Consider the following 72,089-nt stretch of genomic DNA (forward strand, 5'->3'; position numbering starts at 1 on the left):
TGCTGGCACCTCCCCTCTTGTGTACGGATGGTGCCATTTTGGCTACATAAGGATCGAAACTTGAAGGTAAAATTCACTATCGGTATACCAAAAAGCAAGGGGCGTGGGTGACAGAGCCTAGGGCATGCCAATCGGAAGGTTGGCGGTTCAAATCCTCACGACAGGGTGAGCTCCTGTTGTTCGGTCCCAGCTCCTGCCAACCTAGCAGTTCGAAAGCACGTCAAAGTGCAAGTAGATAAATAGGTACCACTCCGGCGGGAAGGTAAACGGCATTTCCGTGCGCTACTCTGGTTCACCAGAAGTGGCTTAGTCATGCTGGCCACATGACCTGGAAGCTGTACGCTGGCTCCCTCGGCCAATAAAACAAGATGAGCGCCGCAACCCCAGAGTTGGTCACGACTGGACCTAATGGTCAGGGGTCCCTTTACCTTTACCTTTATACCAATAAGCTAGGGAAGAATATAACACCGTGCATATACAGTGGTGCCCCGCAAGACGAATGCCTCGCAAGACGAAAAACTCGCTAGACGAAAGGGTTTTGCATTTTTTGAGCTGCTTCGCAAGACAAATTTCCCTATGGGCTTGCTTCGCAAGATGGAAACGTCTTGCAAGTTTGTTTCCTTTTTCTTAACACCGTTAATACAGTTGCGACTTGACTTCGAGGAGCAACTCATAGAAAGCGGTGTGGTAGCCTTTTTTGAGGTTTTTGAAGACTTTGGTGATTTTTGAAGCTTTTCCAAAACTTTCCCGACACCGTGCTTCGCAAGACGAAAAATTCGCTAGACGAAAAAACTCGCAGAACGAATTAATTTCATCTTGCGAGGCACCGCTGTACAATACAGATTTCTGACTTTTGGGTTATTCTAACGTGATGTGTACTCTGCTGCCATCTCCTGTTGCTTTCGTTGAGCTACGTAAGTCCCGATTCAAACTCTTATAAAGGAATCGCATCTCCACAGAGGATTTATGGTGTTTGGAACCTCTTAAACTTTGTTTTGAAATATAGTCCTCTGGCAAATAAACTAAGCCTTAATATTAAATCCATTGAAAACTACTAATGTATATGAATAAGCTGATTTTTTTATTTTAAAAAATCAATTGCCAAAAACGTTTAATGAGCAGACTAAGTGAATATTGGAGGACAGAGCTGTTTGTTTTGTGATCTGTGGCAGCAAAGGTAGCTTTCTTTCCTCAGGTGCGGACTGTGTGGTTGTGGTGACAGTCTCATTGCCAGTGTGGAAGCAAGATTCAACGGCTAGTCTGGTTGTCTTCTGCATGTGGTATGAGGGAGCGCCCTCTTCTCCTTTCCCTCCTCCAGTAGCTAACTGCATGAAAGCCTTCTTCTGTGCAGAATGTCCTCTGACTGACAAACATCTGCAAACATGGCATCCAAGTTTCATTTTGCAAGAGAACCCGGACGAGACACTTGTGCCGTCTGTCGCATTTCTTTCTACTTTCCATCAATGCGCTCTTTTATATACTTTTGCAGTGCTTCTAAAGCGTTTTATATTCCTTACAAACAGTTCCTCGCATTAGTCCCCGGAGGAAGATAAGAGTTCTACCATTATGGATGAGTAAGCTCCAGACACTTGCACACAGAAGTGAACTTAATTCAAATTTGGGAGGAAATAAACATATCGGAGAAAGTGCACACTCTACTCATTGTTGGTCCCAGCTGGAACCTAAAAAGACTGAATTAGTGTAGCCTTAAACAAGTATCTCTCCTGTGGGATACATATTTCAGCTAGTGGAAAGTCATAAATGATCTCCTCATCCTCCCTTTCTTTGGAAATTATGGCTTTAACATTTATGAGGTGGAGGTGGATTTTGTTTATTTGAGACGTGGCAGTGGATGTGTGCATAGGAAGTTGCCTTTAAGCCAGAAAACGAAGCACAAAACTGAGGTAGTTTCACTTGCCAGTGGAAAATGTGGGGAGTGAGGGAGGCAGCACTAGATGCAACAAAATTGCTTTTACAAGAAATGTTGGGGTTTTTTTAACACCTGGAATTTCGTCTCTCCTCCTTTGTTGCCTTCTACTAAGTAAGACCAAGAATAAGTATTTTGTGTGTGTATGTAGACTTATAATAGCACTAACAGTCGTAGTAGTCTACAGGTTTTTTTCTTGCTGGCAATGGCAGCATTGGGCTGACATCCCACCAGGCCTCTTCTGTCCCCTCAAGACTGAGGGGTGTGGGCAGCTGAGCCCCATCCCAGTGTACATTGGTGGGCTCGTAGAGGCCTCAGCCCCATAGAGTCGGTGCACCTGATGAGTTGTCCTGCTCATGTGTAAGTAACCTGGGATGGGTGCGCTAAGCTCTGTCCCCAGTTGCTGTTGACTTACGTAGGGTTCAAAATCATGTGGGAATCCCCTGTCAACAGACAAGGTGTGCGCCTTGGGAAAGAATGCAGGTTCATCTGGGAGACATTCCCCCCCACTCCGTTTTCACCCTTTTGACTCAAACAGTTTTAGTTAGTGGACTTCGTCTTAGTTTTGTGCATTTGTATTTGACAATAGGCATGCCTTCTTAAAGCAGAGACATCACCTTGCCAACAAAGGTCCGTATATTTAAAGCTATGGTTTTCCCAGTACGTAGTGATGTATGGAAGTGAGAGCTGGACCATAAAGAAGGCTGATCGCCGAAGAATTGATGCTTTTGAATTATGGTGCTGGAGGAGACTCTTGAGAGTCCCATGGACTGCAAGAAGATCAAACCGATCCATTCTTAAGGAAATCAGCCCTGAGTGCTCACTGGAAGGACAGATCCTGAAGCTGAGGCTCCAATACTTTGGCCACCTCATGAGAAGAGAAGACTCCCTGGAAAAGACCCTGATGTTGGGAAAGATGGAGGGCACAAGGAGAAGGGGACGACAGAGGACGAGATGGTTGAACAAATGTTCTCGAAGCTACCAGCATGAGTTTGACCAAACTGCGGGAGGCAGTGGAAGACAGGAGTGCCTGGCGTGCTCTGGTCTATGGGGTCACGAAGACACGACTAAACGACTAAACGACTAAACAACAATAACATGCCTTCTTAATTATATTTACAGAGCTTAGCAAAGTACGACGACAGGTCCACCCTTAGAGAACACATCCATGTCATAAGTCAAGTGGTCAAGCTTTTCTGCCAGTGTGATTAAGAGTGTTTGACTAGGATCTGGGAGAGGGGAGTTCAAATCCCCATTCACTGGGTGACTTTGGGCCAGTCACTGCCACTCAGCCTAACCTACCCCACAGCTTTGCTGTGGGGATTAAATGAGGAGGGAGGAAACTGCATACGCTACCTTGAACTCCTTGAAGGAAAGTAAGAAAATGATAAGTAAATACCTCCCCCAGGTTATTTGCACTGATGTGTTCAGAAAATACCACTAGGTGGAAGCATTTTCTTGCCATCTCTCCATTGGCTGAATTTAACTTATGAGATATGAGATGTTTCCTGAAAAATGTGCTGATTGCTGATTTTCTGGAGGCTGAGATGAGAGCTCAGAGTTTATGAAGCATTTGTCAAAAAGAGGGGGGAGGGGGTAGAGGAAAGAAAAAGGAAGACTACAACGGTAACTGCAGGCAAATTTCTGTGCCATGAGGTGCTGTGGGTGAGAGATGGGGGAAAGAAAAAAACAAAGGCAGGTGGAATCTAATTTGTTGCATGAAGATAAAGTATGGTTTATAAATTACATTCCAACCTGCCATGCAATTAAATATCTATATGTTTAATTGCATGTTGTCATAGTGGAAAACCATATTGAGGAAGTGCCGCTCTGTATTTCTGTATCTGCAGACAGCTCAGGAATATATTTTTTGTATATTACTAGACATTCCTCATTTGGTCTGTGATGGATGTCCTTTTCTGGCGTACTTCGCTACCCTACCCATTCCTACTCAGAAGTTCCATTGACTTTACTGGGGCTTATTCCCAGGTAAATGTAAGATTTTGGCCTAAGAATGAGCTAACGTGATTGTCAATGCAAGGAAGTCTGAGATTTCCCATAAAAAGTTAAATAATGCATTACTATTGAGGGATATGTTATTGGTCCCTTAAAAATAAATCCTGGTCATATACTGTACAGTGGTACCTTGGTTCTCAAACTTAATCTGTTCTGGAAGTCAGTTCCAAAACCAAAGTGTTCTAAAACCAAGGCACGCTTTCCCATAGAAAGTAATGCAAAATGGATCAATCCATTCCAGATTTAAAAACAACAACCCTAAAACAGCAATTTAACATGAATTTTACTAACGAGACCATTGATCCATAAAATGAAAGCAATAATCAATGTAAAAGGTAAATGTAAAGGACCCCTGATAGTTAAGTCCAGTTGCAGATAACTCTGGGGTTGTGGCGCTCATCTTGCTTTACAGGCCGAGGGAGCCGGCGTTTGTCTGCAGACAGTTTTCCAGGGTCATGTGGCCAGCATGATTAAGTTGTACACTACTATAAAATAAATAAGACAGTATTGTAGGTGATAAAAAATATTATCCACACAGTCACAAAAACAAATTAACAGAAAAAGCCTCAAAAACAGAAACGCAAAATAAATAGCAAAAACAAAAGTGCCAAACTTAATCCATTCCAGAAGTCCGTTTGACTTCTGAAATGTTCGAAAACCAAGGCACAGCTTCTGATTGGTGCTGGTGCCCCAGAAACAATAGCATTGGAAGTTCAGCTTCCGAAGAACGCTTGAAAACCAGAACACTTACTGTATTTTTTGCTCCATAAGACACACTTTTTTCCTTCTAAAATGTAAGAGGAAATGTCTGTGCGTCTTATGAAGCGAATGTGTGGTCCCTGGAGCCGAATTGCCCAGGGGCAAAAAGCAGATCGTGCTTTTTTTTTTTTTAGAAAGAGGGAAGGAGGTGTTGAAACAAAGCCACTGAGCAGCTGTTCGGCAAGCGATCGGGAGGGGAGATAAGAGACTAGCGATAAAGGAGGCTGCCTGGGAGGGGGGAGGTAAAGACAGCGAACTTGCAAGGAGAGGAGACAGGAAGATTAAAGCAATGAGGAGAAAAATTAGAAGAAAAGGAGGAGCAAAAAACTGCTCCAGCTAAGGAAAAGACACTAAGGCAAACGGGGGGGGGGGGGTTGAAACAAAGCCTCTGAGCAGCTGATTGGCAAACGATCGGGAGGGAGATAAGGGGCGCTAGAGATAAAGGAGGCTGCCTGGGAGGGGGAGATAAAAGCACATGGATCCTCAGGATTTTTGCATTGGGTCACCCCAAATTCACCATCAGATCACATAGGATGTCCATGGGGGAGGAAGGGAAAGGAGAATGTTAGCCGCTTTGAGACTCCTTAAAGGGAGTGAAAGGCGGGATATCAAATCCAAACTCTTCTTCTTCTTCTTCTTCTTCTTCTTCTGGCTACAGCCTGCACCAAAAAAACCATGCATCCACTGTTTCGTGGGGCCGCAATGGCACAAAAACTTGGTTACAAAGCACGAATCGACATGGATCCTCAGGATTTTTGCATTGGGTCACCCCAAATTCACCATCAGATCACATAGCATGTCCATAGCTACAGCCTGCACCAAAAAACCACACATCCATTCTTTCGACGGGCCGCAATGGCACAAAGAACGTGGTTACGAAGCACGGATCCACATGGATCCTCAGGAATTTTGCATTGGGCTACCCAAACTGCAGTATGAGGAGACCAGTCTTGCCCTCCTTCTTGACATGCCCACTTGCCCTCCTTCTTGACATGGAATGCTCTCTACTGGAGTCTCCAGGTCCAATATAAAGACCATAAGAAGGGAGAAGAGGGACCTTGAAGTTCCCAACAGCTGTTAATCAAGCAAGCAAGCACACAGGTCACCTTTGTCACAGGCGTGTCACGCCTATGTCCTGGCCAGGCCTGCACCCAATCTTGCTTCTGTACACTCTTGTTTGTTCTCAGTAACCAAAAACATATTATCAACACATATAAGGAGAAAAGCTGTTTTCCTTCATTTGCAAGGAATCATACAAAACAAAGTGGCACTAATAAAGAAAAGTTCCAGGGTGGCAACAGAAAGCGCACTAAAAATGCTTTTGGCTGTGAGACAGGCAACTTAGAACCCTGGGCATACATGAGCCAATAGCACCCAAGTTGGCTTGTGAGGCTCCCAAAAAATTGAATTGGGATGAAGCAGAAAGGAGAAAGGAGAAAAATATAAATAAACAGAGCAACTTTTCTTAGTAAACTCATGACATGAGTTCGGTTGAGTTCAGATAAGCGGGTATAGGATTGCAGCCTCATTTACTTTTTCTTACAGATAATCCATATATTTTATCCATTCAAACTATTACTACTACCGGAAAATTCTGTAACAAGAGCAGAGCTGCAAAAACTCACCAATCTTTTCCCTCTGGGTTTATTTTAAATGTCAAACATGCTATTTAGTGATGAGAGTTTTGCTGACAACCTTAAAAAGGGGAAAGATCTGGAATTCAGTCATTCTTAATTTTACCTGAAGTCCGTTCCTCAAACTAGTTTAATTTAATTTGGGCTTCAGCCAGTTAACTGTTAATTTTTTAAAAAATGTATTTAATATGTGTTCTATCCTTTAAAAAAATTGTTTGAGACTGAAGCTGAGCTGGAAAATACACAGTGGATATAAATCAGTGCCTATAAATAGAGTGTGTAAATCTCAGTTATATATGAAAAAACTTGGGGAGTTAGTACATATGAAACAGAAGCCTCGAAAGTAAACGTCAATAAATCAAATCTCAAAATCAAAGGGGGAAAAAGACAATGATTTTCCTTGTCTCCTAAACTAAGGGAAAACTACTCCCTAATGCTCTTGTGAAGATAAAGTCTCTGCTTCTAATATATCCTGATGTATTTATGGGTGTCTAAACTGCAAACTAGAAGTTAGCAATGAAAGCATGAAACGCATCTACAACCTAGAAAGGCTTGACATTAAATAGTTTAACAGTCGAGTAATTTGGAAGAATGTTTGGATAAACAGAGAGCGAAGAATAGCCCACACAGTAAATGATGCTCAACTAAGGGTCTTGCAAGTGCCATAAATTATGCTGATTTTTAATTAACAGTAAAGGCTTCTAGGCTTAAATGGTACCTGGTCCATTGCTTCTAGGGTTGAAACAAAGCTTTCAACTGTTTGTTATACTGTCCCTAATATATTGGAGCGGGGAAGGATCAAATGGAATTATTTCCCTCTGCCTGACAGAAACCAGTGGTTACTTGTTTTAGTTAGTTTTTATGTGAATGCAACATGTCACCCACCAAAAAAAAAAAAAAAAGTTTCATATGGAGGATCTGACTGCTATAAACTTTTTGGCCTCAGCAAAAGAGGAGAAATATGATTGCATTGAAATATAATTTTCATAGGTTTGGAAAGGACGGTTTTTGTTTCACTTTATTTTACAATAACTGTGCTTACTCAGGATAAATACACAGAGACAAGAGAGAGCCTGGGCTCTGAACTTTGTTGGAGCGCATAACACATTTCCTCCCACTTATTTTTGGTTAAAATACCCATATAGCTTAAATGTTGTGAGAAATTGTTGGGTTTGTTTGTTTGTCTAAAAAAAAAAAAAGCTGATTAAAAACTGTAGTGAGAAATTGCTGATTAAAAAAACAAAAACTAATTTTTAAGCAAGTGCTTGCTATGTTTTGGAAATAGTTTTCCCAGCCAAAATTCCTTTCAGAGGTTCACGACACTTCTGAGACTAAATGTTGGGAGGAAATTGCCAGATTCTTACCTGCTTTTTGCCCTGCCCAGAGAATCTAAATTCGTTGAAGACCGTATAAGTTTCAACTCCATCCCCTGTTGAGAACTACTTTCTTTTGAAGATAGAAACTTGGGTCACCTCTGAGGAAAAAGGAGTACACACAATTCAGCTGACATCCACTTATGTCATTCCATGGTTTATAAGCATTGGAACTGACTTCTGGAAATCCTAAATCCATTTGAAGTTTGCACATTTCAGAAAAATGCTGTTGATATGGGCCTCTTGAGCCTTGTCTACACTATTAGTTTATTGCAACCAGTGCGGAGTCAAAACTGATTTATTTCCTAGCAATCCTGAGGAATCTAGTCTGAAAACTTCAGGGAACTGATGTAGGCACTGCCAGAAGCTGATGTGGATCAAACTGTACTGGTTTGATGAGGGGCAGCTTTCTGTGCTAATGCTCTCAAAGAACAACAACAGCAACAAAAAATAGTGTGGGGAAGAAGTACTTTATTAACCATGTTCTCAGACACCATGGCTGCCAATTTAATGGCAAATCTTGTGTTGCCAGCCTCCTTAACTCTTGAAGAGGGGCACATAAGAAAGGACCTCAGAAGATGCTCATAAGTTTTTGCATCCATTTTTCCTTTGCTGGGACTTCTGCTTCTTTCCACTTTTGGGCAAGTAGCGTTCTTGCTGCTGCTGTAGTAGCATGCATAAATAAATTTCTATACAATTTAGGTAGTTCTGTCCCTATAATTCCCAAAAGAAAAGCTTCTGTTTTGTTTTTTGTTTTTACAAAAGTTATTTTGAACATCCTTTTCAATTCGTTGTACAGCGGTACCTCGGTTTGGGACGCGGGTGGCGCTGTGGGTTAAACCACAGAGCCTAGGACTTGCCAACCAGAAGGTCAACGGTTTGAATCCCCGCGACGGGGTGAGCTCCTGTTGCTTGGTCCCTGCTCCTGCCAACCTAGCAGTTCAAAAGCACATCAAAGTGCAAGTAGATAAATAGGTACCGCTCTGGCGGGAAGGTAAACGGCGTTTCCGTGCGCTGCTCTGGTTCGCCAGAAGCGGCTTAGTCAAGCTGGCCACATGACCCAGAAGCTTACGCCGGCTCCCTCGGCCAATAAAGTGAGATGAGCAACCCCAGAGTCTGTCACGACTGGGCCTAATGGTCAGGGGTCCCTTTACCTTTACCTTTACCTTTGCCTCGGTTTACGAACTTAATCCATTCCGGAAGTCCGTTCTTAAACCTAAACCATTCTTAAACTGAGGTGCGCTTTACCTAATGATGCCTTCCGCCGCTGGTGGCCTTCCACCGTTTTGCTTCCGTTCTTAGACCAAGGTAAAGTTTGCAAACTGGGACACTACCGGTTTTGCAGAGTTCGTAAACCAAATGGTTCTTAAACAAGGCTGTTCTTAAACAGAGGTACCACTGTATATCATTTCACAGTAAGCTTTAACCTTCCTACAAGACCACCACAGTGGTGTATTTATTCTTTTCCCGCAACTCCTAAGTTGCCACCTCCTCACACGGCAGGGCCCCTCCTTCTTTTACTTCTTCCTTTATGTCTCCCAAAATCTGCTCTGGGTGGCAGATTTTGAGGAGGGGGTGCTCAGTGGAATGCAGAACGTCAGAAAAGAAAATGGAAGTAGATTTCTGTTGTGCAAGTGGGTGAACGTAACTGGGTGTTGCCCATTGATTTCTGTTTTTATTTAAATATGCTTACTGATTCACCCTTTGCTTTTAAATATATATTTATTTTTTCCTTGACCTGCAGTCTTAATGTTGGGAAACCAGTCTGAGTGCCCTGTGGGCAGAAAATCAGGAATAAAGCCCCTTCCTTCCTTTATTTCTTTTGCTGGGGGAAGAGTTAGTAAATCTCCTCCCCCAGGCTTAAGAAAAATCATTTTCCTTTAGTACATTCATTGTTCCTCTGTGTAGTTGAGCACAGCTTACACATATGGGATTTATTTATTTATCAGTATGTATCCTGCCTTTTGGTCCTAAAAAAGGGCCTACAAGACAGCTCACAACAATAATTTTTTTTGTTACAAAACCATCATAAAACAACAGAGCCATAGGATAGAAATACAGCAGAGGGTCTGAGATTCTAAGATGGCTCCCAAGTTGTTTGCCATGCAAGCAATGTACAGGGCAAAGATGACTGTTTAGCCTTAATATAAGAAATTTATACAATGTGCGTTTCTTGTTAGCTGCCCTGAGCCTGGTTTTCTGAACCGGGAAGGGCGGGGTATAAATAAAAAAATATTATTATTATTTCTCTGGGCAAAATGGACACCCACCACAGTTTTCTACTGCACACCATTTATAAAACTTCCACTCAACCTATAGTGCAATAGTCTTGAGGGCAAGAGCATAATCTGCAACTCTGCAAGGAGAGAGAGAGAGATAAATGTTGTTGTTTTTTTCATTTGGGTTACAGCAAGCACTGATTTGGAAACCTTGCCTTAGGTTGAATTGCTTGGCAGCCCAGGACCACCATCTGTCTTACTAAAGCTTGTGTCGGAAGGAACGTGCCATCGCTATCCACCATCCAGGAATGAAAACATTATCATTCATAAATACATATAAAGCTGACATTTCTATGAGCAACACAGCTTAGTGAATCATGCGTGCAGAGACACCTGATCTATAAGAACTTGGTGTCTCTTTGGGGAGCGAGAAAAGCTGCCAAGAATCAGGACAGCAGAAGAAATGTGGGCTGCTAAAACATCCCTGTTTGTTAGGAAAACCTGATAACAGCTGAGTGGAAAGGAGCCAGCAAAAAGCATGAAGCACATCCGTGGTAGAGCACTACCTGGTCTTGACCAATCTTCCTGTTGATTGAAGCAGAAACGGAGACAGTGGTGCCCTAAACTCAGGACTTTGGAGCAGAACTTCAGGGCCCCACTCAGCAGAAGGAGCCGGAAAAGCCCCAAACACAGTTGTTGTTCTTGCCGTTGTTTAGTCATTTAGTCGTGTCCGACTCTTTGTGACCCCATGGACCAGAGCACGCCAGGCACTCCTGTCTTCCACTGCCTCCCGCAGCTTGGTCAAACTCATGCTGGTAGCTTCGAGAACACTGTCCAACCATCTCATCCTCTGTTGTCCCCTTCTCCTTGTGCCCTCCATCTTTCCCAACATCAGGGTCTTTTCCAGGGAGTCTTCTCTTCTCATGAGGTGGCCAAAGTATTAGAGTCTCAGCTTCAGGATCTGTCCTTCCAGTGAGCACTCAGGGCTGATTTCCTTAAGAATGGATAGGTTTGATCTTCTTGTAGTCCATGGGACTCTCAAGAGTCTCCTCCAGCACCATAATTCAAAAGCATCAATTCTTCGGCGATCAGCCTTCTTTATGGTCCAGCTCTCACTTCCATACATCACTACTGGGAAAACCATAGATTTAACTATACGGACCTTTGTTGGCAAGGTGATGTCTCTGCTTTTTAAGATGCTGTCTAGGTTTGTCATTGCTTTTCTCCCAAGAAGCAGGCGTCTTTTAATTTCGTGGCTGCTGTCACCATCTGCAGTGATCATGGAGCCCAAGAAAGTAAAATCTCTCACTGCCTCCATTTCTTCCCCTTCTATTTGCCAGGAGGTGATGGGCCCAGTGGCCATGATCTTCGTTTTTTTGATGTTGAGCTTCAAACCATATTTTGCGCTCTTCACTAGCTAACTGCATTTGGAAGTAAGTGAAGAAATGCACATTAGCATCTAAAGAGCAGTGCTGGATCTACACTGACGTGTTTAATGTTATTTCCTCCTATTAGAATGGTTTTACCTTGGTTTTTTCCATCAAATGTCTTCTTTTTTGGCGATCACTCCTAGCCGAGTAAGATTGTCTTCTGGTTTTAACAGTGGGTCCATAAGTGGTTGTGGAGGCCAATTCCGGATCCACATGTCCTTCCACAATGGGGAACATAGGTTTCTGGGCAGGAGCTGATCATGGTGATGGTTTGCTAAGCATGCCTTCCTCTTAGCGTGTTTCTCCCTTTCATCCTGAGTTTGAGTATCATCAGAGCCCATGACACCTTTGGTAAAGGCTGTTCTCCAATTGGTGCACTCACAGGCCAGTTGTCAGTGTTTATACTGTATTTTTTAAGATTTGCCTTGAGAGAGTTTTTGAACCTCTTTTGTTGACCACCAGCATTACGTTTTCTGTTTTTAAGTTTAGAATAGAGCAGTTTCTTTGGAAGACGATAATCAGGCATCTGCACAACATGACCAGTCCAACGAAGTTGATGCTGTAGTATCGTCAAATGTAAGTAATATCCGGCCACACCATTTCCCAAAACACTGTTTTTCCCCCTGACGCTGGTGGCTGGTTGCCCTGCTCCTCCCTCCAGTGCTACGTTATAATTCTCCCTCCCTCCCTCCCTCCTTCCCTCCCTCCCTCCCTCCCTCCCTCCCTGTCCTTTGTTATCTATGCCTGTTATCTGAACAGCACCCCTTGAATACCATTGGTAAAATGCCACATAGGGACATATGAGTAGCGTTTCACCGATACAGCAGCATAAAATGATTAAAAATTAAGCGATAAAAAAGACAAGCTAATAACACATTATGAATGTAAGAAGTAGGATGCCATGTGTCCATCTATGTTACTAAGACCATATCTTAGGTAAAGGTAAAGGGACCCCTGACCATTAGGTCCAGTCGCAAATGACTCTGGGGTCATCTCGCTTTATTGGCCTGAGGGAGCCGGCGTACAGCTTCCGGGTTGTGTGGCCAGCATGACTAAGCCACTTCTGGCAAACCAAAGCAGGTCATGGAAACACCGTTTACCTTCCCACTCGAGTGGTACCTATTTATCTACTTGCACTTTGATGTGCTTTCAAACTGCTAGGTTGGCAGGAGCTGGGACCGAGCAACGGGAGCTCACCCCGTCACGGGGATTTGAACCACCGACCTTCTGATCGGCAAGTCCAAGGCTCAATGGTTTAGACCACAGCGCCACCCATGTCCCAGGGGAAACCATACCTTAACCTTAACCTTATACCTTAAGGAAATAAACAATTTTCTGACTTTTAGAAGACATTTGAAGGCAACCCTGTTAAGGGAAGTTTTTAATGTTTGATATTTTATCATGTTTTTAATATTCTGTTGGGAGCCGCCCAGAGTGGCTGGGGAGACCCAGCCAGATGGGCGGGATATAAATAAAACGTTGTTGTTGTTGTTGTTACCATGCACGGAGGTGCTAGAGAAGCATTATTCCCTGATTAAAGGTAAAGGTACGCCTGACCATTAGGTCCAGTCATGGCTGACTCTGGGGTTGCGGCACCCATCTCGCTTTATTGGCCAAGGGAGCTGGTGTACAGCTTCCGGGTCATGTGGCCAGCATGTAAGCCACTTCTGGCGAACCAGAGCAGCGCACGGAAATGCCGTTTACCTTCCCACCGGAGCGGTACCTATTTATCTACTTGCACTCTGACGTGCTTTCAAACTGCTAGGTTGGCAGGAGCAGGGACCGAGCAACGGGAGCTCACCCTGTTGCGGGGATTCGAACTGCTGGCCTTCTGATTGGCAAGTCCTAGGCTCTGTGGTTTAACCCACAGCGCCACCTGTGTCCCTTATTACCTGTTTACTTGGTGTTTATTTATAGAGTGTTGGTCACCTGCAGGATCTGTTTCACCTTGTGCAGGTGTGGTTCACCCGGTCTTGGGAGGAACTTGCATTCTGTAGGAGATATTATTTTGTGAAAGGGTCATTTGCTGCTGACAGCACACTTGCATGCAACGTCACCGAGAATCATGAAGGATGGCTTTTCCAGAGCTTCAGTGCCAGCACCAACATCACTCCTTGCCCCAGTTCCCCAACCCAATTAGCCTGCCCAGATCTATTTCCACGCTGTGCATTGTGTGTGCTGTGAAATCATGACCGATGAAGCAATTTGATCTCTGAGCCCAGTTAAGGAACACAAAGTCTACAATCAGAATGATAAATTGGACCCGCCACTTGATTAGGAGCCAGGTGCGTGATTCATGTGCTATGCGCTGATTAAGTGTATCTAATAGTGATGAGTGAATCTCCACATTTTTGGATGGGGATGATAATCAGCTTGGGTGCATGTCCAAGGCATGGAGTGGGAGTGGGGTGCTTTAGCATCCCTGAGCTAGAAATCATACAGGACTGGAGCGCATTGTGATGTTTGTGGATCATGCTGAGCCCAGCTCATAAATACTTGTGGTATTTCAACTATTCAGGTTCCAGTACTGGCTACGTGGGCCCAGTCTGTGGAAGCATATAGAACTAGCTAACCAGCTAATGAAAAGTGAATATCTTTTGAATCATAGGATCATAGAGAGTCCACCACCTCTCATGGGAGTCTGTTCCACTGCCGAACGCCTGTCAGAAAGTTTTTTCGAATGTTTCATCGGAATCTCCTTCCTTGTCACTTGAAGCCATTGGTTCAAGTCCTAGCAAGAGCAGAGAAGGAGAAAACAAGCACGTTCCAGTCTTCCATGTGACGGACCTTGAGATATTTGAAGATGTCTATCATATCTCCTCTCAGTCTCCTCTTTTCCAGGCTAAACATACCCAGCTCTTTCAAGCGCTCCTCGTAAGGCTTAGGTTTCATAATGTTTGTATAGAGATGCAAACTTAGAAATGATTTTGACCATTTAAGTAGAAAGGGCAGTGCACATCTTACCATTGGGGAGATGACTTTGCCCAGATGACCTGTGTGGGTTTGCTCTGCTGCTAAGAGTTGATGGGCACCTTCAAGGACCCCACTCTCCAATGTTATGGGTTTGTAAACATGGCTGGGACAGGGCAGCCCTTCAAATGGAGGACTATCCTTTGGAAAGTACGACACATGGCCACCTGGACTTATGCATGAATACTTTGCCCTTTACGCCAGTGGCATAGCGTGGACTGCCAGTGCCCAGGGAGGGAAACAGAGTACACATGCACATTCAACTGCCTAATAGTGTCCACGTCACCTAGAAGATTCCAGACACATAGATAAGAAAAGAAGAGTTGTTCTGTTGTCTGGAGAGGTTACTTTCTGGTTCACATGGAGAAGCTGTTTGCAACAGAGTCCAGTGACAGAAGCATGCAGCTGTATTGAGGCAGCACTGGGTGTTAAAATTTTGTGCCCCCTAACAATTTTGCTTTTCCCAATTTTGCTTTCCCAGTACTGATGTATGGAAGTGAGAGCTGGACCATAAAGAAGGCTGATCGCCGAAGAACTGATGCTTTTGAATTATGGTGCTGGAGGAGACTCTTGAGAGTCCCATGGACTGCAAGAAGATCAAACCTATCCATTCTTAAGGAAATCAGACCTGAGTGCTCACTGGAAGGACAGATCGTGAAGCTGAGACTCCAATACTTTGGTCACCTCATGAGAAGAGAAGACTCCCTGGAAAAGACCCTGATGTTGGGAAAGGTGGAGGGCACAAGGAGAAGGGGATGACAGAGGATGAGGTGGGTGGACAGTGTTCTCGAAGCTACCAACATGAGTTTGACCAAACTGTGGGAGGCAGTGGAAGACAGGAGTGCCTGGCGTGCTCTGGTTCATGGGGTCACGAAGAGTCGGACACAACTAAATGACTAAACAACAACAACAAACAATTTTGCACCCGGGGCAACTGCCCTTATGGCCCCTCCCATGCTATGCCACTCTGCGTGCTATCAGTAGGTACAGGACGTTTTCCAAAGGCGGCAAAGGAAACAAAGTATGAAAGCAAGCATTTTTTAAAAAATACAACTAGCGCAACATATTGCTTTTACCTGCTCTGTACGTTTCAAAAGAAGCAATGTTTCCCCTGCACTTTCATTCCTAGGTACTTTTCTTTAAAAAAGCATGGCTAACTGGAAGCATTTTTAGACTTACTGGACTTTGACTCCATGTAAATCAAACAGTTGGCGAAACAGTTGGCTTGCAGTGCGTGGTCAGGAGATGAATCGGCAATGGTGCAGCGCAGCTGGCTCATATTTAATGTACAGATACAGTGTGCTTGTAATTGCTAGCTAGACAGCCAATAATGTAGTTTTGGCAGAATTTTGAACCAGATGTTTTAAATAAAGAATAGACCGAATAAGCTGACTTTCATAAATTTTGTTGTCTACACCATTTTATGGGTCATTCTCAGCTGCTCCGTTTATCCAAGGAGGGCAGATAGATAATTTGGGATTTCTTCGGGTTTTCTCAGAAAGATTTGGTATTATTAGCAGATGTCTTAGAGCAAAAGTGTATGATGGACAGTGAGCTTGGGGACAGCTCCCCACACCACTGCCTGCCCAGTTGGTTGGAGCTAGTTTTCCGAACCAAGCACGCTGGGGATATTTATTTATGACAGTCCAGCTCTACTGCATGAGGGTGGGGAAACAAAACAATCCTTTACTGAACAGATTTTCCACAGGACCCAGAATGACACACATTTGTACAAGCTGGGAGTGCTTGTTCTGCGGGTTTTGCTAGAAATTATCACCAGGAGGCAGGAATGGGCAGAGACTGAGGCACAGCTGTGAAGCAAAGCAAATGGGGAGCTCAGTTGTGATTCATTGCTTCTTTGGAAGCGGGTTGAACCAGAATGTGCTGAGTTTCTATCTAGTTCATCATTCCCGTGGTCCACCATAAAAAGGCAACTCAGGTCAACATAAGTCTCTCTCTCTCTCTCTCTCTCTCTCTCTCTCTCTCACACACACACACACACACACAATGGTTGTGTTGTGTGCATTGAGCCAATGGCCATTTCTTTTGCCATTGTGTCAGATTTTGACTTAAAATGACAAATAAGGGCAAGAGGGCAGACATATTGCTTTAAGAGGAATAGTAGAGATTTGCTAGCATGGTGACTATCAGGGCCTTCAAAACTCATTCTTCACTATGGCTGGGGTATTGTCTAAATGCTATCTGCTATTCAATGAAGAATGATTGTAATTTGGTATATTGGATTGCTGTGGTTATTTCATTCTGCAACTCTGTTTTACTTCCCCCTCCCCCCCATTACTTTTCTGTTTTTCCAGTATCTACATATTTTGACGAATGTACACATTTTTGCAAGCAATTCCCCCTAATAGAATGCATTTTTCTATGCTATATTTGCTAATACATTCCTTTTCATGCACGGTTTCACCTAATATATACATTTTGGTAAGCATTGTTTGGCTGGAGAGTGGCATCGCAAAATTCACATCATTGCAACATTTGAAGGGTGGCTGTGTCTCAGTTTTCAGTTGTTTCAAAAGCTGTGAATTTGATCGGTTTGGCTTTAAATGCATACTGAATTGAATTTATGCTCCACACACCATATCTATCCCTGAAATTTAGGACTTACATCTCCTTTCCCACCCCTCCTTTTGGTATGGTTGGTGTGCAAGCAGCATGAAACACCTTGCATGATGCTAAATGCTAAGAGAGAACTATAGGTTTTTTTAAAAAAAAAAACTTCTTATTGAAAGATTTTATTGGGTAACAAATGTACCATCATCATAATTTATTATTTATACCCCGCCCATCTGGCTGGGTTTCCCCAGCCACTCTGGGCGGCTTCCAACAAAACACTAAAATACAATAACCTATTAAACATTAAAAGCTTCCCTAAACAGGGCTGCCTTCAGATGTCTTCTAAAAGTTTGGTAGTTATTTTTCTCTGACATGGTGGGAGGGTGTTCCACAGGGTGGGTGCCACTACCGAGAAGGCCCTCTGCCTGGTTCCCTGTATCTTGGCTTCTCGCAGCGAGGGAACTACCAGAAGGGCCTCGGTGCTGGACCTCAGTGTCCGGGCAGAACGATGGAGGTGGAGACGCTCCTTCAGGTATACTGGACTGAGGCCGTTTAGGGCTTTAAAGGTCAGCACCAACGCTTTGCATTGTGCTCGGAAACGTACTGCGAGGCAGTGTAGGTCTTTCAAGACCAGTGTTATTTGGTCTCAGCGGCCGTTCCCAGTCACCAGTCTAGCTGCTGCATTCTGGATTAGTTGTAGTTTCTGGGTCACCTTCAAAGGTAGCCCCACTTAGAGCACATTGCAGTAGTCCAAGTGAGATCTACAGTAAGGTTACCAGATTTTTTTCAATGAATCCGGGGACACTTTTCAACTTCAATGAATTTTGTGTGGGGACTGATTTGTAAATACGGGGACTGTCCCTGGGAAACAGGGATGTATGGCAACCTTACTCTGATAGGCAGCATGAAGCCTCCCTTCACAGATTAGTTGCTGAGGTCAGGGAAGATGGAGGCAGCTCGGAAGCTGCATCTTAGAGCCCCTGCACCAACCAAGACTAGACTTGTTGAATGTCTATCCACCTTACAAAGTTGTGACGATTGCTGTGAGGTAGGCGAAAACCCAAATGGCGGTGCCATTTTGCCAGATGTGAAAAATTCCGGCCTGGCCCCGAAAATACGGTGACTGACATTGTCCACAGAAAGGTCGTACCATCAGCACAAAAAAACCTAAACTGAGGAAGGGTGGGTGGGAGAACCAGTGCGGCGAGAGAGAAGGTGAAAGGCTCTTAGTCTCGCGCACCCAGGGAAACGCCCCCTAATTCCTGCCACCATTGGCCAGTTTGACGGCAGGAGGATTATCTGGCCTGCAATAGGCCAGTTAACAGAGGAGGCCTGGGGCCTGCCCACAAAGCCACCCGCCTGAGAAGGGGGCGAACCGACCTACTTGCCTTTGAGATAGCATCACTCTAGAGGTATTGTATGGAACGTGGGTGGCGCTGTGGGTTAAACCACAGAGCCTGGGACTTGCCAATCAGAAAGTCGGAGGTTCAAATCCCTGCAACAGGGTGAGCTCCCATTGCTCGGTCCCTGCTCCTGCCAACCTAGCAGTTCGAAAGCACATCAAAGTGCAAGTAGATGAATAGGTACCGCTCTGGCGGGAGGGTAAACGGCGTTTCCGTGCGCTGCTCTGGTTCGCCAGAAGTGGCTTAGTCATGCTGACCACTTGACCAGGAAGCTGTACGCCAGCTCCCTCGGCCAGTAAAGTGAGATGAGCGCTGCAACCTCAGAGTCAGCCACGACTGGACCTAATGGTCAGGGGTCCCTTTACCTGTAGGGGTATTGTGAGAAATTAAAATGGCATCCCTCAGTTACCTGGCACAGTCGCTACTGCTTGCCTTCTTTGTTTAGGAAGCCCACCATGGGCCCTTTGCCCTCAAAGTCTGCCCTGTGTTTTCTGGTTCGTGTAATTGTACACCACCCCTCTGACAACATGTGTGGCGTGATACACACTTGCAGATGTCCCCGTTCCCCCCCAGAGAGGAACTCTGTGCGCTACCACAAACATCCAAAACAATTCCATCCTTTGCTCAAGTCATGGAAACAGCGGTCGACCTCTTTGCATTACACGGTGCTATTTTTATTTTATCTTTTGCCGCACACTGGAAGGCAGGTAGTCGGAGCCACCTCATTCCCACAGATTCGCTCAGACATATAAGGCTGCGCGTTTTCGGAATGCTGCTATTTGCTTTGGCAGGAGTGGCAGCTGTTTGGACGGCTTCCAAAGGCACCGTGTGATGGACATGTAATCAGCATGTAGACCACTGCAGCACATAACTGTGGCGATGTAAACATGACCCCCGGTCTTGTCGGTCTGTTTTGGATCATGCATCACTCCAGCATCCTGGAACTTTATGGAACTCTACCTAGCACCCCCCCCCCCCATTAGTTAGCTTGGCCATGAATCTGAATTATTTCTTAATAGCTACATCAGTTGGCAGTTAAGATCATTCCCACCCCCCTTTTCTTAAAAAAAGCACATTCTTGCTCCATGTCAGTGATATATTCACTGTAATAGTGCTCCTTTCATTTAGAACTGGCCACTGTTGCCAAAGTTCAAAGAAACCACAGCTATTTTAAATGGTTATGTATCAGATGCAGAGTCCATTTGGTCAAATTTGCTGGTTTGTTTTTTTGTAGAGGGAAATTCGTTGTGGTTTCTGGGCAGAAAAAAGACCCTTTCCACCCCTTTATTGAGAAGGAATGCAAAAGAAAGACATTGATAACTCCATTGAAGGGGATTCATTTATCTGCCTAATTTTGTAACAGGGATTTTTTTATATATATTTGCATGTTCAGGCATTGTTTTGCCAGGTCTTCAAAGACTATTAGGGGACAGGTGATGATCTGTTCGTAAAACAATGACTTGACTTGATAGTTAGGTAGAATTTTAATTGCTTTTCTTTGTAGGTTTGAGAGTGATTGGCCCAGATGATGAAGTGGTGGTGATTGTCCCCACTTCTCCTTGAGCTCTTTGATGGAGAAAGACAATGGACACGATTTAATAAATATATCATATTACCTGAAAATTGTGCATAGTTAAGGCCAAACTACATGTTATGTTGTTCACACTTTTCAAAACGTATGCTTAAACCAGGCACATACTCCAAAGGAAAACCAGCCACAGGGCTGATCTTGAATGTGCTCCTCCAGATCCAAATCTGGAGTCTGCAGTAATTCCTGGGCTGCTATTCCCCCCTGCCAAAAAACCACCCCTAGCTGCAGTAATCAACCAATAGTCCCCAGGAATTAGATCAATTCTCGGACAGGAACTGGCATGAGTTCCCAATCCAGATAAATAGTATGTTCTGGGTCAGAGCCCTGCAGCTGTTTTATCCCCTTCAAAACAAAAGTGACCAGTTTAAGTACTTAACACACACACACACACACACACACACACACCACAGTGTAAATAACATAAGGTGTGTTTCTGAGCTTCAGAAAATGAGAGGCTGGGTGGTTCTGTTCATCCCCAATAATAGGAGCATTTCTCAGCCATTCTAGATATGTAGGGTTTGCCCCACAGGGATCGAAAATAGCTTCAGAATGTGGCTTCTGGAAGGTATCCTTCATGCATCCTTCAGGGGAACTGTGTGCCCCTCATGTGAAGGATGGACCAGAAGAATTGAGCATCACTTTTCCCCAACCCACCATTTCTTCTCCTTTCTTCAAAGGGATGTGCCATGCATTTGGGGTTTCCCAATTTAACTGTTTTGCTATTTCACCTTGTCAGACCAACTGGAGTCAGTGAATGTCTTACACCATGGGTAGGCAAACTAAGGCCTGGGGGCCAGTTCCAGCTCAATAGCCTTCTAAATCCGGCCCGTGGACAGTCTGGGAATCAGCGTGTTTTTACATGAGTAGAATATGCCCTTTTATTTAAAATGTATCTCTGGGTTATTTGTGGGGCCTGCCTGGTGTTTTTACATGAGTAGAATGTGTGCTTTTATTTCAAAATGTGGGGCATAGGAATTTGTTCATTATTTTTTTTCAAAATATAGTCCGGCCCCCCACAAGGTCTGAGGGACAGTGGACTGGCCCCCTGCTGAAAAAGTTTGCTGACCCTTGTCTTACACTATCAGTGTAGAGTCTCCTTCTCCAGCTGTGAGGGCTTGGAGGAAGATAGTCACTGTTTCAAGACGATCCTGCAACCTGCCTGCCCTAAAGCCAAGAGGCAGCAGGTGTAAGGGTAAGTCTGAGTACCTTATTTATTCAGGAACAGCAGGCACATATACAGAAGATCTAGCAAGTTGGTCTACACAAAAACACTACAGGGATCGCCTACACTTGAGCTCTTTGGGCACATATGGATCTTTGAGTTTGGAGGGTATCACTCCATCTTGTGACTTCTCTCTCCCTCCCTGGATCAGCTCCCCCCTGCCTGAGAGAAAGCGTATACACATGCATACATCCCTCTTTCACCCAAAGGGATCTGTACAAAAGCAGGCCCTCTATGTGTCCCTATTTCCTAGGGACAGTCCCAGATTTACAGAAGCTGTCCCAGTTTCTGATTTCATCCCAGAATGTCCTGCTTTTCCTTAGGACCTCCCTATTTTAAATGTTCCCTAAAACTGTCATGGAGCATAATCAGCACAGAATGCAGATGCTGATGAGAAAGTCTACTTACATCTCCATCCACTTCTCTCTCACTCTCTGAATGATCAAACCAAAGGAGATGGCTATGCCTCTAGAGCCCTAGTGACCAAGGAGCCAGCAGAGGGAGGTGTCACAATGAAGGGCGTGTCACAAGGACCTCCGCAACCTAGCAACCACCAGCACTCAACTGACAGTACTCTCAACTGACACTACTAAGTTTCCTTATATGGATTTTAATCCACGTTCAGCTTTTTACAAATATATAAGATGAAATTTATTCCTTTATAGTCAAGCTTCTGTTGTTCCTGCACCTACTGAGCATTAGCTATCTAATCTACCTCTCTGCCTCTTTGGTCCTATATTGCTAAATGGTGGAAAACCAGAAATCACCCCTTGCGTAATTCATTTTATTACCCTTCTTCACTAGCAGGTCCCAGGGCAAGTTATAGCCATCCAAATTATAATTATTGTTGTTATTGTGTGACCAGGCGGCGACAGCCCTAGCCCCCAGAGATCATAAAGAAGGAATAAAGACTCTGGCAACATTATATGGAATTAAAATTGGGCCACAACTTTATTAAACTTCCAAATGTTGGAAGACCTTGGCTTAGGCCTTGGGCGTGTATTCCCTCCCAGCCCCCCAACTGGGGGGACTGGGGCTAATCAGGGTAAATGGGATATGGGGGTGCTCTGTGAGACGTAAGTGTAGCAGGCAGCCAAGCCCATATCCCCGCACACTGGGTAGTTCACTGACGACCTTTCAGTGTATAGCCAGTGACACCCGAAATATAACCTCTTTAAGAGGGGAACATTATTATTACTGTTGTTATTAATTAAATTTGTATACCCACAGGTTTCAGGGCAGTTCACAGGATAAGATCACAATATCAAAATACAAAGTACATAATAAAAACAAAAACAGCCCAATAACCCTCCCCCCCAACACAAAAGGGCATTGGGTGTCAACAGGGCAAGTCTTGAAAATACAACTCTCTGGTATCAAAGGCCAGGTAACAGACCCACCAAGTGCCCCCATTTCCCAGGGACAGTCCCAGATCTACAGAAGCTGTCCCAGTTTCTGATTTGATCCTGGAATGTCCAGCTTTTCCTTAAGACATCCATCTTTTCATCGGAGAAATGTTGGAGGGTATCGAGTTATGCAACCCCCGAGGAAAGGAGATATGTAACTATACAACCTTTAGAAGACATCTGAAGCCAGCCCTGTATAGGGAAGTTTTTAAAAAACAAAATATTTAATGTTTTATTGTGTTTTTATATGTGTTGGGAGCTGCCCTGATTGGCTGAGGCAACCCAGTCGGGGGGGCAGGGTATAAATTTAACAACAAGAATAATACTAGAAGAAGAATAGGATGTCCCTATTTTCATTGGAGAACTGTTGGAGGGTAAAAGCCAGAGAATCACCCTTCCAACTTCCTCCTTCATCTCTATGTGCTTTTCAAAGGAGGCAAAGATGACCAACCTTGCCATCTCATGACTCAAAGGGCAGGGGCAGGTAGGGGGCTCAGAGAGTTCATGGGCACTAGGGGGAGACCATGGTGCCCACATTGGCTACCACTTCCTGACCAGAGCTAACTGGTCTATCCAAGGAGAAAACCACATCTACCCAAACAGGATTGAGATCTGCTGTTATAGTCAAGAGCTGTTCTTAAGAGGCATGTCTGAATATCACACCACCCTGCCTCTGTACATGGATGTGTGCACCATTGCCTGTCAGGGGCTGGACTGTAGAGGAATAGTGGGGACCGCCGCCGTCCCCCTTCCTGCACCTTCCCGAGAAGAGGAGAACAGTATAGATTTAGAATGGTGACTTGCAGAAGGTCATAGTTCAGAGGCTGCAGAGGGGAGAAGCTGGGGAATATTGGGAGAGTAGCAGGAAGAAAAAGCAGAAGGGGAGAGAGAGCTGACAGACTCGGTGTTTCTAGAAAGCATTCCTGACCCCCCCTCCCCGGACCAGGCGTGCCTTGAGAGTAGTAGAACAGAAAGCTCAGAGGCAGAAAGCACAGATTAGCTGGTGCAGGGGTGATGTATAATAGGAGGGGCTGAGGAGGTGGGACTTGGAGCAATGCCATTATCTAAAGGAGACCACATTCTTTCGTATGAATATTGTATGAATATGAATATTGTATTGTATAAATATTGAATAAACTACTTGGTAAGAAGGAACGCGGGTGGCGCTGTGGGTTAAACCACAGAGCCTAGAACTTGCCGATCAGAAGGTTGGCGGTTAAAATCCCCGCAACGGGGTGAGCTCCCATTACTCGGTCCTTCTCCTGCCAACCTAGCAGTTCGAAAGCACTGCTATGCTAGTAGATAAATAGGTACCGCTCCGGCGGGAAGGTAAACAGTGTTTCCGTGTGCTGCTCTGGTTCACCAGAAACGCTTAGTCATGCTGGCCACATGACCCGGAAGCTGTACGCCGGCTCCCTTGGCCAATAAAGCGAGATGAGCTCCGCAACCCCAGAGTGGGTCATGACTGGACTTAATGGTCAGGGGCCCCTTTACCTTACTTGGTAAGAACTCTTCTTGTTTATCTGCTTCTTGGCATCCCATTGTGGGAGGGATAGGATTCCCTGAAGCCTGACATTGCCTTACTTTCAGCTCAGAGCAAACACCTGAGGTTTCAAGCCAGAGGTTCAAGCACATGCTTTTCCCTTGAGGGCAAGTCTTTGCCACTCTGAGTGCCACCCAGCTGCAGAACAAGCCATGAGCTTCTTCGTCAGGAAAAGCCTACATTGCTTTGAGCTATGTAGTATGGAGCAGCCATCAAATCATCAGCCAATTAATCGGTCACATACCTCTACTTAGGGATGGAGCTAGGCTGATGGATCTGTTTGCCTGCCTCTCACAAGGCAATGCTTTTCCTTGGACTTTTGTTGGCTAGGTCATGTCGATCTTGAACGATACACTGAAGCTGTGTTTGCCACAAATGAGAAATGACTGAATCCATGTCCCCTTTTGCCGGGTCTGCCAACACAGTCCAGAAGATATATCTTTTGTGTTTCCAAACTGACACACTCACACAAACACACACAGTCACTGCCCTTTGTTTTCAAATCCATTCAAAGCCTGTTCTGAACAAAATCCGCAGCGTGGCAGTCCCTTGGGCAGCCAGGTGCAGTTGGAAATGTACAATAATAGCCGTGCATAAGTTGGAGCAGGCCAGTGTTAGCAGAAGTTAAGTAACTTATGGACAGTGAAAATGCAAACACTTTTTCAACAGGACATTAGCTTATGTAGATACTGGGGACTCAGACTAGCATTGAGTCCCCAAGGCCCATTATAAGTGGTTTGGCTCCACAAGTAGTTCTTTTAGCAAAGCAAAATCGATACTCCACGTTCCCTTTAAAAAAAAATCACAAAATTTTGCAGGAGGAAAGAAAGGGAAATGATGGAAATTTCAGCAAAAGCTGAAACGGAACGAAAGAAATACATGGAGATGATGGACTTTGCCGAAATGGTGAAATTGACCGGGAGAATCAGAGACCAGGACGAGAAGAAGTTTAGGAAAGAATGGAAAGTCTATTGTAGTCTATTTAAAAGAACATTATAAACAGTTAAAAACTTTGGCAGGATTATAGTAATACTTATAAAAGACAAAATATAATGGAAAAGTTAATAATAGATATAACGAATTGGGGAAAAGGATAAGTTGAATAAAGGGATGGACAATGGAAACCAGAGAAGGGCAGGGGGAAGTCAAGGGATTCTGAGAATCCTAAATCTAAAGGTGATTGATATGTTTAAACTGAAACTTGTTGGAAATGTAAAGAAAGAGAGGGTACCTTCTCTCATATGTGGTGGATCTGCTCCAAGGTGAAAGACTTCTGGGAGAAGATTTATAATGAATTGAAAAAAATGTTCAAATATACATTTATTAAGAAACCAGAGGCCTTTCTTCTTTGAATAACAGGTTTGGAATTGCCCCCAAAAGATGTTAAATTATTTTTGTATGCCACAACTGCAGCAAGAATTTTGTTAACGAAGAATTGGAAAACACAAGAAATACCAACAGTGGAAGACTGGCAGATGAAGATGATGGACTTTTCGGAGCTAGCCGACCTGACTGGAAGAGTCTGCTACCAGGAGGAGGAGGATTACCAGGAGGAATGGACAAAATTTAAAGACTATTTAGTTAAATATGTTAAGTTAACTTAATTGGAAAAGCTTGCAAATATCAGATAGGCTTAGGATTTAAATATGTACTGTGATTAATTAATATGTTTAATGCCAAATTTGAAAGAAAGAAAGATGTTAAGTGATTAAGTTAATTTTATAAGAACATTGGTTTTGGAAAACTTAAAATGATATACACTGAAATTCAACCAGGGGGATACGGGGAAGTCACTTAACAATGTTACTAAGATTGATGTAAATAAGGCCAGGATTTATGTTTGTTTGTGTATTTGTTTTGAAAATAAATAAATAAACTGAAACTTGTTATGGAAAACTTAATAAAAATATATTTCTAAAAAAGAAATGCATGACTGTTATCTAGTGGCTGCACAATCTATCTGAAGCTACACCATTACGCCTACCCTTCTTCTCTGCCTCCCCCTCAGTTGTTACGTCTCTTCTCCCCTTCTCTCCCACCACGGTCTCCTCCTCTTGCCCCTTCCCTTCTCCCTCCACCACCTCCCAAGGCAACCAGGGCCGTCCTGTTGCATTTTGGCTTCATCCATCACATACCCCTCCCTGAAAAAAGAGGCTTACTCCATTCGTTTGGGCAGCCGAAACCACCAAAGGTTACATTGCACGGGTCTATAAATAACATCATTTTTGGTATTTAAAGCTGAGAAGCATAAATCACGGGCATGGCTAGTGTCCGATTCAGTCCGATGAGTGTAAGGAGAGATAAAAGAGTTGCTAAATGCGTGCTTATTTACAAACTTAGGAAATGTATTTTAACCAAAGGACCCCTTGTGCTTTCCTCTTGCTGGACAGGGGTTATATCTGTAGTCCATACTTGGTGATGTGTTGCTATTATTCAACATAGTTGTGTGGTTTGTTCGGTGAGTTATCGTAGTAGGCTCCATCTAAATGAGACTTTTTGATTAATGACACTTCTATATTAAGAGCTTGGGAAATGTGCTGAGAACTGGATGGCAGAAGACCCCCTCAGGCATTTCAAGGAGTGTGTCTGGGCATAAAGGGGAAGAGGGATGCATGCAAGTTCCTCCCCAAAACTGCATGTGCATCTCAGCTCCTCCTAAATATGCAGAGGTCTCAAGGGAGATTCTGCCCATGTTCTGTTAAGTATAATTGTTTAACTCACGTAGAAATGAAAAATGTCTATGTATTGATATGGGTCTAAAATGGAAAATGGCTAAATGTGTCTTGCGAACGCTAAGGATTTTTCACAAAAGTTTTTCTAAAGGACTCTGAGCACCTTGTTGAGTTAATGACCAACTAACTGATTATTGTTCTGTGGTAGCTAACCTGTGAGGGTTGTAGATATAGAACATATGAGAGGTATTGGTTTGCAATCTCCATTTTGAAAGTTGTCTTTGAGACTTGGCCTCCTAAAGCTATGGTTTTCCCAGTAGTGATGTATGGAAGTGAGAGCTGGACCATAAAGAAGGCTGATCGCCAAAGAATTGATGCTTTTGAATTATGGTGCTGGAGGAGACTCTTGAGAGTCCCATGGACTGCAAGAAGATCAAACCGATTCATTCTTAAGGAAATCAGCCCTGAGTGCTCACTGGAAGGACAGATCCTGAAGGCTCCAATACTTTGGCCACCTCATGAGAAGAGAAGACTCCCTGCAAAAGACCTTGATGTTGCGAAAGATGGAGGGCACAAGGAGAAGGGGATGACAGAGGATGAGATGGTTGGGCAGTGTTCTCGAAGCTACCAGCATGAGTTTGACCAAACTGCGGGAGGCAGTGGAAGACAGGAGTGCCTGGCATGCTCTGGTCCATGGGGTCACGAAGAGTCAGACACGACTAAACGACTAAACAACAACAACAATAAAGGGAGAACAAACAGCCTGGAGGCTGGAAAACAGGTGAGAGAGAGAGAGAGAAAGAGAGAGAGAGAGAGAGACTTTTGCTTACAGGTCTCTTTGGATTATTACATATTTTGTAAGATGCTGAGCCTGTGCTGGACAGCACAAGCTAGTGTATGGATATTTTTAATGTTTTAATTCTGTTTTGAAGAAAGTTCCACTAGTAAACATTTGAATATTATTTCCATGGGCTTGGACAATGATTCATTTCCAAAGGAGTCACTTCTTATGCTTCCAGTCACTTCAAACTGTGCAATATTTAATATCTGCAACATGTTCAACTTGCTATGGGGCACAGTTTAGGGAGTGGACCAGATCTCACCCTTGTGGAAAAGACACCAGGTGACTTGTGGCTCTGCTCAGTTTGTTGGGCAGATGCTGTTCATGGTTGGTGGCAACTCCTGCTCTGCAATAAAAGATATATCCTGCCCCCTCTACACCAATAAATGCAAACTTTTGCAACATATATTATGAAATATTATGCATTTATGCTTACATTTAATTTTTTTAGTTGCCCACTTTCTAATCCACTAAATTTGAATTTAAACTCTTTACAAAAAAATTAAGCAATTTCAACCTAACAACTTAACAAACCATATAGTCACATACATTATTTTTCCCCTTCTCTCCCCATCCCTCCCTCCCTGCCCCCATCAGGGACTTCCCTCAGCTCCTCTCTCTGATTTCTCTGCACATATTATTCTCTGCATGTTATAAAATTATCATTGTCTTATCTATCTATCATGTTATCAACCAATAAATTTGTGTATGTTTATACAGTGAACTTATACTCTTTTTATTCCAGCTCTTAAACTTCTTTATACCAGGGAAATTAACTGTCTCTGGGTGTGTGTTCTATACAGTTGACTTCATTGTTCTGCATTGTTGTAGTAAGGTCAAAGGGAAAAGAAACATAAAGCTTCAGAAACCAGTTGAAAGGATTTTCTTTAAATGCACAGAGCTCTTCAAGACCATGAGTACTTGCTGCTGAATAATATTTTTGCCTGGAACTAAAAGGGTATCTTACTTCAACGTTGGAGCAAAATACCAGATTTGCAAGATGTTTTGTGTTTTATCAAGCCTAAGCTCTCATTCTGCAAAGAAACATGACCCCGGCATGTTTTTTAATTGATCCTGAGGTGTCAGACATTATGCTTGTTACTGCAAGATGAATATGATTCCTCCCAAAGGTGGGGTTTTTTTGTTTTTTGTTTTGCCTAAGTTTTGTAGACTGTATCTTCCAAAGATGAATTGTTCAGGTTTATAAGCCTGGCTTATATTATTTTTTCTTTCATGACAGACAAGACCAATGAGTTGGGTAGTATTTGCTCCTCAGTGAGCTAAAACACAGCACCTGTGTTATCCTGGTATAAAGCCTTCCTTCCTCACTATCATGGCTCCTCGGGCAATTACTTCATTGGTAAGATTTAAATAAATACATTTCACTCTCTTTCATAAACAGAGGCTGGGCCAACAATATATTTTGTGGTCTGAGGTGAATGACAAAATGGCGCCCGAGCTTTCCTCCACTCTGCATTCCATGTAGAAAAAGTGAGTAGACTTGCAGTTGAATATTACTTCAACTCAGGCTGTGGCCTAGCATTCCCTGAAGCACCTGAACAGAAGGCTAGCTTAGAGGGCTAACGGCAGCCGGCGTGGCACATGCAGCTCTGTCCACTCCCCATCCTTCAGGATCTGCCGCCTGAGGCAATTGGCTCACTCTGTCTAATGCAGTGTTTCCCAACCTTGGGTCTCCAGCTGTTTTCGGACTACAATTCCCATCATCCCTGAACACTGGTCTTGCTAGCTAGGGATGATGGGAGTTGTAGTCCAAAAACAGCTGAAGACCCAGTGTTGGGAAACACTGGTCTAATGATAAGGCCAGTCATGATTAGCTTACACAAACACTTGCCTCTATCAAACGGCACAGTTACATAATCTTTAAATCAGTATCATACTCTGCGATTGTACCTATTTTCCCTGTATTCATGGGTACCCTTGTCCCTTTTCAGTCCCTAATATTGATCCTTCTATATCGTGAGAAATATCGAAGTGGCACAAAATAATATCTATATAAACCCAAACACGAAAATTGTGCGCTTTGTGTGAATATTCTAGTTCTCGTTGTACTGCAAGGGTAAGGATGGGGCATATTGTAATGCTAAGGCTGTTAAATACACTGTTGTGGCTTGTACTGGTGGGTCTTTCTGTACACAACCAACCCAATAATTGAGGGAAACGTGGGACATACTTGAGACTAGGGGTCAGGAACTTATGGCTTTTCAGACACTGCTAGACTACAAATCCCATTATCCCTGAGCATTAGCCACGCTAGCAGGGGAGTTGGAATCTGACAGCCTTGCTGCAGGCCACTGAAAGCAAATTCCATTAAGCTCTCCTAGAAGCACATCCTTGTATTTCTAGGGACAAAACTATTAACCCACCACCATTGAACTATGGTTTGAATGGGGTTTGATGGCAATAGTACGCTAATCTATCAAATAAACTGTTCATAAAAGATTGAGTTCTGATGGCTGACAAATCTTCTTTTACTTCTTGTTTTGTTTTGTTTCTTTACAGGTCTTTCCACTGCCCATCACCAGTTCCTACCCCCAACAGAGAAGTCAAGTTTAGGTGAAATATAAACTGGTAAAGGTACAACTAGGCAATAAATCCTTGTGATGGTGCAATGCTGGAAAGAGAAAGAAAGAAAGAAACTGGAACAGGAACAGGAAAGCAAAGGTTCATCTAATAACCATGTCATCAGTTGCAAATACGCTGTCCAGGCTGAGAGCATAACTGAATGATAGGCCAGTTCATCCCACCAAGGTTAACGAAGACAAATTGTCTCTGCATTAATGCTGTGCTCTGTCCCTCTCCTCCCACCCCAAGGGGATTCATCATCGTGGGTAAATGTCAGGTGTGGGTACCAAGAAAGGAAAGAGTAATCTGGTACAATAACTCTGTCTTGTGACACAAGCAAAGGGTTGTGGCTCAGGGGTAAATGCTGTGCAAACAAAATCCTCCCCAGTTTAATTCCTATCATCTCCTAGTGGAACTGAGAAGAGCTCCTCTCTGGAAAATCACTGCCTGTCCATGGAAACAATAATGAGCTAAATGGACTGGTGTTCTGACTTGGTATGAGGAAGTTTTCTATGCGGCTGCTTGAGATTTGGCGAGCCGACTCTTTCACTACCTCAGACAGAAGTTTTATATACACAGCAGAACCACTGAGAGAACTAGCATGGTCCAAGTGGTGAGAATACTGGAATTGGACTGGGGAGCTCCAGATTTCCACCTCCATGCACTCATGAAGCTCAATGGGTGACCTTGGGCCAGTTGCGATATTGCCATCTATCCTATCTCACAAGGTTGTTGTGAGGTAACAGAAGGGCATCTGTGGTGCTGTCGGATCCTTGGAGGAAAGCTGTACAGTGGTACTTCAGGTTAAGTACTTAATTCGTTCCGGAGGTCCATTCTTAACCTGAAACTGTTCTTAACCTGAAGCACCACTTTAGCTAATGGGGCCTCCTGCTGCTGCCACACCGCCGGAGCCCGATTTCTGTTCTCATCCTGAAGCAAAGTTCTTAACCTGAAGCACTATTTCTGGGTCAGCGGAGTCTGTAACCCGAAGCGTATGTAACCTGAAGCGTATGTAACCTGAAGCGTATGTAACTTGAGGTACCACTGTAATACAACGATCAATAAAAATGCAAGTTTGGAGAAGGAGACAAGTTCCCAGTTTTTCCTAATTCTGCTTTTGCTACAACAAGCAGAAATCATCCCCAAGCAGAACTGACGTTTATTGTGTAGAAATGGCAAGCGAATTGCCGAAAGAGAAATAATACATAGACACATTTAGCTACCCTGTAAATCTAGAGGAAAGTAAACGAGCGTTTCTTGGAAGGAGCATGTTTTGGTTTCTGGAAGAGGCACCACTAGGCATCATGTAAGCAAAATCCTACGATGGTCATTGCTTTTCACAGGTCCGGGCCAGTCCTATTGTTGACCAGAGAGAGGTGACTGCCTCCAGCAGTCTGGCTGAGCCCCTCTGTTGGAGAACAAGGCTATATGTTCTCTGCACTCCCTAAGAAAACTTCCCTGAGGTGTGGTGGAGGAAGCTGTCCTATCACCAATGTTGAAGTAAGTCTTAGCTGCCCAGCTATCTGTACATGGACTGGGGTGGGTGCCATCTTGTCATCAGGTAGCAATACATCTTGGGCTGGCACCGTCACAAGTCATGAAATATCCGTATGAAATTCTGGTAAAACCTAATGGGAGAGGGAGGGAGAAGGGATGGGTCCTCCTCATAGCTGTCAACTTACAGATTTGAAAATAAGGGACCAGCAGCCAAAATAAGGGACCTGCAGCCTCACCTGTTCCAGGCACTCCAGTCTTCCTGTCCTCCTGCAGTCTGGTCAAACTCATGCTGGTAGCTTCGAGAACACTGTCCAACCAACTTTGTAACCAGAGGTTCAACTGAATAGAATCTGAATCACATACACCACAAGGCCTATGAAGCCTCAACTTAAGATGGCTCCCTGGCCTGGCTTTGCACTGCAAAGTTTGCAGCAGCACGTTCAACAAAATGGCGTCCAGCATTTAAAAACCCCCTCAGCTTGCATTAACTAGCCACAGACAAGGCATGCAAGCTTCACCCCCCAGTCGTTCTTAGACTTCTTATTGGGTGAGCAACACAGCCAAGCAACACAGTTGGAGCCTCCCTCCTCCCTGGCCCAGGGAGGGAAGGAGAGGAGCTGCTTCCTTTGAAATTTAAGGGACATCATTTAAGGGACATCCATCAATAAGGGACAGCAGCGGGACATGGCGCTGGAATAAGGGACTGTCCCTTCAAATAAGGGACACTTGACAGCTATGGTCCTCCTCACTGGAAGCTTCACCTGTTGACCAAGTCACCTACAAGTTTATGTAGAAGAAAGTCAGTTGACTCCAAATGGGGCTTATTCCCAAGTATGTGTTTCACAGGATTGCAAAACCTTTTCCAAAACCTGGATCTAGTCCTACATCTTGAACTCGTTCTGATTTCTAAGAGCAGCCTTGCAGCTTTTCTAGGAGTGGGGTGGAGTTAAGCAGTCTTGCTTGCCTTTCTCCTGCCTTCCACCTTTTCCTGTAACAAACAACACCTGTTCTGCTTGAATGTGTGGTAGCAGAAGCAAAAAGCTGAACTGAGAGTTCAGTCCATCTTTGGTATCTGTAAGGTCTTTGGAGCCAACATTTTTGCCCTGTTCGAGATGCTATTTGTTATCGGCAACTGGAAGTTGGAGGAAACATTCTTTCCCTTGGCTCAGGCAGATCGGTTCCCATTGTTTTAAATCAAGAAACCTATCTCAAATGCAAAGCATTTTTTTTCTTCATATAAATCTGTAGAAGATCAGTTAAGATAGACAGCAAAGCATATGCTTGTAGTTGAAGTTCTGGCAGCAGATGTGATGTGCAACCGATGGTCGAGATGTTGTGGTTCAGAGTTGGAAAGCAAATAATTCCTGAGAGGAAGGATTCTACGGTCCTCGGCAGCTGATCCAGGAATAAAATAAATAAGCAATAAAAATCCACTTCCTGTTTTGAGAGTTTGCATTTCATACTGGCAAAATTCACCTACTAAATTCAATTTCATGCTTCCATAAATAAACCTGGCACCTTCTAAAATGCTTCCCCATCTGTTTTACAACTAGGAGCATTTTATTTAAAACACCCCTGGGATTCACACCAATAAGAGGGTGTGTGTGTGTGTATTATTTGTGAAGAACACAACTTTTTAACTCGGAAAGAACACAGTAAACTAATCAAAAATTTCCTGAAATTCTCTCATAAATGAATTACCTCACAAGTATTCATGTTTTCCCCTCACTACTATTCATAGACTTTGTGGTTGGTCCTTATTTTTATAGTTTTATATACTTAGGAGAGATATCTTTATTTTTATAGTGTGTAAATATTGCTCTTTTGTGCCATGTAAATTAGATTGCTTTCCGCAGATTGAGTCATCTATAAATTAGATACGAGCTTAAATAACTAAAACAGAGTACAAGAACAGAGTAAGTGAGGTATATTGACAGGCATTCACCAGTACCTTAAATTCCACAGGTTTTTCTTTCTTTAAGTTGGACATGAGGACTAAGAGACAGTCTCAAAGGCTTCATGGAAAATGAAGCAGGATTTTAACTGAAAGAGAGATGGAGACTTGTACGTGTTTGGAAGGAGTTTGAGGCGAGAGGCATCAGCAAGAACAAATGGATCTAGTCATTTGAGATCCTTCAAAGCTGGAAGTTTTTTCATATTGATTGATCGATTGATTGTATTTATAAATCATTTGTTATACAGAATTTCTAAGCAGTGTGTACATACATGTAGAAAGGAAATGCCCATAAAAACCTGTGATTAATTTTTTTTACTGCTGCCTTCCTCAGCGCTTCAGTATACCTTTAGCATACTCAGGAATCAAAAGTTTGGTTTTGGAGGAAATGTACACTTTTTTGTGCATTCAGCCATTTCCAAAACCTATACAATGGTTACAGACGCTCCAGGTTACAGACGCTTAGGTTACAGACTCCGCTAACACAGAAATAGTACCTCGGGTTAAGAACTTTGCTTCAGGATGAGAACAGAAGTCGCGGGGTGGCGCAGCGGCAGCAGGAGGCCCCATTAGCTAAAGTGGTACCTCATGTTAAGAATAGTTTCAGGTTAAGAATGGACCTCCAGAATGAATTAAGTTCTTAATCCGAGGTACCACTTTACAAAGAATAAGAACAATTAAAATTAATCCTCAAACCAGGAAGCCAGCTAGAAAGGTTTATTGAAGGAGGAAAGTCTTTGCCAAACACTTGAAGTTCAGCAGGGAGGGGGCCTGTTTAATTTCAGTTCAACAGGATTGTGACCACAATACAGAGTGCATGACTTCTGGAAGTTATAAACCAAGCATCTTTGAACTGCTGGGGACCACTAACAGACACTCCCCCAAGATCTCAGTCATCAGGCAGGTATATGAAGACCTATTATAACTATTCTTAGATCAGGACCACAAGGGTCATCTAGACAAAGCCCCTACAATTCAGCAATCTTTCACCCAGCATGGGGCTTGAACCCACAACCCTGAGATTAAGGGTCTCATGCTCTACTGACTGAACTGCCCCAGGGATTTTATACGTCACGTCTGACAAGAGCATCAGAGTTAATTCCAGAAATAAGTTGCAGCATTTTTAGCCATGCTGTGGGACATTGAGTTTTCTTTTCCAGGGATGCGGGTGGCACTGTGATCTAAACCACTGAGCCTCTTGGGCAGGCATAGGAAAACTCGGCCCTCCAGATGTTTTGGGACTACAACTCCCATCATCCCTGACCACTGGTCCTGTTAGCTAGGGATGGTGAGAATTGTAGTTCCAAAACATCTGGAGGGCTGAGTTTGCCTATGCCTGCTCTTGGGCTTGCAGATGAGAAGGTCAGTGTTTTGAATCCATGTGTCAGGGTGAGCTCCTGTTGCTCTATCCCAGCTTCTGCCAATTTAGCAGTTCGAAAGCATGCCAGTGCAAGTAGATAAATAGGTACTGCTGCGGCGGGAAGGTAAATGGTGTTTCTGTGCGCTCTGGTTTCTGTCACAGTGTTCTGTTGCACCAGAAGTGGTTTAGCCATGATGGCCACATGACACGGAAAAACTGTCTACGGACAAACACTGGCTCCCTCGGCCTGAAAGCAAGATGAGCACTGCAACCCCATAGTTGCCTTTGACTGGACTTAACCATCCAGGGGTCCTTTACCTTTACCTTTTACCTTTACAGTGGTACCTCGGGTTACATACGGTTCAGGTTGCATACACTTCAGGTTACAGATTCCACTAACCCAGAAATAGTACCTCGGGTTAAGAACTTTGCTTCAGGGTGAGAACAGAAATCATGCGGTGGCAGCGGGAGGCCCCATTAGCTAAAGTGGTGCTTCAGGTTAGGAACAGTTTCAGGTTAAGAACGGACCTCCGGAACGAATGGAGTACTTAACCCGAGGTACCACTGTATTCTTTTCCAGTGGCTGAAATAATGTTTGCTTGTTTTTGTTTTATTAAAAAACTTACCTAGTTGAGCGATTAAATAATATATTTTGTCCAATTTACTCCTTCAGGATTCCATCAGGTTGGAAGTTTACAATATGAAAATGAAAGCACATAAGTCCAGGATACTGTTTTATGTCTCAAGTTCAAAAGCCAGATAAGAAAGAACAAGCAGAGCAGAGCTGACTGCTGAATATGGTATCAGCTTTGACGACTGAGATGCCCATAATAAAAGTGTGTACATTTCGGATACCATTCTGTATTTCGGTTTTGAACCCTGTACATTCTTTGATGGGTGCCAGGTAATGCAATAGCTGAAGCAAGGCCTCTCGAATACCGTACTCTAGTAGTTAATAATACAGCCTTTAAAAATATTGTTTCTCCTGGCTCCTTTTCCAACGTGTCTTGCCTTCTTTGACAACCGCTCACATAGCTTTCTGCCTCTCAGCTCTCACAGTGAGTTTCTGTTATTTTGCAAACACTGAGCTAGCTTCCATCATTCATTATCAAATCCCCATCTTCACTTCCGATAGCCTTGATCTATCCATCACCCGCTTCCTTACAGTTCTCCAGCTGTTTGAACAATGCCACCTATAATGTTCCCTAATGCTGTTCACTGTCAACAATCCTTTCCCAACGCAGGTAAGAAATCTTATGTTTTTTATTTGTCTCAGGCTGGAGTGTTATTTAACTTGTCACTGAAACAAGAGTCAGACTTTTGTCTGCAAACACGGCTTGTCTTGACCTAATCTCAGCTGATGTTTCTCAATTACAGACTTTGTAACAATTACTGCGGCACTATCTGATTTTATGATTGACACAACATAGAGCTTTTTAAATTAAAAAGAGCTGTGCAAATAAATGTAGCCTTTTCACTTCCACCTCTGTGCTACAAATAACTCAGATGCCTTATTGTTTGATAGTTGTGCTATGCTCATTGCCACAAGGGTTTTCTCACTTTTATTATGCCAAAAGGTCATTTATTTTGACTCCAGGCACAGCTTTTAAATAACTGCATGCAAGAAGCAAGAGTTGCCAAATGGTAATAGCTGCAATTGCTGCAAAACAATTCTTTTTTAACGTATTACATAGGGAATCATCAATGTAATTTTGACTGTGTGTGTGTTTTTCAAACCCCTAAGTATGCTCTTTCGATTACATTGACATTAGCTACTAGCTAAAAAAAAATGCAAATCTTCCATGTTAAATGTAAGTAGATAAATATATTAATGGTTCCTGTACAATAGTTCCTGCATACCCAACCCAAAAGGGACACGGGTGGCGCTGTGGGTTAAACCACAGAGCCTAGGACTTGCCGATCAGAAGGTCGGCGGTTTGAATCCCTGCGACGGTGTGAGCTCCTGTTGCTCGGTCCCTGCTCCTGCCAACCTAGCAGTTCGAAAGCACATCAAAGTGCAAGTAGACAAATAAGTACCGCTCCGGCAGGAAGGTAAACGGTGTTTCCGTGCACTGCTGTTGATATGGGCCTCTTGAGCCTTGTCTACACTATTAGTTTATTGCAACCAGTGCGGAGTCAAAACTGATTTATTTCCTAGCAATCCTGAGGAATCTAGTCTGAAAACTTCAGGGAACTGATGTAGGCACTGCCAGAAGCTGATGTGGATCAAACTGTACTGGTTTGATGAGGGGCAGCTTTCTGTGCTAATGCTCTCAAAGAACAACAACAGCAACAAAAAATAGTGTGGGGGCGAAGTACTTTATTAACCATGTTCTCAGACACCATGGCTGCCAATTTAATGGCAAATCTTGTGTTGCCAGCCTCCTTAACTCTTGAAGAGGGGCACATAAGAAAGGACCTCAGAAGATGCTCATAAGTTTTTGCATCCATTTTTCCTTTGCTGGGACTTCTGCTTCTTTCCACTTTTGGGCAAGTAGCGTTCTTGCTGCTGCTGTAGTAGCATTCATAAATAAATGTCTATACAATTTAGGTAGTTCTGTCCCTATAATTCCCAAAAGAAAAGCTTCTGTTTTGTTTTGCTTTTTTACAAAAGTTATTTTGAACATCCTTTTCAATTCGTTGTACAGCGGTACCTCGGTTTGGGACGCGGGTGGCGCTGTGGGTTAAACCACAGAGCCTAGGGCTTGCCGATCAGAAGGTCGGTGGTTCAAATCCCCGCGACGGGTGAGCTCCTGTTGCTTGGTCCCTGCTCCTGCCAACCTAGCAGTTCGAAAGCACATCAAAGTGCAAGTAGATAAATAGGTACCGCTCTGGCGGGAAGGTAAACGGCGTTTCCATGCGCTGCTCTGGTTCACCAGAAGCGGCTTAGTCATGCTGGCCACATGACCCAGAAGCTGTACGCCGGCTCCCTCGGCCAATAAAGCGAGATGAGCACCGCAACCCCAGAGTCGGTCACGACTGGACCTAATGGTCAGGGGTCCCTTTACCTTTACCTTATCCAACACAAAATCGAATGTAACAGTATTCTTGCTTGCTGGTCAAAGGAAAGAAAACAGCTTTCTTTCTTAAGATTTGGGGACCCTTCCCCACACAAATATTCAGAAACAAGTTGGTCATAACCAGAGTGACATTTCAGTTGGAGGGAGGGCATCCCCCCCAATGTTTCTCCAATGAAAATAGGGACGTCCCATTCCATAATGATCATTTTACAATTTATACCCCACACATCTTATTGGGTTGCCCTGGCACTCTGGGCAGCTTCCAACATACATAAAAACATAATAAAACATTAAACATTTTTTTTAAAAAAACCTTCCCTATACAGGATTGCCTTCAGACAGCTAGGGAGTTGGGTAACTCTATACCCTACAACATTTCACCAATGCAAATGGGGACATCCTAAGGAAAAGTGGGACATTCCGGGATCAAATCAGAAACCGGGATGGCTTCTCTAAATCGGGGACGTCCCTGGAAAATAGGGATACTTGAAGGGTCTGTGAGGGGAACTGAGGGCTGATAAAATACAAGTTATATGTGGCCAGCATGACTAAGCCGCTTCTGGTGAACCAGAGCAGCGCACGGAAACGCCGTTTACCTTCCCGCCAGAGCGTTATCTATTTATCTACTTGCACTCTGACGTGCTTTCGAACTGCTAGGTTGGCAGGAGCAGGGACTGAGCAACAGGAGCTCACCCTGTTGCAGGGATTTGAACTGCAGATCAGGACCTTCTGATCGGCAAGTCCTAGGCTCTGTGGTTTAACCCACAGCGCCACCCGCGTCCCTTGAGTATGTGTAGCAAAATATAAAATACTATATGAGTAGTAACCTCATGTACAGAGGGACTCGGGTGACACATTTATTAAGATGCCAGATCAGGAAGTAAGGCTGCATTTCAAACAGTACACATGAACGGGAAACAAAACAACAACATTTTAAGGTTTGTTTTCTCTTTCCATCTTCCAGAATATGCATGGGTGGAAACATCCTTCCACTAGATGTCAGCAAAGCATTCTCTAAGCGCCAGCTGCAATTTGCTTCCAGCCTCCTGTTCCAGCTACATAACAAACTTAATAGACAAGTGTCTTCAGATAAAGCCCTTATAAGGGTAACCACTGAGGCAGACAAACTGTGAGGCTCTTTGATTTGCATTTACTACCATTTGTGTGTGATTTATTTCCCATCAAAATTATTTATTTTACCTTACGCTTTCCACGTTTCCTTGATAACTTCTCATTACTAAGTTTTGAAAACTGATTACGCGAGCAATTCTGGTTGTTCACAATTAACTCCTGGGCGCATTAAAATGAAGATCTCGGTACAGTTTGGTATAGTGGACCGGGACTTGGGAGATCAGGGTTCAAATATCTACCCAGCCATGAAGTTCACTGGTGACCTTGGGCCACTCACTGCCTCCCAGCCTGAGCTGGGTTGTTGCAGGGAATTAAATCAGGAGAGTTATGTGCACTGTCTTGAGCAACTTGGAGAAAAATATGGGGTATAAATGTAGTAGTAGTAGTAGTAGTAGTAACAACAACAACAACAACAACAACAACAACAACAACAACAACAACATATTTATACCTCGCCCATCTGGCTGGGTTTCCCCAGCCACTCTGGGCGGCTTCCAACAGAATATTAAAAACACAATAAAACATCAAACATTAAAAACTTCCCTAAACAGGCTGCCTTCAGATGTCTTCTAAAAGTTGTATAGTTCTTTATCTCCTTGACATCCACAGGGCAGGTGCCACTACCAAGAAGGCCCTCTGCCTGGTTCCCTGTAACCTCACTTCTCGCAGTGAGGGAACCGCCAGAAGGCCCTCAGAGCTGGACCTGAGTGTCTGGGCTGAACAATGGGGCTGGAGACGCTCCTTCAGGTATACTGGGCTGAGGCCATTTAATAAATAAATAGACAATTTAGGATTAGAACTGCTTGGGTGTTTTAGAAAAAGTAGCTGCACAAGTAATTGTACATAAGTCCCACTGAAATCATCTGGACTGGTCATTCCATTTACTAAGCAAACCAGCTCCATCACAGGGACAAGTGAAAGAGGACACCTTCACCCGGTGTGGTTCCCCTTTATCAAATAGACAACAAAACAAGACAATGACCTACCCTCCCAATGGCATATGAAACATTATGGCTAACCTGGCCCCACAATCCTCCCCAATCACATACACAAACAAAGCACATTGCAACGAACTGAACACAATCAACCAGGCTCTGGAACCTTTCACCTCTTACAATGACAATAAACATTAAATAAAAATTCAAATAAAAGACCTACTTGTGTGATGCTGACACGATACCCTACACAAACGCTATGCAATATAGTGAAAGAATGGTACCCTCCCATCATGGGATGTGGGTGGCGCTGTGGTCTAAACCACTGAGCTTCTTGCGCTTGCCGATCAGAAGGTCAGCAATTCGAATCCCTGTGATGGGGTGAGCTCCCGCTGCTCTGTCCCACCTCCTGCCAACCTAGCAGTTCAAAAGCACACCAGTGCAAGTAGACAAATAGGTACTGCTGTGGAGGGAAGGTAAATGGCGTTCTTGTATGCTCTGGTTTCTGTCACAGTGTCCCGTTGCACCAGAAGTGGTTTATTCATGCTGGCCACATGACTTGGAAAGCTGTCTGTGGACAAACACCGGCTCCCTCGGCCTGAAAGCGAGATGAGTTCCACAACCCCTTAGTCGCCTTTGACCAGACTTAACCGTCCAGGGGTCCTTTACCTTTACCTTCCCTTCCCTTCCCATCTCTCTCTCCCCACCACCACCACATGATATCTAGAACGACAATGTCTCATACAAAATGTAAATGAAATATGAAAAAGACTGTATAAATAAAAAATGGAGATGCTGTATGTACTTTCCCCGGTTTATTTGTTTGTTTTGTAACACAAGAAAACCTCTAATAAAAGCTAATCGAAAAAATCAGAGACAGTTTGGCCATGGATTTTCATGGGAGCAGGAACATAGAAACAGATCAATTGTGTTGTGAATGTTTTGTAGGCAACAGACGTTATCAGATGTGACTCAGCCCTCTTAATATTTCTGATGAAAAATGCTGTTGCCTATAAAATGCAAAAATGCTTGTAGTTACACTTTTATGTATTAACTATTTTATGTGCACACATACACACAGAGAAAGTGAGAGTCTTCACAGAATTAACACAGATCTTTGCAGAATTAACAACCCATCAAAAAACATATAGGAATTAAACTCTTCCGAAAACATCTGTGTTGATTTGAGATATGCTTTCCTGAAGAATTGTTGTTGATGTACGAAATAAACACAAGCCATCTATTGATAACTGAATCCAACTGTGTTTGGTGGACATGTGTCCATGTATTTGTTCAGGCAATTGTCCATCGAGTCCAAATAACATAAAAAGTTGTCATATACCAAACCAGACCATTGGTCCATCTAGCTCACAACTGTCGACACCAGGGTGAGGAAACTTTTTTAGCCTGATGTCCATGTTCCCTTCTGGTCAACCTTGCAAGGGCATCATGCCAAGTGTGGGCAGGCAAAACTGGCTAGAGCAATAGATGTGAATTTTGTCCTTCTGCAAGTGGCTAGATTCTTCATGCTCACATTTCTCCCTATCTTCCATCTAGACAAGCAAGAAGTACAGATGGCTTCTGTAAGTCCAGGACTGTCCCTGGAAAATAGGGACACTTTGAGGGTCTATCAGGGGTCAGCAAACTTTTTCAGCAGGGGGCCGGTCCCCTGTCCCTCAGACCTTGTGGGGGGCCAGACTATTTTTTTTTGGGGGGGGATGAATTCCTAAGCCCCACAAATAACCCAGAGATGCATTTTAAATAAAAGCACACATTCTACTCATGTAAAAACACCAGGCAGGCCCCACAAATAACCCAGAGATGCATTTTAAATAAAAGGACATATTCTACTCATGTAAAAACATGCTGATTCCCGGACCATCCGCAGGCCGGATTGGGCTGGATCCGGCCCCTGGGCCTTAGTTTGCCTACCTTGGTCTAAGACATACACCAGATTCAGTCAAAGCTCAAACCAAATCAAGCTGATTTGGGAAGATCCAGGCTCTGACTGTGGTAGGTTGAGATAGTTCTGGATTAGACCTCCTGGAGCAATCTGGGGGTGTCAGTGGGCAGGGCATTGGGTGGGAAGAAGGAGATGCAGGCAGCCTTTTCAAAGAGCAGGAGGAACAAGCTACAGAAGCAGACTGAAAATGGGGTAACTCAAGACCTCAGAGGTCGCAAGAGGAGACCTAACATCAGACCAGGAAGGGGACAAGACGCAAAAAACAACAACCCTCAGTTCCCACCCCCAGTACTACCAGTTCGTCACTCACAGTCATTGCCATGTGACGATAGTGACAGCTGATTCAGGAGTCAGTTTGAGGGGCAGCTGCAAATGAGGTATTTTCCGATTCGTTCAAATTATCAGGCAACACCAGGTATTTCAGCTGGTCCACAAATAAGTGAGTGCATGATAGTTCTCTGAATTGATATTCCTAACTTTGGTCAAAATTGTGTTACAGGTTTTTTAAATTTAAAAATGTGTCTGTCATACCCCAAATGATCCACCATTGTATGTGTACAGCTAAACTAGGGCTGAAAAGGAATAGATTCTGGACCCAGATACCCAGTTTCTTCAAAGCAAATCCCTTCTGATTTTGGTAAATCTTGCTTCTCAGGAACTTGAGGTTTAGTCGGGATAAGTGTGGAAAACAATCTTTGAGAAAAGGTGGAACTTACAAATTCAGCAAATCCAAATCCAAAATAGCCAATGAATCACGGCTGTGTGGTTTTTATTACAGCTTTTCTATATTACAGCAGGTTGGCTTAGCGTGAGCTTGTGCAAATATTTTCTTTGATTTCGGAGCAGATGGTTTGATACACCCAGGGTTTTACTTTGACTTTATAAGATGTAGAGATACAGATGGGCCATTTTATAATCCATTTTATTACACCAGAGCCATGAAGAAAAAAAAGACATCCAGGAAGCACAAGCCATCCTTTTCGGCGTATGCGGGCTAGCCATGCACTTTGTGAGAGCTTCTTGTCAGGAGCAGGGACAACAGATACCTCCATGGGGAAACTGTGGCCCTCTAAATATTGTTGGATCTGTGTAAGAGCATCATGTTCATGGCAATAACAGGTTTGTTTGTTTGTGGAATTTAGATTCCTTCATTCCTCCCAAAGGAACCCCGGGCAGCAGGTTGGTGGGCCTACTAAAGGTGTCAGATGAACCTCCCTGGGGATAGCTTTCCACAAATGGGGAGCCACTGCAGAAAAGGCCCTGTCTTCATGTTGCCACCCTCCAGACCTCCTTGTGGAGAAGGCACATGAAGAAGGGCCTCAGAAGATGATCTCTGGGTCTGCATAGGTTCGTATGGAAAGAGGTGGTCCTTGAGGTATATAAACTTGTGGAAGCACATGTCATTTTCTCCTTCCCCACCCCTCATTATAAATCTGGGCAGATAGCACACATACATGCAACCAAGCGCATAAATGCATACACATGAAAACGAAGCTCCATGCTCTGGATGCTATTTTACGAATCATTCTCATATATTGCATTCATTAAGATTTCTACTTCAAGAGGACTACAGAAAGGCATTGAATGCCAAAGCTGTTGGCACCCTGACATAAGGTGAGCTCACACATAGATTTTTAATGGTGACTGACAGTGATGACTTGCCTGTGTGAAAGAGTTGCCCACAGATCAAAACCACATACAATGCTTCTCACACCCCATCACACATCATCTCAAATGTGCTTTTTAGTAAAGGCAGTTGGCACATTCAGCTGTGAACCATCTAGCGAAAAACCACCAAGCCATAAGATGGGCTTGTTCATGTGCTGTCAGAGTGGCATGAGAATTGCCATTGCTGGGTCCCATACTGGACACTGGGCTGCTGTTTTCGGAATTTAAAGTTCCCAAATTAGCATACAATGCAAAAAGTGAAATTCGTTGTGACAATATATTGCAATTTGAAAGCAACAGTTTTGGAATAAGAATTCTTCAAATTAATAGCAACTATAATTTGACATTGAGGGATGCGGGTGGTGCTGTGGGTAAAACCTCAGCGCCTAGGACTTGCCGATCGCATGGTCGGTGGTTCGAATCCCCGCGGCGGGGTGCGCTCCCGTCATTCGGTCCCAGTGCCTGCCAACTTAGCAGTTCGAAAGCACCTCCGGGTGCAAGTAGATAAATAGGGACCGCTTACCAGCGGGAAGGTAAACGGCGTTCCGTGTGCTGCGCTGGCTCGCCAGATGCAGCTTGTCACGCTGGCCACGTGACACAGAAGTGTCTGCGGACAGCGCTGGCTCCCGGCCTATAGAGTGAGATGAGTGCACAACCCTAGAGTCTGGCAAGACTGGCCCGAACAGGCAGGTGTACCTTACCTTTACCTTATAATTTGATGTTGGCGGCTGTTGAGACTGAGATGTGAATTATAAGCTGCATGCAATTAAACATGCAAATTAGTTGCGGGTCCATCTTTCATGAAGAATCTGGAGTGCTCTGTGTTCCCCCAAAGTGGCAAAGTTTCTGTCATGGTATCTCTAGAACTATCCAGAGGTACCTTGGGTTAAGTACTTAATGCATTCTGGAGGTCTGTTCTTAACCTGAAACTGTTCTTAACCTGAAGCACCACTTTAGCTAATGGGGCCTCCCACTGCCACTGTGCTGCCGGAGCACGATTTCTGTTCTTATCCTGAAGCAAAGTTCTTAACCCAAGGTAATATTTCTGGCTTAGCGGAGTCTGTAACCTGAAGCGTATGTAACCCGAGGTACCACTGTACATGTGATACTAATTCTAAGGCTTTGATTGTCACTTTAAGGAAACTTAAGTGAAGTTCCTATGTCTGCAGTTGGGAAATACCTGTCTAATGACACAGTAATAGTAATTATTATTATTATTATTATTATTATTATTATTATTATTATTATTATTACCCCGCCCATCTGGCTGGGTTTCCCCAGCCACTCTGGGTGGCTCCCAACAGAATATTAAAACAGAATAAAACATCAAACATTAAAAACTTCCCTAAACAGGGCTGCCTTCAGATGTCTTCTAAAAGTCAGATAGTTGTTTATTTCCTTGACATCTGATGGGAGGGCGTTCCACGGGGCGTGCACCACCACTGAGGAGGCCCCTCTGCCTGGTTCCCTGTAACCTCACTTCCTGCAGTGAGGGAACCACCAGAAGGCCCTCAGAACTGGACCAACCCAAATGTCATAACATTGTTGCAAGCTTTTGAGTTTTCCAGAACTCTTCATCACATAATATGTAACGCAAAGCTGTGGTGGGGGTGGGGAAGGGAGAGAAGAGGATGAAGGCGGGGGGACAAAACGGGGAAGTTTCTAATTCTGGTGTGAACTGACTGGCCGGGGGACCAGTGCCAGGTGGCTGTCATCTTATACCTCCCAAAATGCAGTGCCTGTTGTTGGCATAGAGCCTATACATTTAGAAGCCCTATGTGCATGGGGCATTCCTCCATCCCATCTTATTAGGAGATCTGGAAAAGGCTCAGGCTGCAGTCGATGAGAAGCCAAGTCGTCGTCCAGACTTTTCTTAGATATCCCTTCCCTTCACCCAATCCCAGCGAAATAAAATCCTTTCTTCTGGAAACAAATGTTCATGCCCGAAAAGCGCCTAGCGTGTGTGCCAGTAAATCATGCGTGAAGCCGATAGAAAGATACAGTTCTGTAACGCTGGACACATCTGTTAGGTGTTCATAAGCCCGCAGAAGGTTGCTATATTGTTGCATCACTACAGGAAATATTATATCAAAAAGCTGGCTCTGCCGTTGCAGGTTGAGGAGAGACTCCAATATCTCTTCCAGATGTACAGTGTTTCGGCTCTGAAAACCTGATTGTTCCTCTGTTTCTGTGCTCCGTGGAGCTTTGAGGTGTGTGTGTGTGGGGGGGGGACTCCACTGGTTCATTCTGCTACTTCTTCACCAGTTGGGAATATCCACATTTTGTTGCGGCCTAGAGAGGTATTAAAAAAATGGACCTGCAGTTCTTTTGTGAGGGCTACAGAGAGCAATGTATGTACATTACTCCCAGCATAGGTCTGGAGCTTCTGTATCCCAGCGACATAACGTTGCAAAACAGGATGAAAAAGGCATCCATCAGCAAGCCTGGAATTTTGAAAACGGATGCTTACTATTACGACCAATGTCGAGAAATATTGGCTACGTTTAAAATGGGATGTGTTTCACTGCCACTGTTCCCACTATAATAACATGGCAAAGAAGAAGAAGTGTTGATGGAACATTGGATCTGGGCAGACAGAGGTTGCCAAGGTGATGGGGTGTCTATGTAAAGTGGCAGGAAAAGAGTGTCCTTAGCAAGGTGTGCTGGGGAAAAGAACAAAGACAGAGATCCATCTTTGGCAGGATGGCTGAAAGGAGACTGGGAGAGATGCCTTTGACTCCAGTGCTGCACAGCTGTGGGGGAACAAGTCCCTCTTGAGAAGACCATGCTGTAAGATCTGGACCTCCCTCTGTTAAGTTGTGGGTGAACATATCAGACGGCACAGCGATTCTTCAAACAGCTCTTGTTTATTCACAGGCCAGAACAGAACTGAAGGGTTCAGCCAGCCTGCTTACATAGAGCTCCACTACAACGCAACTGTAACACTTTCTGTAACTATCCAATCACTGAACGTCACTTTCAATCCCTTATTTGCATATGCAGACCTGAATGAAAACTATCTACAGTATCCCCCTGCTGGCCCAGGGTGAGAACTTCAGTACATAACACCCTCCATCCAAACTCAGGTGTAAATATGTGAAGAAATTATATTTCTTAAAGCTATGACAGCCTCTGCTGCATCTTCAATTCTCCAAAGAAGAACAGACCCTGGTTGAAGTTCAAGCCCCCTGAAATCCTGTGCGTGGCTCAGCAAAGCTTGGGGTGGCCTGTAACAGTATACTGGATGCAGGACGTGGGTGGCGCTGTGGTCTAAACCACTGAGCCTCTTGGGCTTACTGATCAGAAGGTTGGCAGTTCAGATCCCTGTGACGGAGTGAGCTCCTGTTGCTCTGTCCCAGCTCCTGCCAACCTAGCAGTTCAAAAGCACATCAGTGCAAGCTGATAAATAGGTACTGCTGTGGAGGGAAGGTAAACGGTATTTCCGTGCACTCTGGTTTCTGCCACAACGTTCTGTTGCACCAGAAGCGGTTTAGTCATGCTGGCCACATGACCCAGAAAGCTGTCTGTGGACAAATGCCAGCTCCCTCGGGCAGAAAGCGAGATGAGCGCCGCAACCCCATAGTCTCCTTGGACTGGACTTAACCATCCAGGGGTCCTTTATCTACATTTTTTACCTATATTAGATGCCACTTTAGACGGAGGACCGCTGATGTGATGAAAGGCATTTGCATGTGCGGGTTTATATTTTAGCGTACCCACCATCTTGTGTTTTTTGCCCTTCTGGCACATTTGAGGTTTGTTTTCATTAGTATGGAAACCCACCAAATCTGAACAAGAGCAAACTATTTGGTGTCATAATCAGCTCATATGCATCAGATGTTTAAAAACGTCCTCGTAAAGATGGTTGTTGTTTTTTTAAAAAATGGAAGTCTACAGGTTGCTTTTGATCTTGTACCCAAAAACATTCACCCAAAAATCTGGAGGCTGTTTACTTTCCCAGCTAGCATCTGCAAATATTAATGACATTTCCCAGCAGAAAACTTTATGCATTTAAACGCCATTTTCTTTTTATTACTTTGGCCTTCTGTTTGTATTTTAATTCTCATATTTTCTCAGGCAAGTTGCAAGTTCACACAGCAAGGCAATGAGGCAAAAAGAAAGTCTGTGGCTCATGGGGTTGATTACATGTTGGACCTTGAGTACAATCCATATTCATAACTTATAGGATCATACTTATCTCACTTGCGGCTGATTGCGAAAAATGATGGTATGGAAGAAAAACTGGTCAGCTGATCCAACTTAAGAAAATTATACTAGTATGTCCAGATTCTATTTATGCCTGCCTGGGGTCCATCAGAGATTCTACAAAATTCATTTCCAAATAAATTTGGCCAAGAAATTTAGAGAAGATTTCTTCATATCTCCCACTTATGGCATGGGCTGCTTTGGGCTGAAAGATACATGCAGGTGTATAATGATGTGACTAAGAGACTGGAAGTCACTGGTTTGAATCTTACCTGTGCCATTTTCGCAGCCTCCCCCTCCCCATCATTGCCATTGGCAATATGGAGTGGTGGGGAATAAGAAGATTTTAGCTTAAAGTTTCATCCACATCTTCTTTGATCATTCATTTGGGGTGTGAGGACAAAATAATGTCTCTGCAAGCAAATATAGGGCAGGGAAGAAATATCCCTGATTTCTTCCCCCATGCTTATTTCCATGATCTTAGTGAAGTAGCTAAGGGCTGTTTGGGGTTTTTGAAAAGTTGTGTTAACATTACAAAGAACTGCCTTTGTAGCTTCTTGCTGGCTGCACTTCCTCAAAAATGGTGCAGTGTTGTGTTGCATCACTGCTCCCAAGACATTCCAGAAAGTGCAGCAGATGATGGTGAGAAGCCATCTCTTTCTGCAGGCTTCCATGAGCTGAACCTATGGGTGTCACGGCCCGGGTTATGGGCAGTTGGAGTCCCGGCTTGGTACGCTGGGACTGGGGTAGAGGTCGGGAAGCAGGAATCAGCAGTCCAGGATCAGCAGTCCAGGAGTCAGGAAGCCAAGAGTCCACTAATCAGGAAACCAGGAGTCAGGAAGCCAAGTGTCCGAGAGTCAGGATACCAGGAGTCAGGAAACCAAGGGTCCAAGAGTCAGGATACCAGGAGTCAGGAAGCCAAGGGTCCAAGAGTCAGGATACCAGGAGTCAGGAAGCCAAGGGTCCAAGAGTCAGGATACCAGGAGTCAGGAAGCCAAGGGTCCAAGAGTCAGGATACCAGGAGTCAGGAAGCTGAAGCACAGCTAGGTGGGTAGTGTGTTGCTGTGGCAAAGAGCCAGAAGGAAATGCTGGTCTTATATATCCTTCCCGGCCCTTGCCAACAAGTGCTACAAGTCTTCTGTCAAGCCTCACCTGTGCAGCCACACCTTGGTCTTCCAGGCCAAACTCAGGAAGGCCCTAGTCCTGCGAGGCCCTACCAGTCACAGGGCCTGGCTCCTGCATGCACTCCTGACACTGGGAGTGCCTTGGGAATTATACCCTGCCACTCCCAAGGCATTTCAGGAAATGCAGCAGGAGGCAGGGCAAGCTCTCTGTAGTTGGCCACATTCCCTGGAGCACTTTGGGAGCGATGTGACGTCGCATCATGCGCAATGTGTCTGAAGAAGTATGGCTGGCAGGAAGTAGGAGGAAGTGCCTCATGCCATGTGCAGTGTGGTGCTAAAAACAAACAGGAACCTTAATGCATGGAGGGATCCCTAAACTGGCCCTAATCATCTCAGAAGGTTATGGAAAGTAAGCAGAACATCCTCCGTCCAAAAAGGTAATTCACAGAATTCCTACCCCGGAAGACGATGCTGCATAAAATCACACCCCTAAATGCTGGGAAAACTGGAGGGAGGATTGCAGCACCAGCAATAATAATAATAATAATAATAATAATAATAATAATAATAATAATAATAATAATAATTACGATGACTTAATTTATAGCATAGTTTTAAGGATTACAATAACTACATTATGTGTGGGGTGTGCGTTGAGCACCTGAAAGTGGTGTACAAATAAATGTCATGTGCATCATCTGCCTGGTTAGGAGCACCACACCAAAATAAATCAGCCCCACATGGTATGTGTAGAATCATTCTAGGTCTGCAATCCTGCATCTATTTCCTTCCATGCAAGTTTACTGGATTTCAGGGTGAGGTTTTGTGGTCAAAGACCCATACATTTTGCAATTGGCGACTGTGCTGCGTTGCAGCACACCCCAACAGCCCATTAGCAGACTACAATACTAACAAGGGAAAGAGGGACTCACGTTCATTCACTTCCAGAAAAGGAAGCCTATTTAAAAAGGAGATGTGTGCTCTCCAACAAAGGTGGCAAACCATAGAAGGATTTGAAAACAAAACAAACCACACGCATGTGGATAAACTCATCCTGCGTTTCAAGTTAGGCTGTTCGTTTTGCAAGCAGGGAATCTGACTGTTTGTGTGTGCATCCTTAAGTATATAATAGGTTATGAGGACGCTGTATAAACAGAGCGGCTGTATTTTAAAATTAAATATTAAATTAATCATTTCTATCAGCTCCAGACCGCAAGGAACAGTTGCTCTCTAATAGTTAAATGCCATTTAGATTTCAAGGGCTTTGATTTATTGGAAGAAACCTGCTGGGCAGAACATACTGTGGAGCTGATTAATGTCAGTTTCTGTCATCAGTTTCCACTTAGATTCTTGGCCAGCTCCGATATCTCCTCCCTTAAGGATCCAGAAAGAATTCAAGGCCTGATCCAAGAGCCTTTGCTGGCATGGGGTTTGCAGAATGTGGTGCTTGCAAAATCAAGAAGATGAATGGAAGTGGAATTTCATGTTCTCCACCGGACTTGTTTATGTAACTCATTTCTCTGGAGAAAGCTGTCCAACACTGGGACCACACCAGCAAGGGAAACAAATCAATAGCATGTTCACTGGGTTTGTTACAGATGTCTTGCATTTCCTTCGCCGCTTTTATATGCTCCCTCGTAGGTTGTCAAAGTAGAAAATGTCTAGAGTAAGAACGCAGAGCTACTATTGCTGTCTAGATTTACATTCATCACTGGACTCGTACGTTTCCTCTTACAAATCAGTTGATTGTAAATGCTGATAAGAAGAATAGACATCCGTTGCCTAAACTGAGTTAGTAAAAGGAAGAAGGGAGAGTTCTTTATGATCTGAAGTGTCGGGCTTCGTTAGATGTGTGCGCATGTTGTCTGAAAGGGTAGTATTGGTTTTTCTTAAATATTATCTCTGCATACTTCTGCTCCTTATTCTTATTCGTTTACATGAAACTTAAGTTCTTAACTATATCAGGACGGCGTAATGTGGAAATGAGAGTCCCATCCTGCTATCAGTGAAATGTGAGCAGTAGTCTTATGGCATAGGACAAGTAAAGCTGATACGAAACAGAACATGTTAAACTCTGTCAATAGTTCACTTGACTGCCAAGAAGCTGAATGAATCTGGGAAACGGGAGAGTGTTTGCCATGGGGGGAAAAGTTTGAAAAACTCTCTGGTAGTGATAACAATGTTGTTGCTTTTACCAAGTATATAGTGACTGGACAAAGTCCATGCTTGAAAGGAACTGTGCAACAATTGGCACACCCATTGACAATATTCATCTCTAAACAATCAAGCTGGTATTTGGTCACAGATGAGTATTTTTTTGCCTGGAGGCTGTGTTGTAAAGTTGCAGATTTGAAGCCCTGTACAAACGCAACATTATTTGAGCAGCGGGACCTCTCAGGAACCACATCCATCTCATTCTCTTAATACAATTTCCCAGGATCTGAAGGCAGTGCTGCGTTGATTAACTGGTGCCTTTTACATTATGAGAAGGACCATCACTTGGTGGTGGAACACAGGAATTAAGTCCCAAGCTAGCATCACCTATTGTCTGAAACTCTAGACAGCCACCGCCTGTCAATCAATACGTAGACAATACTGAGTGAAATAGATTTGTTGTTGTTGTTTAGTCGTTTAGTCGTGTCCGACTCTTCGTGACCCCATGGACCAGAGCACGCCAGGCACTGCTGTCTTCCACTGCCTCCCGCAGTTTGGTCAAACTCATGCTGGTAGCTTCGAGAACACTGTCCAACCATCTCATCCTCTGTCGTCCCCTTCTCCTTGTGTCCTCCATCTTTCCCAACATCAGTGTCTTTTCCAGGGAGTCTTCTCTTCTCATGAGGTGGCCAAAGTATTGGAGCCTCAGCTTCACGATCTGTCCTTCCAGTGAGCACTCAGGGCTGATTTCCTTCAGAATGGATAGGTTTGATCTTCTTGCAGTCCATGGAACTCTCAAGAGTCTCCTCCAGCATCATAATTCAAAAGCATCAATTCTTCGGCGATCAGCCTTCTCATACCAGTGGCCATGATCTTCGTTTTTTTGATGTTGAGCTTCAGACCATATTTTGTGCTCTCCTCTTTCACCCTCAATTGAAGGTTCTTTAATGCCTCCTCACTTTCTGCCATCAAGGTTGTGTCATCTGCATATCTGATGTTGTTGATATTTCCTCCGACAACATCGGAGGGATTCATCCAGCCCAGCCTTTCGCATGTGAAATGGATAGACGCTATAAAAAGCAGACTCCAAGAACCCTCCTCCTGTTTTTACTTGTATATCCTCTTTTGATCTAAAACAGGGGTAGCCAAAATATCCCCCATCCAAGACGTTACCAGACTACAACTCCCACCATCCATTACTACTGGCCAATGTAGCAGATGGGAGTCAGAGCTCAACAACATCCGCAGGGCATAAGATGGCTGCTACACCTAATTCATAAGGTCTCACGAGATGGTTTGTGGTTGTAAACCATTTGAAATGTCAGAACACAAATTTAAACAATTACAAAAAACCACAGACAAATAAAACACCATGTTCAAGCAGCTGAAGCAACAGCTGGCAAATAATAACTGATTAGTTAGACAGTGGAAAAGCTAGCAAGGAGAAAAGCAAGAATAGATTTCCTCAAACGTTCGCAAATAGCCTTGGGGAAAAGAGTGACCTTCATCTGGTAATGAAACGCCAACAAGGAAGGATGGGGTTCTATGGAGCCGCCATTTCAGAAAAGGCCCTGTTTTAGATGACAGCTCTAGACCAGCCTTTCCCAACCATGAATCCCACCAAGGCGAGAATCGGGCGGGGGTCTTCAATAACTCACAAGGTGTCCGTGAAGTTAACTCTTTATTCAAAGAAACCGAAACAGTGCAGGCCTAGATATCACAGCAACCCTTCCCAGTAGGTCTTGCCCCAATTAAGCAGTTGCAAGGACTGAAGGTCCTCACCTTCCCATTGCTCTCTAAGTTTCCTCCTCTAGTTCCTTCCCGAGCAATCTGAGACTCCATCAAAGCATCTGTCTTTGTTCTGCCCTCTTCATACCTCTTCTGGTTCTAGGAGACCAGCAGGGAGAGGAGCTGGTCACCACAGGAGAGGGAGACCACCTGGCTTCTTCAGCAGCCCGCCTCATCTCTGTCTCTTATCCCCCCTCCTCTCTAGCCTCCACTTCTGCCTCTGGTTCTGGACTACTCCCTGCCACAGCCTCTTCCTGCTCACTAAACCCTGTTACCTCTTCAGCTTCTGAAGTCACAGTTATCCTTGTCCCATAGCTTATATGTCAGTTTTGCCAGTTCTGCATTTTGCCAGTTCTCTCCCCCCCAATAATTTTTTAAATTAAGTTTCATACAAATAAAACACATACTGTAAAACAAATAAAACAAAAGTAATATAAAAACAACAAAGATATATATAACAGCAAACACATAGACAACACAAATTAATTGATTAGTTAAAATTCCAATCTCATAAACATATTATTTGACTTCCTCTAGTCCCTCCCATCTGAATTTCCTTGTATCTGAGTGTCACAGCTTTCCAATACAGTGGTGCCTCGCAAGACGAAAAGAATCCGTTCCGCGATTCTTGTCGTCTAGCGATTTTTTCGTCTTGCGAAGCAAGCCCATTGACTAGCGCTACAGCGGTCTAGCGGCTTTCCCTGATCAGCTGTTAAGCGGGTTTTTCAGCGGAACAGCTGATAGGCGGCTTAGGGAAAGGGGGGGAGCGAAAAAAACCCGCTGGGACTCGCAAGATTTTTTCGTCTTGCGAAGCAACCCCATAGGCAAATTCGTTTTGCGAAGCGCCTGCAAAACGGAAAACCCTTTCGTCTAGCGGGTTTTCCGTCTTGCGAGGCGTTCGTCTTGCGGGGCACCACTGTATCATTATTCGAAAACAATATTCCATTTAGAATCAGATTTCTTAACTTTTCTTAAGATGATAGGTCTCATTTATTTAACTAACTCTTAATTTAATCCTAGGCCTGTTTAGTACTTTCAAGTAACTTCAAATTTTTAATATTACAATATTTATTCAAATAGTCTTTAAATTTCTTCCAATCTTCTTGATATTCCTCTTCTTTCTGGTTGCTGATCCTTCCGGTAAGGTCAGCTAGCTCCATAAAGTCCATCATCTTCATCTGCCAATCTTCCACAGTTGGTAATGCTTGCGTTTTCCACTTCTTGGCTATTAAAATTTGAACGGCAGTTGTGGCATACAAAAATACCTTTACATCTTTCTTGGGCAATTCAGGACCTGTTATTCCGAGAAGAAAGGCCTCTGGTTTCTTTATAAATGTATATTTCATCATATTTTTTTAAATTCATTATAAATCTTTTCTCAGAAGTCTTTCACCTTGGGACAAGTCCACCACATGTGATAAAAGGTACCTTCCTTTTCTTTACACTTCCAACATAAATTATCACAGTTATGATAAATCTTAGCTAATTTAACAGGGGTCAAATACCACCTATACATCATTTTCATTATATTTTCCTTTAACATCGTACATGCAGTAAACTTAATCCCTTTCTTCCATAACCTCTCCCAATCTTCCATCATTATATTATGTCCCACATCTTGTGCCCAGTCAATCATAACCGATTTAACTTGTCCATCCTTTGTATGCCACTCCAACAACAAATTATACATTTTAGACATATTCTTGACTTTAGTGTCTAACAACTCCGTTTCCAATTTGGTTTTTTCTGCTGCAAAACCATTTCTCTTATCAATCTTAAATACAGATAGGTAGCCGTGTTGGTCTGCCATAGTCAAAATAAAAAAATTCCTTCCAGTAGCACCTTAAAGACCAACTAAGTTAGTTCTTGGTATGAGCTTTCGTGTGCATGCACACTTCTTCAGATACACACATGCACACGAAAGCTCATACCAAGAACTAACTTAGTTGGTCTTTAAGGTGCTACTGGAAGGAATTTTTTTATTCAATCTTAAATAATTCATTAATTTGGTTGTACTGAAGCCAATTCACTTTACCGCCATATACCTGGAAGTCTCAAGGCCGTTCACAGAAAAGATCAACATAAAAACCACAAAATATATAATCAGAATATAAGCAACAAGCCAATAACCCCCCTTCCCGCCAAAAGAACCACTGTCAGGGAGCATTATCAGCACAGAATGCCGATGCAGATGAGAAAGTCTACTTACATCTCCATCCACTTTCTCTCTCACTCGCTGAATGATCAAACCAAAGGAGATGGCTATGCCTCTAGAGCAGTGTTTCCCAAACGTTTTTGGGCAACGGCACACCTGTTTACCGGAAAAAAATCTCGCGGCACACCACCATTAAAGCCCCGCCCCCGTGACGTCATTCGGGGAGCCTGCGGCCCGGGCCTGAGCTGGAAGGAGAGGCGGTGCTTTTCGGCACAAGGCAATCGGCCTGGAATTGTTTCCCGCGCGCTGGGAAAGGGAACAGCTGCGGTCGCGCGAACCCTCCGGCGCTGGGAGGGGAAAGGGCGGAGTCGCAGAGCACCAGCTGGCCGAGCGGTTGCGCGCAGCGTTGCGCTTTTGGAGAGCGTGCGGCTGCTGCTAGGGGATCCGGGGACGTGAGCAGGCCTGGCCCGACCCGGGTTGAAGGAGGACAAGCCGGCAGCGCGCCAAGTGAGTTCGGTTGCGCGCGACGGCCCCCGCTCCCCCCACCCCCGCCGGATCCTCGCCGCCGCCGCCTCTCGCCCGCCTCCCTCCCACGGCACACCAGCCGATGTCTCACGGCACAGTAGTGTGCCGCGGAACACCGGTTGGGAAACACTGCTCTAGAGCCCTAGTGACCAAGGAGCCAGCAGAGGGAGGTGTCACAATGAAGGGCGTGTCACAAGGACCTCCGCAACCTAGCAACCACCAGCACTCAACTGACACTGCTCTCAACTGACACTACTAAGTTTCCTTATATGGCTTTTAATCCATGTTCAGCCCCAACACATTTTAAAAGGTCATTGGATGTAAATCGGTTCTCAGCATTCTTATTATCCAACTACAGTTCCCAGCATTCTTTGGGGGAACTGGTGTACTTTTAATGTGCGTTGGATGTGCTTTAAATGTAGAATTTGGATCTGCCCTGAATCAGCGCTCAGGACACTAGGATGTAAGCCTATTTTTGACTTGACAAATGCAGAAGGAAACTGGGTGCACCCTAGGGGAGAGAAAACCGCTGCCACTCCTGTTTTAACATTACATTTATATATGCAGCCTATGGTAGCCATGAATAGTTTCAGCATAAAATGTAAATAGTTAGCATGCTGCTGAAAGGGGATTCAAATAACAGTAACCAACGCAGAAGACATTAATTATTCGGAAATGTCCCCAAATCATCATTAAAAACTCCCATGGTCAACAAAAAAATAATTATAATGCACTTATTCACCTTAAGCCTATAATAGTAATGGTTATGCCAGTGCAGAACATGTCTTGGGAATTAATGGGCAGCTGGAGCTAATATCTGATAGTTGCAGTGTTGGCCTCACCCATTCCAAGGCAGCCATTAATCCTCAGGAAATGCCCTGTGCCTCAGTCATTACCGACGAAATCTCTGCCTATTTTTCACTTGGTTTTATGTGCCTCGGCAGGATCCAGAAGTTCCTGTAGATTTAAAAGAAACAGAAACTAGTTGGGGAAAACAATCTATAGGCTCCGTCCCTCCTCGCTTTTGTGTTTTCTAGACAGGCCCTTTAACTTTCGTTCTTGGGCTGTGGTAAGTAATTATTCGTGCCATGTTAATATGAGTTTTTTATTCCTACAGAGTTGGCGCCTGAGAATAATAGGGGAGAGAGACTCTGAGGTAAAACTTGTTTAGGGTGGTTATGTGAGTGCGCTTGAATACAAGCATGTGATTGAGGTTCCTTGTGTGGGCAAGTCCATGAAATATATGTGTGCCAATGTATGGGAGAATGGTGGATGTGTAAGTATGAGGAGATAAGAAAATTAGGGCTGGTCGATATCTGGTTTTCATAGGGCTGCCATATGCTCAGAATTTCCCAGACATAGACTGAATATGGCAGTTAGAAACAGTGTCCGGGCAGAAATCGCTGAAATATCCGGGAAAATCTGGACGGATGGCATCCCATGTCAGAAATCTAGATATTGGCGAATTTCCTTAAAAATAACTTATTCCGTAGTTCCCTATTTCATTTTTTTGCAAGGAAAGCCCAACAATTTTAGGCAAAAGTTTAGTTTTGTGTCTGGATTTTCACTTTTTGAAATACGGCCTAGTTTTCAACATCGTGATATATCACCACAATATACCGATATATCACAATATCTGAAATAAGGATGGAGCTATGTAGAGGCACTGGCTGGCTTCACAGTTTTTCCCAATTGTCATTTTTGCATAGTGCACGCACCCCACCTCCCATGATTCACGATATATTGCTAGGTCAAAAATTATGAAACCAATATCACGATACGGACTTCAAACCGGTTTTGAACGATATATTGATATATCGCCCAGTCCTAAAGAGAACAGCATGAACATGTGAGAATATCGTACATGGGTCATGGGCCTTTCTACAAGAGCCCCTTCCTCCGTTATCCACCATAAGTAATGTTTGTAGTTCCACATTATTTTTTGCACGCCCGCTGTAAGGTAAACTCTTTTATTCTGCCATTTATGTCTGTGCTCATACAGCATAAAGAACAGATCCAAGCGAGTCAGAAACAGCAGGAATCAACTTACCCCATTGCCTTTATATTCAGTATTTCAGTCTTTTTCTCTGTTGTGTGCTTTTCAAAGACATAAGTAATCGACTGTTATTTCCCCCCCATCCCCAGTGAGAATTGTGAACATTTCAAAGACTGTGATCTTTCTTTATATGCTTTTTTTCCATTCCGTCTTCGTTGAGTGCTGAGAATGCACACTATAGAGAATGCCATCAGCTTCGAATTCCCAGCGCAGCATGCTTCAATAAATGAACGACTAACAGCATAAACAATTATCAATTTCACATGTCTTCCTATGGTCCAAAATTGCACATATTGTTAAGCCTTGATGTTCAGATGCACCAACTTGGAATGACAGGCTCTCCCATTAAAACCGGGAAAGACCAATTTTAAGGGGATTACGCCCCTCAAAAACTGTAATCTGTAGTTTACAACTGCAGTATTGTTTTTTAAACCTAGTAGATGGAACAGCTGCTTCATAAACTTATTAATTTCCTGGAGAGAATGCCGAGTGCTTAACAATCTGAAATAGGACAAGATGCAGTTACATAGTCACGTATGCCCATATTTTGTGTATAAATGGGACAGGCAGCACCAATTTCTTTTAAGTGGTTGACTGTGTTGCCCTGCTCTTTGGAACTGTATGGAACTCTGCTGAGCTGTAACATATTTTATGGTCGCATCACACAAGTTCATAGTAGGTCAATGCTCATAACAGTTCATTGGGGAGAGCAGATTTTCCATAGTGAACTCTTGTCGGAGAGGCTAGTAAACAAGAGTGTTGTTATGGGTGTAGTGTTCTTTTGTACAACTGTGGCTATATTCTTCACCTGTCCTCACCATGTATCTCAGGGGTGTGCAATCTTTGGCCTTCCATATTTTGGGGGATGCCAACTCCTTTCAGCATTAGCCAGCACGGCAAATGGCCAGGAATGATGGGAGTTTGCAATCCATCTTCTTCGGGGCCACGGGTTCGCTACCCCCGACCCCCCACCCACCTACTGTTCCGAATCCTAAGGTTTATTTATTTGTTTGTTTAATTTAATAAAAGTTATTTGTCAAAGAAAACCCCTCAAAGCAGTTTTCAAAAAGGAAGGTGGTAAAACGATGAAAAACAACAGGAAAAATAAACGAGGTTTACTGGTGGCATACATCAATGACCATGAAATGGAAGAATCTACAACAACAGCTTTATTATTATTTGGTACCTACCCGAATATATACATTGTAACTACTCTTGTAAGAGCTTTCCCTGTTTACCTCCTACACGCACCCTGAGATCATCACCTGAGGCCCTTCTTCATATGCTGCCTCCACGAGAAGTCTGGAGGGTGGCAACACGAGAAAGGGACTTTTCTGTGGTGGCTCCCTTTTGTGGAATGCTCTCCCCAGGGAGTCTTGGCTGCCACCTTTAGGCGCCAGGTAAAAAATTCCTCTTGAAACAGGACTTAACTTCCAATACCATTTTAAATATGTTGTGGTGTGGGGTGGGTGGGTGTGTTATTGGTTGCTTTTCATCCAATTTCTATTATTTTGTGCTTTTCATATTGTAATTTTATGTTGTGAGCCGCCCTGAGATCTACAGTTGAAGGACAGTATAAACATTAAATAAATAAGTGGAAGGAAATCATTTTTTATATATACAGTGGTACCTCGGGTTACAGACGCTTCAGGTTACAGATGCGTCAGGTTACAGATTCCACTAACCCAGAAACAGCACCTCGGGTTAAGAACTTTACCTCAGGATGAGAACAGAAATCACGCGGTGACGGTGTGGCAGCAGCGGGAGGCCCCATTAGCTAAAGTGGTACCTCAGGTTAAGAACAGTTTCAGGTTAAGAACGGACCTCCAGAACAAATTAAGTTCTTAACCCGAGGTACCACTGTAAATCCAGACAGAGATTCATAAAAGTGAACATCAAACCTCTGTTTTTGAATTTCTCCTTACAAATCTTGAAAGTGACCCCCGCCCCCAAACTGTATAGCACCATAAACATGTCATAACACCTCACCCATCGCTCTTGTTTCACAAATGCTGGAGTAAGTTCTAAATTGAGAATGGAATTTGTCATAGCCATGGCAGAGAAACACCCCTACTAATCTCACTTATCAGCCCCATACCAGAGCATATGAATGCACTTGGATGAAGAGATATGAAATGTGCCGGTCTGTGGGTCAAGGCTGGAAGAGACATGAAAAGATGTTTGGCATTATAGCAGGATTACCGGATGAAAGTTACTGAGCAGAGGGTACTTGAAGAACAAGTCTGGTGTTGCTTGCTACACTTTCCCGCGCATGGTAGTAGCATTATTGACTTCAGGTCTCAGTAGCCTGGTGTTCGCTCCCTATCGAAGGGAACAGCTACGGCATGTTCTTAAGCAAACCAAGACAGCCGCTGCCTTTGGAGCAAGTGCTGGGATCTCAAGGCATCTGTGCAAGCCTGAGTGACCTACCAAGAGAGATATTGCAGATTAAACTAGGCCTGCTAATGAGTTGCTTATTGGAATGATAAAAATGACATCGCGCGGCGACTCGCCCAGCCCTGATTTTGCACACGTCAGGGCTTCTGTAGCTCATGAGGCTTTTTGGCAGCAGCAGTCTTCCTTGTGGTCCAGAAGCTGAACAGAGCTGAGAGTTTGTGACGGATCCATTCCCTGACCTTTGCCAGCCTTCCAGAGATCTACCCCAGGTTTTACAATCAGAAGAACTAGGGAATGGCTGGGCTGCATGCTGTGATGTGAGCAAACAGAGAGATTAACTTTCTAGGATATATAATTTTTTAAAAGCGTAACGGCTCTATCGTGCATCAAGGAGTATCTGTACATTACACTGGTAAATGAATGCTTCTTATGAGTGTGTATATGGAAGAAGAAGATATCCCGCTTTATCACTACCCGAAGGAGTCTCAAAGCGGCTAACATTCTCCTTTCCCTTCCTCCCCCACAACAAACACTCTGTGAGGTGAGCAAGGCTGAGAGACTTCAGAGAAGTGTGACTAGCCCAAGGTCACCCAGCAGCTGCATGTGGAGGAGCTGGGAAGCGAACCCGGTTCACCAGATTACGAGTCTACCACTCTTAACCACTACACCACACTGGCTCTTGTTTGCACAAGAGATTTGTTTGCACAAAACAGCAAGTGTGTGTGTGTGCTGGACTCTTCCCACATTCCCCAGCCACCCCTTCTCCAGCTTTTATTTTCCCCAAATGGGATTATTTCTGGTGTTGTGGCCAATGGCCGTACGTGTGGGTGGAATGGCAGTGGGAAGCGATGTGGTGAAGGGATTGGCATGCCTGAAAAGTGTCAGCTGCCTCCTCCTACTTACTGATTCTCCCCTGCAAAGTGTGCCTCCCATCCTTACAATAGTGTCAGGAGGCAAACGTGGTTAGGAGCTAAAAACACGAACCGCACTAAAATGCAAACACAAAGGTGCACCTCATTTCTTGCAATGTGTCACTGATCCATTGCTGCTGTGCAGATAAAAACTAATCATAGAATCGTAGGATTGTAGAGTTGGAAGGGACCGTGAGGGTCATTGAGTTCAATCCCCTGAAATGCAGGAATCATTTTGCCCAGTGTGGGGCTCGAACCCACAACCCCAAAATTAAGAATCTCATGCTCTACCACCTGAGCTATCCTACAAGAATACGTCTTTTTGTTTTGCAGTCTGTTATGTACTGTTTGTTTTGCAGTCTGTTATGAGTTGAATAGGATCCAAAATGCTGCAGTCTAATTGGTCCTAGAACAATAGGATCCAGAATGCAGCAGTCTGATTGGTCCACAGGAGCCACCCAATCCAGCTCCAGGTGGAAGTGAATCCTCAACTTGATTGGCCTACAGGAGAATTCCAGAATGAGCCAATCACGTGGGGCCCATTGTGTAAATAATGTATATAAAGCAGACATTCTGGGGGAATTTCCATTCCTCCTCCCCACTATGAGCTGAATAAGAGCATGAAATCCACACTCGACTCCGAGTATATTTCACAGTCTAAACTGCCCATGTAGGGTTCTGAATACCTAAGACCCATGTGGCCTTGGTTCCAAATCCATAGATTCAGATGAATTTATTGGAGACCCTTGAAATTGCATCCAGATTGCATCCATGGCAATGGGCATCTCTAACTCAAGCTGCTTGCTAAGAAATCCTGTAGTCCTTCTGTGGGGGTTACAAAACTAGCAACTTCCTGCGTAGAGGAGTACCGGCTTAAGACTTTGAGGTGTTAGGTGGGCTCAGTATTTTGACTGCGGTGAGTGTTGCTGGTAATAAATCACCGCAATGGGGGAGGGGAGTTGAGGGATTATCTGAGTGCATGTACCTTCCTTTGTGATGAGGCACTTCGAACACGTGGCTCACACTCCCATAGACGGTGTAATCCTTCGCTTGTCAGCACTGTGCTGTGGGCTGGGTCTGGTCTTTATCATCCCGCAAACTTCCATCTGTCAAGGGATGCTTAATTTGCAGCTTATTTGCACGTTTACCCCAAGGCTGTCTAAATTTAAGAGCTGCCAGTTGTTGAGCCTGTTCAGCTGAGGGGAGCGAGGCGGTGAAGGGTGGGGGCGGAGGTTAGAGATCTGGTGTTTCAGCCACTATTTTGCCCGGTTTATTTTCCTTTAAATGTGAACTTCCCAATATGGCTCACCAAAGCCCTTGATTGTTATCCGAAGAAAGAGATGGGTCGGCCAGTGTTCTGGTGATAACGAGTGCTGTAAGGGATGCCATTCAGAACTAATTCACTAGAGTGTGTGTCACTATATGGTCATTTGTTCGGCATTTTATGATGTTACCATTTTGTGGTGCTTTAGAGGCATCACCTTGCCAACAAAGGTCCGTATAGTAAAAACTATGGTTTTCCCCAGTAGTGATGTATGGAAGTGAAAGCTGGACCATAAAGAAGGCTGATTGCCAAAGAACTGATGCTTTTGAATTATGGTGCTGGAGGAGACTCTTGAGAGTCCCATGGACTGCAAGAAGATCAAACCTATCCATTCTTAAGGAAATCAGCCCTGAGTGCTCACTGGAAGGACAGATCCTGAAGCTGAGGCTCCAATACTTTGGCCACCTCATGAGAAGAGAAGACTCCCTGGAAAAGACCCTGATGTTGGGAAAGATGGAGGGCACAAGGAGAAGGGGACGACAGAGGATGAGATGGTTGGACAGTGTTTTCGAAGCTACCAGCATGAGTTTGACCAAACTGCAGGAGGCAGCGGAAAACAGAAGTGCCTGGCGTGCTCTGGTCTATGGGGTCACGAAGAGTCGGACACGACTAAACGACTAAACAACAACAACAACAATTACTTTATTTTACACCACCACATACTGTGTATTGATCTTTTACCTGTTACCTTGCTTTCACCTCCATGATTTTGGCTAATGAGCACTCACACTTTACATTGTGGGTGTCCTTTGTGGGATTGACCAGGTGCTACTGTTCCCAGGGAGCTTACTGGCCAAAAGGGGCTGGCTTGCCTCTCAGTGTTAATTTTTGGAGGTTCACACCCAGCCTCAGAAATCAAGTTTCTTGCTGAAAGGTGGGGCCAGACCCATTTATAAATAGGGGGTGGAGCCGACAATAGCCAGGCAGTCAGCTCGGGAGATTCACCCTCCCTACCCTCCCTTTGTTGAATGTTTCTTGTTTGCAAGTTAACTTTTTCTTTCTGTTTAGTGGGCGCTGCTACGGTCTTTGACTGGTTGCTGTTGAAGGACCGGGAAGAAATTGTGTGGTGTAGTGGTTAGGAGAGGTAGTCTCGTAATCTGGTGAACCGGGTTCGCGTCTCCGCTCCTCCACATGCAGCTGCTGGGTGACCTTGGGCCAGTCACACTTCTCTGAAGTCTCTCAGCCCCACTCACCTCACAGAGTGTTTGTTGTGGGGGAGGAAGGGAAAGGAGAATGTTAGCCACTTTGAGACTCCTTCGGGTAGTGATAAAGCGGGATATCAAATCTAAACTCTTCTTCTTCTGCATTGGCAGGTTCTGTCTTCCCCGCAGCAATTCGTCACAACTTTGGCACTTATGGCCTTGGGTGGAATCCTTTAGTCTTTTCTTCCCTATATGGGGTGTGTGTGAAGTGGTGATACCCCCCGCAGCAGCGATTCCAGGGTCCCCCTCTTAAAGGGGTTATATATATGTGTCACTGGCCATACACTGAAAGGTCGTCAATTGCTACAATCAAGTGGGATAGATGCTAGATGCTAGATGATGGATGGATAGATGGATAGACAGACAGATAGATGATAGATAGATAGATGATAGATAGATAGATAGAAGGATAGATAGATAGATAGATAGATAGATAGATAGATGATGGATGGATAGATAGATAGATGGATAGACAGATAGATAGATAGATGATAGATAGATAGATAGATAGATGATAGATAGATAGATAGATAGATAGATAGATAGATAGATAGATAGATAAGCAAGCAATTTCATTATCTGACTCACCAAAACAACCTATACAGTGGTACCTCGGGTTACATACGCTTCAGGTTACATACGCTTCAGGTTACAGACTCCGCTAACCTAGAAATATTACCTCGGGTTAGGAACTTTGCTTCAGGATGAGAACAGAAATCGTGCTCCAGCGATGCGGCGGCAGCAGGAGGCCCCATTAGCTAAAGTGGTGCTTCAGGTTAAGAACAGTTTCAGGTTAAGAATGGACCTCTGGAGTGAATTAAGTATGTAACCAGAGGTACCACTGTATCTATAAGTTTCCATTTGCAACAAGAACTGTGGCTGGTCACATGAATGTGAATTCCATAGGTCTCAGGGTGAGCTGGTTTGCAAGCTCAGTCCTGGAGATTTTGTGAGAAAAGGACAGTTGGGCATGTTCATTTCCACTCCAAAAGATTCATGACTAAATCAAGGGCAGCCTTTATGCAAAAACATGGACAGTGTTGTGTTGCTGTGGTCATTTGTATCCCCAGTGGTACTCAGCTAGCAGCTCTTTTACTGGACATCTCATCCTCTGATCTTTAGCAAGTTCCCATAAACACCCGCAGACCCTATACAGCAGCAGCTAATATTTTACATGTCAGAGAAAATCTTGCACTTTTGCTTCCCCTCCCCCTCCATATACATGGTGACAAGACCCAGCTGAGAAGAAAAAGGGAAACTGGAGGACATTGCCAAGAATGTTCTAAAATCTCCACAAAACGCATCTTTTAATCACAGAATGGCTGTGCAGCAAACGAAGGAGGATCTTCCCCATCCCCCTAAACTTTTGTTTTGTTTTAATTTCCCTGTGGATACATTCTGAGAGGATCATTTACTCTTCTGCACTTTTGTTCACAAGTGAAAAAATATGTAAAACCAGCCAATATTAATTGTACATGCTGTAAATGGATACTCCTACACAATTTTGTAAAAATGTAAATTCCCCCTTTACCCCCTAAAAAGCTTTCCCTTACTTGAATTTCTTTTTAGAGTGGTAAACAAAACCTCCCTCCATGATTTACTCCTTTTCCATTTGGCAAGCTTTGATCACTCTGTCTTTCTCATAGCATTCATGCCAGTTGGATCCATTTTGTTTATTTCCTTCCTTTGAGGCTAGAACCATCTCTTCTCCCATCCTCAACCACCTTCTCATCATCCCACAGATGGACGCACAAATGGACTTCATCATGTTTGCAAAACATCTACCCACTGGAAAGAAGAAATAAAACCACAATGAATTATTATCACTCCATAAGCATCTTTGGAAGCACTGGCAACTTCACAGCAGGAGTTTGGACGTCTCTGTAGCTGAGCATTTGAAGAGATGTGATGAGGTTGGAACAACCAAGCACGGACAAAGATCCATTTACAGAACAGTGGTACCTCGGGTTAAGTACTTAATTCGTTCCAGAGGTCCGTACTTAACCTGAAACTGTTCTTAACCTGAAGCACCACTTTAGCTAATGGAGCCTCCTGCTGCTGCCGCACCGCCAGAGCACAATTTCTGTTCTCATCCTGAAGCAAAGTTCTTAACCTGAAGCAATATTTCTGGGTTAGCGGAGTCTGTAACCTGAAGCGTATGTAACCCGAGGTACTACTGTACCTGCTATCTGACATGATGGTCACTCCAGGTTGTTAGTCCATCTACAGTGCATATGCCCTGTGTTATTTTAACATCTGTTGCACTCACCTGATGCATGACAAAGATTTGTAGCAGTGAGGCCTTAAATCCCATTAAGTATTTGACTGTTGGAACTACCCTGAGGAGTCATTTAGTTGAAAGTGTAGTTTCATCAGAGTGGCTAGGGAGCTGCCCAGAGTGGCTGGAGAAACCCAGCCAGATGGGCGGGGTATAAATAAAATAATAATAATTTTGTTTGTTTGTTTGTTTAGTCATTTAGTTGTGTCCGACTCTTCGTGACCCCATGGACCAGAGCACGCCAGGCACTCCTGTCTTCCACCGCCTCCCGCAGTTTGGTCAGACTCATGTTTGTAGCTTTGAGAACACTGTCCAACCATCTTGTCCTCTGTCGTCCCCTTCTCCTTGTGCTCTCCATCTTTCCCAACATCAGGGTCTTTTCCAGGGAGTCTTCTCTTCTCATGAGGTGGCCAAAGTATTGGAGCCTCAGCTTCAGGATTTGTCCTTCCAGTGAGCACTCAGGGCTGATTTCCTTCAGAATGGAGAGGTTTGATCTTCTTGCAGTCCATGGGACTCTCAAGAGTCTCCTCCAGCACCATAATTCAAAAGCATCAATTCTTCGGCAATCAGCCTTCTTGATGGTCCAGCTCTCACTTCCATACATCACTACTGGGAAAACCATGGCTTTAACTATACGGACCTTTGTTGGCAAGGTGATGTCTCTGCTTTTTAAGATGCTGTCTAGGTTTGCCATCACCTTTCTCCCAAGGAGCAGGCGTCTTTTAATTTCGTGACTGCTGTCACCATCTGCAGTGATCATGGAGCCCAAAAAAGTAAAATCTCTCACTGCCTCCATTTCTTCCCCTTCTATTTGCCAGGAGGTGATGGGACCAGTGGCCATGATCTTCGGTTTTTTGATGTTGAGTTTCAGGCCATATTTTGCGCTCTCCTCTTTCACCCTTATTAAAAGGTTCTTTAATTCCTCCTCACTTTCTGCCATCAAGGTTGTGTCATCTGCATATCTGAGGTTGTTGATATTTCTTCCGGCGATCTTAATTCCGGCTTGGGATTCATCCAGTCCAGCCTTTCGCATGATGAATTCTGCATATGTTAAATAAGCAGGGAGACAATATACAGCCTTGCCGTACTCCTTTCCCAATTTTGAACCAATCAGTTGTTCCATATCCAGTTCTAACTGTAGCTTCTTGTCCCACATAGAGATTTCTCAGGAGGTAGATGAGGTGATCAGGCACTCCCATTTCTTTAAGAACTTGCCATAGTTTGCTGTGGTCGACACAGTCAAAGGCTTTTGCATAGTCAATGAAGCAGAAGTAGATGTCTTTCTGGAACTCTCTAGCTTTCTCCATAATCCAGCGCATGTTTGCAATTTGGTCTCTGGTTCCTCTGCCCCTTCGAAATCCAGCTTGCACTTCTGGGAGTTCTCGGTCCACATACTGCTTAAGCCTGCCTTTTAGAATTTTAAGCATAACCTTGCTAGCGTGTGAAATGAGTGCAATTGTGCGGTAGTTGGAGCATTCTTTGGCACTGCCCTTCTTTGGGATTGGGATGTAGACTGATCTTCTCCAATCCTCTGGCCACTGCTGAGTTTTCCAAATTTGCTGGCATATGGAGTGTAGCACCTTGACAGCATCATCGTTTAAAATTTTAAATAGTTCAGCTGGAATGTCATCACTTCCACTGGCCTTGTTGTTAGCAGTGCTTTCTAAGGCCCATTTGACTTCACTCTCCAGGATGTCTGGCTCAAGGTCAGGAACCACACTACCTGGGGTGTACGAGACATCCATTTCTTTCTGGTATAATTCCTCTGTGTATTCTTGCCACCTCTTCTTGATGTCTTCTGCTTCTGTTAGGCCCTTTCCACTTTTGTCTTTTATTATGGTAATCTTTGTACGAAATGTTCCTTTCATATCTCCAATTTTCTTGAACAGATCTCTGGTTTTTCCCATTCTATTGTTTTCCTCTATTTCTTTACATTGCTCGTTTAGGAAGGCCTTCTTGTCTCTCCTTGCTATTTTTTGGAAATCTGCATTCAATTTCCTGTATCTTTCACTATCTCCCTCGCACTTTGCTTGCCTTCTCTCCCCCGCTATTTGTAAGGCCTCGTTGGACAGACACTTTGCTTTCTTGCATTTCCTTTTCATTGGGATGGTTTTAGTTGCTGCCTCCTGTATAATGTTACGAGCCTCTATCCATAGTTCTTCAGGCACTCTGTCCACCAAATCTAAATCCTTAAACTTGTGCCTCACTTCCACTGTGCATTCATAAGGGATTTGACTTAGATTGTATCTTACCAGCCCAGTGGTTTTTCCTACTTTCTTCAGTTTAAGCTTGAATTTTGCTATAATAATAATAATTCCTGATGAAAGCATGAACAGACCTAAATTGCTGCTGACAGGTAATTACTCAAAGGGTGAATAGCTGAGTGAATAGGGATGCAGTTGGTGCTGTGGTCTAAACCGCTGAGCCTCTTGGGCTTGCCAATCAGAAGGTTGGTGGTTCAAATCCCCACGACGGGGTGAGCTCCCATTGCTCTTGCCAACCTAGCAGTTCAAAAGCACACCAGTGCAAGTAGATAAATAGATACCACTGCAGCGGGAAGGTAAAAGGCATTTCCGTGCACCCTGGTTTCTGTCACGGTGTCCTGTTGCACCAGAAGCGGTTTAGTCCTGCTGGCAACATGACCCAGAAAACTGTCTGTGGACAAACACCGGCTCCATCGGCCTGAAAGCGAGATGAGTGCTGCAACCCCATAGTCGCCTTGGACTGGACTTAACCGTCCAGGGTTCCTTTACCTTTTTTAACCTTTAGTTGAGTGAGTACCCTCTGTTGAAGGGGAGAAAATGTTCAGTCCTTCCCCTTTTTACAGGGCCAGTGTTGGTTCCCATAAGATTTCTAAGATTCTTCCTCCGAAAGCTCCAACATTCACACCCTGCAGGTTTCCACTTCCTTGAAAAAGCTTGTGCTTTCAGAGCCGTGCCCAAAAGGCCCGGATAGTGCCTCCTAGTTGCTGAAATGAGCTCATTGTTGTGTGAAATCTTCCCACGTTTCAGAATGGTGTGGAAACTACTTTTAGACTTCCTGTTCAGTAATCTAGTTGTCGGGGGATTTCTGTTTATTCTGTTTTAAATGCAGTTGTACAAAATGCCAGGGACCTGTCTTTAGGATGCCAGTGTTAGATGTTGTTGTGTCTAAATTTCTGGTTCTAGCACCACAGTCCTCATTACTGCCTTTAACACTTTGTAATTCTTGAAAAATTCGCTTGTCTACATGATGGGAAATTCTGGGTAGATATTCTCTCTTGGAAGAAGCCACTCTGGACACCAGTACTCTATTGCCCAAGAAGACTGAATGAATGTTAGCCTATTCTTATCTTGAAGGACATGTGCTTAGGACTCCCTATTTTGTAGAACTCCAAATCAGCTGGGAACATCCTTCTTGAATTATTTTTGGTTACAGAAGCCCTTCAGCCAAACATCGGTTGAGAAGAGTAAATGCAAAGCTTCAAGAGAGCTTCCTACCTTTGTACTTTCTTTTGGAAATGTAGGGACACGACGTTCAGTAAGTGGGTATCAAAAATTTGTTTATTAAGTAATCTCCACTTCTGGTGCATTTTGAGCCTGAAGAACTTTTGTTGCCGTCTATATGTTAAAAGTGAAACCATTTATCACATCACATGTGCAAAATTATATATTGGAATTATATCTCTGTTTCTACATATTTCATTGCTACCAATCTACGGGTTGTTAGAATGAACTGGTGCACATTTTCGAAAATATTGATGCTTCTGTGTGCACCTCTACTTGTGTTCTAGGTAAAGGTAAAGGGACCCCTGACCATTAGGTCCAGTCATGACCGACTCTGGGGTTGCAGTGCTCATCTCGCTTTATTGGCCGAGGGAGCTGGCATTTGTCCGCAGACAGCTTCCGGGTCATGTGGCCAGCATGACCAAGCTGCTTCTGGCAAACCAGAGCAGCGCATGTTTACCTTCCCACCGGAGTGGTACCTATTTATCTACTTGCACTTTGAGGTGCTTTCGAACTGCTAGGTTGGCAGGAGCAGGAACCTAGCAACGGGAGCTCACCCCGTCACGGGGATTCAAACCACCGACCTTCTGATTGGCAAGTCCTGGGCTCTGTGATTTAACCCACAGTGCCACCCTTTTGTGTTCTAGCACCACATTAATTTATCATAGTAGGAGAACACAAGTGTAATTAGATACATAGCCATTTTCTTAGTGCATCTTGTTTGTTTATCTTAATACCACTTACCTTAATTTCATAGGACTTCCTTCTGAGTAGACGTAGTTAGGATTGCACTGTTACTCATTAAACAATGGCTATTATTATATCCTTTTTCACTTTTTAAGAAAGAATTATTATTTCAAAATTCAAGATGTAAAATAAAGACACATGTAGGAGTTTTCCAACAACACAACAATTTTTGAACTCCCTTTCCCCCAGTGGAACATATAATCAACCACAATGTCTTGGAATCCAAAACAGTTTCAGACACTGTTCGTTACAAAATCAGTAGCGTAACATGTGAAACAACCAGTTCCCTCTGCACAAACAGAAAGAGCAAAATCTAATACATATATCCAGACATGTATCTTGAGAATCCTCAAAGTCACAAAAGAGCCAGATTGCCAGAAAGTCCTTCATTTCCCATTTTCCCAAAGAGACCAATCTCAGATGAGTAAATTTTTCCATGAAAACAGATCCCATCCCTTAGGTAACTATTAAAATCAAATATTTAAGGGGGGTGGAACTGAGTCAAAACATCAGTGCTTGTTGTTTACAATGCTAAGACACATTAGGAGGTAATTTGGATATAGCTTTATGCATGTATTAAAGTTTGCTACAGTTTTGGTTAGGAGGCAATGCAAGAACCTTGAGGAAATGCTCAGACATATCAGTCTATTTCTGGCCCATGTGTTCATTCAAGAGTCCATTCTAATCCATCTTTGCTTTTTTAAACTAGAAAAATCCACATAAAATTCATACAAAGTTCAGTGATGGAAATTATTAAGATTAAGGATAGAAAAGCTGTGGCCCTCCAGATCACAGAATCATAGAATTGTAGAGTTGGAAGAAACTTGTGAATTGCTGAAGCCAGCGTATGAATTGGCCATTTGCTCATCACCACCACCACCAAAAGCAATTGCAACTCAATTGCAACACATTGTACCAACTGCATGCCAGAGACAATCATGCAACCCTTGCCTTCTGCCAAGTCACCACTTCCTATGCACCACTGGGCTGAGACTCAGTACCGATCATGGCAGCTTCATGCTGAGGGAGCTGTGAGAGTAGGCCCTCAGGATTGTACCAATTTCTGCTACAGCAAATAGCAAAGAATCTTTCAGAGCTGCCCACACTAGGCTTGGCTCACCTAACAAGGAATCTTGTTGAAAGGTTTTAAGTCTTGCAGTTGGATGTGACCGCTCCGCTCTGGAAAACATTACATGTTGTGCTTCCATCAGTTCTAGCATTTCCCCCTAAGGATCTCACACATCCAAACTCCCAAGCTCTGTTCTGTTCCTCACACCACACCCGCAAGTAAAAATACATGAGCTCTTCTGCATTGCGTTAAGAAAGCCCAGGAATTTGAACAACTCAGCTCCATTTTTTTACAGCATTGCTTGATGGCAATGGAATTCCATTCTGTTTTCTATTTGTCGACAGAAAAGAAGCAAAGGATTTCGAATTAGTCAACGTGTAAGAGGGCTCTAGTGAGTGGTTGTTGCTGCAGCTCATAAGCCATGCCACCAAAACATCCACACCAGGCATGTCAGAAATCTCATTAAGTGGAGAAGCAGGTGGATGGATTTGGATGTAGAATAAAAGGCCAAGAGGCCCTATTGAACACTTTGCTTGTTTGATCCAACAACTTCTGGGGAAATGCTGCCTCTATTCAAGGGACCTGTGGTGAGCTACTTGGTATATTACAGGGATGGGGAACCTGTGTCCCCCCCCCCATGTTGTTGGACTCCAACTTCCATCAGCCCCAAACAACAGGCAAATAGCAACATCTGGAGGGCCACAGGTTCCCACTCCTCACGTACCACGACTTCTCTAGTTTACAATTCAATATAAATTGCATTGATTGTTGTCTCTGGATTTGGCTATTCACATGAACCACCTGTGAATGTATGGGGCTGTTGGCAAATCGTGGAAGTTAGGTTAGAATGGAGAGGAAACTAGTTCAGTGAAGAGGAGAAATGTGATCCACTTGGTTTGGGACCTGATACACTTACGTAGCAGTTGCTGTGAGATGGGTTGCTGCAGTGTCCACACAGTTTACTGAATTTCAGGCAT

At 43.9% G+C, this 72,089-nt stretch overlaps 2 long non-coding RNA genes across 2 annotated transcripts; one reads left to right on the forward strand and one right to left on the reverse strand.

Moving 5' to 3' along the window:
- Positions 1-28,280: 28,280 nt before the first annotated feature.
- LOC310703467 lies at positions 28,281-35,953 on the forward strand. The gene is made up of 3 exons (XR_014524157.1): positions 28,281-28,940; positions 30,101-30,349; positions 35,648-35,953. It is a non-coding gene; the product is annotated as an uncharacterized lncRNA (long non-coding RNA).
- Positions 35,954-50,268: 14,315 nt separating this feature from the next.
- Positions 50,269-55,226, reverse strand: LOC310703450. Its single transcript, XR_014524134.1, has 2 exons — positions 55,173-55,226; positions 50,269-50,808 (listed from the first exon to the last, which is right to left on the reverse strand). It is a non-coding gene; the product is annotated as an uncharacterized lncRNA (long non-coding RNA).
- Positions 55,227-72,089: the final 16,863 nt, after the last annotated feature.

Source organism: Podarcis liolepis, assembly GCF_965112155.1.
Source record: "Podarcis liolepis genome assembly, chromosome: 3".
In the NCBI taxonomy this organism is placed as follows: Eukaryota; Metazoa; Chordata; class Lepidosauria; order Squamata; family Lacertidae; genus Podarcis; species Podarcis liolepis.